This window comes from Carcharhinus amblyrhynchos, chromosome 2 (assembly GCF_965287045.1).
Source record: "Carcharhinus amblyrhynchos chromosome 2, sCarAmb.v2.hapA, whole genome shotgun sequence".
Taxonomy (NCBI): domain Eukaryota; kingdom Metazoa; phylum Chordata; class Chondrichthyes; order Carcharhiniformes; family Carcharhinidae; genus Carcharhinus; species Carcharhinus amblyrhynchos.
Window position 1 is genome coordinate 33,136,330 of NC_137325.1, and position 72,089 is coordinate 33,208,418.

Sequence of the window (72,089 nt, forward strand, 5' to 3'; positions counted from 1 at the left end):
TCATAATTCTGCCATTCACACCCACTCTTGATAAATATTTTGGTTCTTTACTACAACTATGCTTTTTGTAACATCAAACATTTTGTCAGTTAATCCCTCCCACCCTATCACAAGCCTTGTATTCTTCCAAATCTTTAAGGAGACAACACAAATTACAGATAAAAACAAAACCAGGAGAAAGCCAAGTAGAGGGGAATGAAATCGGGAAGTTAATGGGCCAAGCAACTAAGAAAAAAAACAGCAGAGAGTGATACCAAACACTTATCAGTATATCAAAAATAGCAACAAACTGAGGCAAGCACTCATGATAAAGAATTAGAATGCTGGAGATGGTTTAAACATTTAGGCTCTATACCTATAAACATTGTGATAAACAGTAGAATATATAAGAGGAGACAGAAGACCAACTGGTAATTGCAGAATGTATCCATATCTGCTCAGATATCTTTTAATACAGATAAATATAGTATTCCACACTTGGTGAGAAACAAATACATATCCTTCAAGATTGAGTACTCAAAACTGGAAAGAGAAGGACTTGCATGTTATAATGCATGAGTCATTAACGTTCTGACCAGTGGTGTAAGGCGTTTACAAAAATTAAGGCTAGTGCATAAGTCTGCTTGAACATCGCCGGTGCAGATTCTTGGAACCTGGGTATAAAGAGTGGAGGATATTATTTGTTCTCATGAAAAGGCTGCCTCAAAGCTACTGAAAATATAATTGGAAATTATTTCTATTTGGTAATAACAGACACAGACTAATGTATTATTGTAAATTCAATCTTTTGGTACAGAATGTAATGGTACTTTACCAAACCATTCGTCACAAACATTGCAAGTTTTCACCCTTGCTGATAGGCCAACTGACCCATAATAAAGGGACAGGTCCTGCAAGCTCATTCTATTGGCATAAAGAAACTGAAAATAGAGTTAAATGTGAATAAAGTATCAATGCAAAATTTATAATATAATTTTTTTCCAGTATAGGACAAAACATATTGGTTTCCACATTGTATTTTAAACAGGTGCACAGACAGCAATTGCAGATACAAAACAGATCAGAGTACATCCTACATACAAAATTGGTAATGTACACACTATAAATAGCACATCTCAAAGTACCATCCAGCCTAAAGGCTCAGATGCCAAATACAAATTGCTCAAGCTTTGCTTTTGTTACTTACAATATTACCATGAGATTTTGATTTAATGACTTCCCAACCAAGGAAGGAGCTGATTGGCATGTAGCTGGTGAACAACTGATAAATCTTTGTAGATGATCGTCTAGAAAGTAAAGGCATGGCAGGAAACCATAGACTTGTAGAATGCACATCTTGTTCTGCTGACTTCTCATGGCCCACATGACCACATGCAGTAAGTGTTGCCAGTTACAGCACCTCGAATTTCACATTTCAGAGCTGGAGTCACTATGAGGACCCATGTGCAGAGCTACTTGGATAGTACATTTTGGGAAGTGGTTACTCTGCAGCTTAAGTATGTGTAGGCACAGCGGCATCAGAAAGACAAGGAGGACTGGGTGATTTCATGAGAGCATCTCTCTCCAACCAGCTTTGAATACTGGTGAGAATGATGGTTCCCTGGGGAGTGCAAACAGAGTCAAGGGCATGACATGACAGGTGGTTCAGCTGCACTGAGGGAAGAAGACTGTAAGAATAATAGTGATAGGAGATTTGATAGTGAGGGGAATAAACATTTTTGCAGCTGCAGATGTGACTCCAGGATGGTTTGTAGTATTCCTGGTATCAGGGTCAAGGCTGTTGATCCGCAGCTGTAGGACATTGAGTAAGAGTGAACAGCCATAGGTAATGGTCCATATTAGCACAAAGAACATATGCAGAAAGACGACAGAGGTCTTGAAGGAGGAATTTAGGGTATTCAAAACAAATTGAAAAACAGGGTCTCAAAAAGGTAGTACTCTCCAAATTATTGGGCCACGTGCTATTGAGTACAGAAATAGGCAGATAGAGCATAATGATTAATTAACTGGAAAGATCACAGGAGTCTTTAGATTTCTGCAGCATTGTTTCTGGGAAACAAGCCAGAAGATGTAGATCTGAACAATGTTGAACCAATATCCTAGTGCTGGTGGTGTTGGGAAGGGTTTAAATCAGCTTGGAAGGGGGATGGGAACCTGACAGCCTGTTCAGAACGTGGAGATGCGAGTATTGGACTGGGGTGGGCACAGTAAGAAGTCTCACGACACCAGGTTAAAGTCCAACAGGTTTATTTGGAATCATGAGTTTTCGGAGCGCTGCTCCTTCATCAGGTGAGTTTCCTGCTGAAGGAGTGGGGCCAAGGACCTGGATGACTGTGTGGAGTTTGCACGTTTTCCGTATCTGTGTGGGTTTCCTCCAGGTGCTCCAGTTTCCTCCCACAGGCCAAAGATGTACAGGTTAGATTGACTGGCCTTGCTAAATTGCCCCTTAGTGTCTCAGGATGTGTACATTAGGAGGGTTAGTGGGGTAAATATGGGGGTTACAGGGGTAGGGTCTGGGTGAGAAGCTCTACCAGAGAGTCCGTGCAGACATGTTGGGCCAAATGGTCGCCTTGTGTACTGTAGGGATTCTTCAGATTAATGGGAGGCCTTCAAACAGGAGATAGTGCTGGTTCAGCTTAAAAAGGAGAATAAAGGAAAAAAAAGGAAAGCTTATAATTGGATGACAAGATTCCATTATTGAAGAAAACCTAGAGGGGTATTAAGAGGCAAAATTAGAAAGGAAATTAGAAAAGCGAAGAGAGAACATGAAAAAATGTTCACAAATAAAGGAAAAATCCAAGTTTTTAATAAGAACAAGAGGACAACAGAAGATAGAGCAGGGCCCATTAAGTGTCCCTATCTTTAGTGGCATAGGGTCTTGGTATAGTTCTCAACGAATAATTGGTACTTGTTTTCACAAAAGAAAGGAATGATATAAACATCACAATCATGGATAAAGATGTGAAATAATAGATAAAATTTTAATTAGAGGAACAGAGGGTTTGGAGTGCACATCCACAGATCCCTAAAAGTGGCTAGACAGATATATGATATGGTCAAGACGACCAGTGGAATGGTTGCCTTTATTAGCCAAGTCATAGAATACAAGAGTTGGAAGGTTATGCTGGAACTCTATAAAACACTAGCTCGGTCACAGCTGGAATACTGCAAGCAGTTCTTGTCTTCACACCACAGGAAAGGTAAGATTGTGCTAGAGGAGATTTATGGAAGATGTTACTTGGACTGGAGTTTTAGTTATGAGGAAAAAACGGACAGGCTTTGGAACAGAGGAGGCTGAAGGAAAATTTATTTATTTTTAATTAAAATTATTAGGGGCCTAGGTAAAGGCCCTATCCCCCTGGTTGAGGGGGCTCATATCTAGGAGGCATAGATTTATGGTCAGCAGGAGGTTTAGAGGGAATTCGAAGGGAAATATTTTCACCAAGTGATGGGAATTTCAAATTCACTGCTTTGGTGGGGTGGGAGTAGAGACAGAAGCCCTCAGCATTTAACAAATACTTGGATATGCATCTGAATTGCCAAAACCATAAGGCGATGATGGATCAAGAGTTGGACAGTGGGATTAGGTTGGATGCTACTAGCAGCCAGCATGACTTTGATTGTATTATCATGTATATCTTAGGCAACCATTAATCTTTACTAACTACCAAATTTGCTAAAAAGACAATATTATTTTCAGTTCCAAAACAGACATGTACATAGTAGAAAATTCCAAACGTATTCAACATTAAAACATACAAACATAAAACACTAGTGGTGTATATTGGATTGGGCATTGCTATGCTGGAAAATTCTAAACTACAGCAACTAATTCCAACCCTTAGTCTTCAGCATTACATTATCTAAATAAAAATAATTTTAAACATAATCTAGAATTCATTGGTTAAACACAGGATAAACAGCTGCAATGCCCAGGACCAGGTTTATGCTTGAAGAGTCTGAAATAATTAAACTGGTCATCCATAATTATTGCAACACATACATCCAGCAAGTGATGCTGTACAACACAATCATTTTTGCCCACAGGATATCGCCATGATTTTGTTCAAAAATAATTTGGTTTTGCGCTTTTTGACATAGATTTAAAACTTTACCATCATTTAAAATAGTTTCACGAGTTTAATATCCACGTCCATTTACTAACTATATTTCAATAATAGTATTAGCCTTAACATTAAAGGCAATTGAAAGAACATCCTGTATGATACTGAATTCCAGTAAACAAGGGAAATGTTCCCAAAAATGTCTTGAAAATAAAAAAGAATGAACGTATCTAATTTAATTGTTCTCCATTGGCACCTTACATCAATCCAAACCAAACATTTCAAAGTGTTATCACTGTTCCATCTTCTTCAATGCCTCCTCTGCTGAGAGCTAGGCTATGCCTTGCCTCAGCTTTGATGGCGCTCAGTGTTTTAAGTATATTTCCATTATTTTTTTTAATGGAGCCATTGAGTGTCAGCTCCCTTTGCAATCTCTGACTCAGATTACCAGTGTTCATTCGTGAACTGATGAAGGATGAAGTTTGCAGTTTAACTGGAATGCTCTGTAATTCACCACAACCCTCAATAATAATGTCAGCTTCTTCATCACTTTCCTCTTCAGGGTTATAGTTCTGCACCACATGGGAAGAGGGTAGACTATGATGACTGGTTGTACTGTCATTGGAATTGCCAGAGCTACCAGACATACGACTGCTGCGGTTGACATTGTTCCTCTGATTCACTGGCTTTACCGTAATGATAAGGTTGTGACTGTTGGCAATCATCATGTCTGTAACTTGATCAAGTGTCTTACCCATCACTTCAATCCCATTCACCTCTAGGACTTCATCATTAACAGCAAGGAGGCCTGTACTTTCAGCTAAGCCTCCAGGCACGAGCCGTGAGATGAAGATACCTGGAACTTTTTCTAGTCCATGAGCAGTCACCCTCACACTCGTGCCATCTCGAATGTAAAATCCCAAGGGTTTTTCACATCCATGCTTGTATAATCGGACTCTCCGGTGTGTTTCAGGCAGAATATCTACATCAATGATGGAAGAGACCGGTCTGAAGTCTTGAGGAATACTGATGCTGAGGTGAACTCGTTTTCGGAGGGTATCATTACGAAGACCAGCCAAAGGTTTTTTCTTTCGTGTCAGCGAATCTGTGCCAAAGAGATTGTAGTCTACCTCTTCTGTAAAAAAGTTGGAAGAAAGATTTTAAAATAATGTTTAGAAATTTAACACAATATACAGAAATATGACTGAAACATGTGCTTAACATTTAATTAGATAAGAATGGATTTTCACATTGTGAAACAAGATAACTAAGACAGTCTTGAAATAAGTACTGGGACAACTACACAGGATCATAAACAAGTTGGCATCTGTTATTTTCAAGGAACACTCATTTATGGAGGTTTTAATTATTATAACATTGGATACATCCTAATGATTCATCAAGGGCTGTGCACATAACTGGAGGCTTGTAAAGATCTTAGACTTTCCTTCATGACAAAGGATTGCTAAAGATTTCATTTTTACCCAGAAGCAAAACAGGATAACTGTGTTTATTTCCACATACATGAAAAGATAAATAATCACACAAGTTTAAAAATCACAAAAGCTGCTATGAGAAAAACCACAGGTCTTGATCAAAGTAGACTTAGGTAAGCATCAAGGCCTATTTACAAGGGAGGCTTGAGTCACAGTATGCACACAAGAATGGAACTGAATGATGTGCAGCTGCAACTCATGTGTATCCATTAGAACATGGAATAATGGAAATTGGAGGAAATACTAATGGTGAGACATATAGCTATCACTGCTTGATGATATAATTAAGTAGACATGTAACTGTTGTAATTGGTTAATAACACCCATATCCTATGTATGATATAACCCTAAACAATAGTTGAGTGTACAAAGATAACTTCTATATAAATGTATAACTCTGATTTGTATATATGCTAATTACCTGTAATCAAATCTGAAATTATATCTGTTTGTATAACTCTGTATTCAAAGCTCTGGCTTGCCAAGGACCCTTGTTACAGCTAAGTAAATAAAACAACTGATTTAAAATTCCAAAATAGTCTGCAACAAGCTAAAAGGCTGAACATTAACAGTCACACAACAGAACTCTTACTGCTAAAACACTATTGAAAACAATGAATTGATTATGTCGCAATCATAATTTGTCAGACTCAAATATCCTTACACATTTTAATTCGTAATTGGTTGGAAGACTACCTAAAATTACCAAATAAGATCAAAATATTGTGGGTGCTGGAAGTCTGAAATAAAAACAGAAAATATTAAGTAAATTTAGCAGGTCTGGCAGCATTTGTGGAGAGAAACAGTTAAATAATTTAAATTTAAATCTTCTTTCTACAGATTGAGTTTCTCCATCATTTTCAATTGCTGTACCTAAAATGACCAATTTGGTTGAGCAGCAAAAGTTTAACATACATGTTCTTGAAAACAAATAATCCTTCAAATAGCTATTTTCCCAGGCAGTGGGTGTGGTTGGAAAAATCAAAAACTTTTTAGTTATTAACCTCCATTTATAGTACACAATTGTTCAATATAGAACTGTTAAGCAAAAAATAAAATTATTTGGATTTTAACAAACTAAATTCCACAGCGGAAGCCACTTGCAAGCATTCACTTTGCCATGCACAGTTCTACTTGTGTATTCTATCCTGTAGGAATTGTAGTCAGTTGACAACCTTGACAGTTCAACAGCACAACTGCTGCCACTCATCGGTGAAAGAAAATGAAAAAACTAGAAGAGTAAAGTAAAACTTACATTAACACTGCAATGAAGTTACTGTGAAACTCTTAGTCGTCACACTCCAATATCTGTTGCACCAACCAGCACATCTTTCAGAATATGGGAGGAAACCCATGCAGACACAGGGAGAATGTGCAAACTCCACACAGACAGTGACCCAAGCTGGGAATTGAACCCGAGTCCCTGACGCTGTTAAACAGCAGTGTGAACCTCTGTGCTACCGTGCCACCCTGACTGCCACCCTTAGAGGCAGGAGAAAATATCATGGGGAAGGAGGAAAAAGCAGAGAAAAATAGCAAATAAATACTTTTAGATCTATCTTCACAGTAAAATTTGTATACTGAAAATAGATGGTAATCCAAAAGCTGATATGAGTGATAATTATCGGATAAGGTAATATCAATAGAGAAGCAGTATCAGAGAAACTTAAGGGACTAAAATCTCTTCATTCTAGGGTTCTAAAAGAGATAGCTGCAGGACAGTGGCTGCATTGGGTCAGATTTTGCTAAGTTTCCTAGACTTGAAAATAGCTCCAGCAAATTGGAAGTTAGCAAACATCGCTATTCAAAAAAAAAGAGAGAAAACAGGGAACTGTAGGCTAATTAGCTTGACATCAGTTAAAGTAGTCTTAACAATACACTTAGAAAAATCATTTATGATCAGACAAGCCACTCAACTATAAAGTCAGATAAAAATAAAACACTGCCATTTACCTAGACACAAAACCACTGACCATGCAAAATCCTCCTCAATAACATCTGGAGGCTTGTGCCAAAATTGGGATTGTTAGCCCTTCAGGCTAGTCAAACAGCAACATCATACTGCACTGAACAGCATGGAAGAAACACAGGGTAGCCAGGCCACAGAATATACTTTGGGCAAGGGTCTTCAGCGTCTGTTACCAAGAGTGGCTCCTACTGATTAAGCGAGCCAAGTCCTGAAGGACACATCAGGCTGACTGGGCATGCAGCAGATGGTGAGAACACCAACACAATGTTGGCCTTTTTTTCCACCAATCTGTCAGAGATGCATCTGTCCATGACAATATTGGTAGGAGTGATCAAAACACAGTCCTTGGGGGTGGGGGAGAACAGTCCCATTTTCAACTGGAGTTGTGTGGTTTGACCACCATGCTAAATGGGATAGACCGAGAATAGATTTAACAGCTCGAAACTGGGCAACCTTGTGCTGCTGCAGGCCATTAAGAAAGCAGAATTGAATTCAATTACAATTGATGTCATCATGACTTTACACTTCCCTCACTCCATTATAATCAATGGAAAGGACTAACCCTGGTTCAGTGACAAGTGTAGGAGAACATGCCTAAAGTAACACCAGGCGTACCTAAGAAATGGGATGCCAATCTGATGAAGATGCAACACAGGACTACATGAATGCTGAAGAGGATGCAGTGTGCAGAACACAAGCTAAATAATCCAGCAACCAATGGATTAAAGCAGGATTGTCCTGATTCCAGTTGTGCATTGTAGTGGACACAAACAGATAATCAGAGGTGGTGGTGACATAAATGCCCCCATTCTCAATGCTGGCTGAGACCAGATCAGTACAAAAGTCTGAAATAATTACAATCTTCAGAAGTATTGAGTGATTGATCCACCTTGGCCTTTTCCTGCAGCCCCCTGTATCACATATGGCAGTCTTCAGCCAATTGTATGATATCACAAGACAACTGAAGACATTGGGACAGCAAGGATGTGTCCTGACAAAGCCCTGGATGTAGAACTGAATACTTGGTCCTGATTTAGCCGTTCCCCTATTAAGTGATTGTCCTTGGCATCAAGACAGTATGTGACAACGTGGCAAGACTCAGTAGCAAAACTGAAGTCAATTGAAATCAGGAGGAAAACACTCTATTGGTTGGAATTATACCTTGCACAAAGGAAGATGGTTATGGTTGTTGGAAGCAAATCATCTCAGCTCCAGAAAGTCACTGCATGAGTTCTGAGGGCCAACTATTTTCAGCTACTTCAATGACTTTCCTTCCATCATAAGATCAGGTGGGGATTTTTGGTAACAACTGCACAATGTTCAATACCATTCGCAACTCCTCACTGGTCAATGAATTAGTCATTGGAGTGGTGGTACAATAGGAATATAATTACATTGGAATACACTGCCCCAAGCTAATGCTCTGGGGACATGGGTTCAAATCCCACCATGGCTGAGAGGTCAAATGCTGGCCTTGCCAGTGACACCCACATCCCATGAAAATTTATTTTTTTTTTTTAAATGCCTCTCTGCAGCCAGGCCTGGACAACATTTGTACTTGGAATGACATGTGACAAGTAATACTCAAATGCCAGTAGTAAATGTGTCCAACATGAAGGGGAAAAAATAGAAGTTTAACTAAGTAACTGTGATAGGCCAAAAGCAGAAAATTTGGGGCTACGATTTTCCTTAGGTAAACTGAGCAGCACTTCTGTAAATTAATGGCCATTATCATCTATCCTTATTTGCCCTGCATAGACAGAAATAAATATATTCAAGACAGTGTTAACCGCTGCATCAAAAGTTTTGTCACTGTAGCAACAGATTAGTTTGCCTGTAAAACAAGCAACTGAATTTTTTTGACAAAAGGTCATTGACCTGAAACAATGGGCAAAATGATGGTGGCCCATCATTGGCCAACAGTGGGATCTTCTGATCCCATTGTTGTCAATGGGGCTTCCCATTGAATACATCCCTTGCCACTGTGAAACCCACTGTGGGGGTGTGCCGTCAGCAGGACCAGAAATCCTTCTGACAAGAATAGCTGGAAAGTTCTGGCCATTAATTGTTTCCCTTCCCGCAGATGCTGCCATACCTTCTGAGTATCCAGCGTTTCCTGTTTTTATTTTTTTTCCTACACGTCTTGAATGGCAAATAACATCAAAGTGTAGTTTGATCCTGTTCAAAGGCACTGCAGATCTGAAAATACCTATTGTGGTGGGAAGATTACTCATGATGTGAAGCTTAAACAAACCACTGCCTTCACTCTAACTTCTGTGCAATTGGGGATGCACAGATTTGAAAATAGAATGGCGAGCAATTATAGTTTTGCAGCTACACTACAGCCAAGTTATACATTTTCAAAAATCACATGCTTAATTCTATATTTCCAATGTACCTGAAGTAGCAAATTTAAAAATAAAGTAGTTTTGATCAACTACAAAACAAAACCTACCTTGAAGCTCTTCCTGTAATGTAATGGCCATTGTCTACAAAATCTCACAGATTAAATTTTTCCACAGTTCTTCAAATTAATGCCAGATATAAGCAAAAGTATAACTTTCAATAAACATTCAACAAAAATCTAAAATTGTGACAAAATTAGAAAACTGATGTTGCCTGTTAAAGAACATTATACAAAAACATATTAGATTACAGGGATATAATTTTGATTGAAGGCAGCAGATCCAAACACCAACTGCCTCAGAGCACAAAGATATGCTGATTGATAGACAACCCCATGTGCAAAAAATATTAAGTGATACGAACATAAGAAACAGGCCATGTGGCAGTGCTCGATAAACGATTTTCTGTTGTGATCCCCTTCATGAAGATGTGCTCTATGTCAAATAATGATTTTTTAAAAATCTACCAGCTTCCATTTTCCTGATGACTGATGTCAGGCCAACTGATTTTTTACTTCCATGTTTTCTCTTGCTCTCCTTTTTCAAGGAGTGGAGTTACTTTTACTAGCTTCTAATTTGCTCAGTCCCCATTCTAGAATCCAGGGAATTTTGGAAAATCAACTAGTCCATCACTATCTTGGCAGCTACTTCTTTTGGAATCCAAGAATGGAGGCCAGAGTCCTGGAAATTGGTCAGCATTTAGTCACTAAGCTCCTATGCTTAGGAGCCCTTCGACTACCTTCTTTTTGCGAAGACAGACAGAAAATATTTGTTCATTATCTCTGCTATTTCCCCATGATAATCATATCTGCCTCTAAAGGGATCAGTATTTATTTTAGCGACTCTTACGTTTGCAAATTCTGTCTTTACACAGTTTATTAATTTTTCTTCCCCCCCGCCATCAGCTTTTTGGTTGCCTTCTAAAACTCTCGCAGTTCACAGAACCACTACTATTCCTCATAAACAGGCATATTATATTCTTTGCAATATTGTCAGCCTTTTCTTTCAATCTAATACTATTCATATCTTACCTTGGATGGATCTTTTCCTGTTAGTTTTTTTTAAATGGATCACATTTTGGTTGCAAATTTGAATAATTAAAAGCTCCCCATATTAATTTACCATGTGGTTTAGTCTACTTATCCAATCAATCTTAGCCACCTTTCCCCTCATAGCTCTATAATTGGTTTTAAATTTAAGATTCTTGCTTTTGAGTGATACGAGTATAAAACTCAAACCTAATTTAGGTTGGGGGGTGGGGGTGGAAAGCAGTGGTAGGTGATGGTTTGCAGTTGGATAGTGAGAGATATTTTATGGAACCCTCAAGACCGGGAAACATCATATGTGGGGTGACTTAATCTGATAGGATGTAAAAATTCAATTTCCCAACAGCAGTTTGAGATAGAGGTAAGTCAGCAATATTTATGGTTTGTCCAATATTACACAGATCTTTGGTGGATTATAATATGTAATACATGTGCACTGATTGTATTACATCCAGCAGTTTTCAATAAATTCATACACTCAGTTTGAAGTCAGCGGCACAGACGAACCTAGTGGCACCTGGTTCATGATTGTTTAAAGTGGCATGCATCAGTCTGCTCTGTACAGTTGTGGTTTTCCTTATTTACTTCCACAGCACAGAGGCCCAGGAGTAGCAAAAGGGTCAGAGCTATGGAGAAATGTAAAATGGATTCAAAGGAGGTCAGAAAGTGAGATCAGGGGAGTAAAGTGGGAAGGACCTCATATCCTGGATGAGAGGCAGGGAGGGATGGCGGAGACAATCAAGCAAGGTAAGGAAGAGAGACACCTAAAGGGCAGTGTCCTTACCGTGCAAACTTATACCCATTTCAGAATGTTGACTGGCAGACAGGGCTTTTTGTTCACTTGTAAAATTTCAACTATCCTTCCCCAGAGTGATCTCAGACAATGTACAGAAGGGAAGGCCAGCTAAGCCTGCAAATTCAAATATAACATCGGACGCGATCATGAACATTAAAGATGGGAAAAAATCTGTTTCTTCTACAATAAAGGGAATGTCTTCAGCCCTCATTCAAGCATCAATGTACACTAACCATGTGGTGCGCCAAGTTTGAGGTGCATCAGTACATTTAGCTACCTGACTAAGCTATTCTTGGTAAAAAGTATGACAACACCAGGTTTAAGTCCAACCGATTTATTTGATATTAAACTCTCAAGCTTTCGGGGTTTGTCCCTTCGTCAGGTGACTGGAGAGTTCTGGCTGTGCTTATACTGTCTGTGCTTTATATGCTCTGTCTGAGGCCAGAACTCTCCATTCACCTGACGAAGGGACAAACCCCGAAAGCGTGTGAGTTTACTAACAAATAAATCGGTTGGACTTAAACCCGGTGTTGTCAGACTTTTTATTGTGCTTACCCCAGTCCAACGCCAGCATATCCACACCATAAGCTAGTCTCTACAAATAATGATGCACACATGAATAAAGTGAAACCACTATATATTTTCAAATGGAATTTAAATTTGAAAAACATCCATGCCACCTTTGTACTCTCAAGTCAAAGTTTAAAAATGAAAGTTTATTTGTTAGTGTCACAAGTCAGTTTACATTAATACTCTAATGAAGTTGCTGTGAAAATCCCCAAGTTGCCACACTCCAGCACCTGCTTAGGTACACCGAGGGAAAATTCAGTATGGCCAACGCACCTAAACAGCACATCCTTTGGCCTGTGGGAGGAAACCAGGACACATACGGGGGAGAACATATGGACTCCACATCGACAGTGACCCAAGCCAGGAATCAAATCTGGAACCCTGGTGATGTGAGACAGCAATGCTAACCACTGTGCCACATGTTAATGACAATGTAGTTGGGTAGGAAGTAATGGCCATGATGCATAGCATTCCTGTTTGAACAGGCAAGCAAGTGGCTCTTTTAAAGCCCACCACATATACCTGTGGTACTATCAGCTGCTGGCAGGTTTCACCAATGAAAACCTTCCCACTGCTGCTGAATTAATTGCATGTATTTTCCAGTGCCACCAGCACTAAGAATTTTAATTGCAACCGCATGGAAATGGAAAAATCTTTTTGAGAGATTAGCCCTGCTTCATTATACAGTACTGTACTTACTTACAGAGTGGAACACTGCCTTCCCAAAATTGTATCTTTACTTCACATGTCCCATAACTTTTCTTACTATTCAAGTAAGAAGTGGACACTGAAGTGGAGAAGTGACACAATAAATTCATAAACAAAACTCATTAAAAGCTAATGGAAATATGATGTGGTATAAAATCACTACAATGTTAAACATTTCTTTTGTAAAGGTCACATTTGGGGCAGGGGTGGCGATGGCAGAAAGAGTGGGATATTGTCAGCTGTTACCTTCAGAAAACAAAACTTGACCAAGGATTTAGTGGAAATGCTTGCTGAGTGAACGTGTATTCAAGATAGCATTTGCATTAAACTTCTGACCAAAGAGAGCAGCAGTGCAATTGAATCTTTATGTAGACAGAGAAAAAGACTTGCATTTATATATTAATTCTTGCAACCACTGGATGTCTTAAAGCAATTTATGTATAATGAAGCACATTTTTAAGTAGTGTACTCATTGCTGTAAAATAGAAAACACAGCAGCTAATATGACTCAGCAAAAACTCCGACAAATAACAATGTGATATGACAAGGTAATCTACTTTTTGTGATGTTGATGGAGGGTTAAATATTGGCCAGGACACCAGGGGTAACTCACCTACTGTTCTTCAAAGCAGTGCTTTGAGGTGATTTGTCACATGTATTAACATGAAAAGTATTGTTTCTTGCGTGCTATACAGCCAAAATATACCGTTCATAGAGAAGGAAATGAGAGAGTGCAGAATGTACTATTACATTCATAGCTAGGGTGTTGAGGAAGATCAACTTAACGCAAGGTAAGTCCATTCAAAAGTCTGACAGCAGCATGGGAAGCTGTTCTCAAGTCGGTTGGTGTGTGACTTCAGACTTCTGTATCTTTTTCCTGATGGAAGAGAGAATATCTGGAGTGCATGGGGTCCTTAATTATACTGGCCACTTTGCCAAGGCAGCAGGAAGTGTAAACAGAGTCAATGGATGGGACGCTGGTTTGTGTGATGGATTGGACTACATTCATGACCATTTGTACTTCTTTGTGGTCTTGGGCAGAGCAGGAGCCCTACCAAGCTGTAATACAATCAGAAAGAATACTTCCTTTGGTGCATCTTTAAAAGTTAGTGAGAGTTGTAGCTGACATGCCCAATATCCTTAGTCTTCTGAGAAAATAGAGGCATCGGTGGGCTTTTTTAACTATAGTGTTGGGGGGGGGGGGCCCCCAGGACAGGTTGTTGGTGACCTGGAACCTAAAAACTTGAAGCTCTTGACCCTTTCTACTTTGTCCCTGTAAAGGGGCGAATTCTCTAATATGCTTCCTGAATCTCCTTCATTTTGTTGACATTGAGGGAGAGATTATTGTTGCCGCACCAGTTCACCAGATTCTCTATCTCATTCCTGTACCCTGTCTCTGCCTGAACAGTCAGATGAGTCCTTGGTATAATGCCTCATCCAACTGTTAAATTTATTTACTAGTGTTACAAGTAAGCTTACATTAACATTGCAATGAAGTTATTGTGACAATCCCTCAGTTGCCACACTCCAGCACCAGTTTGGGTACAATGAGGTAGAATTTAGCGTTGTCAGTGCAGAATTCAGCACGTCTTTTGGACTGTGGAAAGAAGCTGGAGAACCTGGGAGGAAGCCCATGCAGACATAGGAAGAGCATGCCAACTCCACACAGACATGGACCCAAGCGGGGAATTGAATCCAGGCCCCTGGCACTGAGAGGCAGCAGTGCTAACCCTTAGACAGCACCTCCCAATAACGCAATTCTTCCACTGTGCCACACTGAGTGTCAACTGTGATTTTTGTGCTCTAGTCATGGATACCAACTAAGATAACTGATCATGTGATACCAACTGAGTCACAGAGGCAAAGTATTTATGAAAGGAGGGAGGGAGAAATAAAGCATCACAAACTTATTTTGTCAAGGCTATTTGGAGATGCTTAGACAATGGTTAAAGCAAAAATGAAGTAGCTGGTTTGTAACCAAACTTTCAGAAGTGTTAAAATAGATATTGTAAGACATGGTCACCAGCTGAATGTATTCTTCTACACACAGTTACTGGCATCATCTGAAGCTCAAGTAAACAAACAGGTTTTGCAAAGCAAGGGGATCTCTTTCTTGTTATATAAATAGCTTTAACGCATATACATTAGAAAGAAGTAGATCAGAAGATCAATGGAAACAAAAATTTCACCACAAAAGATGCTCAACATCTGCATGACAAAGCCAGCGTTGAAATGTTTTGTCGTTCTTGCACCATTCTGGCACATTTCATCTTCTACAACAACTTGCATTAAAATAAAACAATACACATACTTCCCCTGCTCAAAGATTTATGCACCAGCATGGCTGTGGCTCCAGCAGGGAAAGGTTTCTTTTTATAATATCACATTTGGAGCAAGGGTGGTGGTGATGGAAAGAGTGGGATATTGACAGCTGCTACCTTCAGAGAACAAAACTTGACCAAGGATTTTGTGGAAATGCTTGCTGTGTGTTTTGCAGGATTAACAATCAAACAAAATCATTTTTAAAAAATTCAACAATGACGTATTGTCTCTCCTTTCAAACTTATCCAGACATGTACCTGAAGTGAAAAATTAAACTGAATCTCACGGGATATTTTCAACCAAAGGAAATCACCTAAAAAAAACACGTGCTAACAAAAACAAAACAATGCATGAGCTATTGACCATGACAGAAATTCTCTCATCACAACCTCTTTTTTTCTGCCGAATGGGGGTTGCAGGTGCAGGGGAGTGCGTGTGCCCCCATGCAACAGGGGGTGGGGTGAGAAAAACAACGAGTGAATGTGAGACTGAGAGCAAGTTAAAATGAGTGAGCAGGAAGGACAGAGCAAGAGAGCAGTGTGCGAGAGTGAAAATGATGTGGAGATGCTGCATTGGCCTGGGGTAAGCACAGTAAGAAGTCTCACAACACCAGGTTAAAATCCAACAAATTTATTTGACAGCATAAGCTTTCAAAGTCTTAGGCTCCTTCTTCAGGCAAGTGAATATGTCATACGTATTGCTTCACTCACCTGAAAAAGGAGCCCGAAACTCCGAAAGCTTGTGCTGCCAAATAAATCTGTTGGACTTTAACCTAATGTTGTGAGACTTCTTACTATGAGTGAGAGAGCACGCATTTACTCACCATCACCCCACCACTTCTCATGTGGTGCGTGAAGGTGCATGAGTGAGCACCCTGAGATGGTGAGTGAGCCAAATACACTAATGGTCATCTTTATTAATTACTCACTTTTAAAACTCAGCAATTTATTGCTTTGACAATTTTTTGGCTAAGTTTTCTTTCTTCATATCCCAACCTCCCTTTTCAAAGTTGTGTTTAATGTCAAATCAAACCTCTTTCTGAAATTTGCTCATCAGCTCCTTGATGAGCAAGGAATTGAAATGTCGCCCTTCATTCAAAAAGGTTGGAGAAGCCCGAATTAAAACCTGTTAGCAGAAGTAGAAAGCAGCTCATTGACAGACTAACATACTCACCTAACCAGCATGCTGCCTAAGAGTAAATCAACAGCCCAAAGATGTGTGGGTTAGGTCGATTGGCCACACTAAGAAATTGCCCCTTAGTGTCCAGGGTAGTGGAGGTTAGAGGGATTAGTGGGTATAATATGGAGGGATATGGGGCTAGGGCCTGAGTGGGATTGTGTTTAGTGCAGACTTGATGGGCTGAAGGGCCTCTTTCTGCACTGTAGGGTTCTATGTTTTTTATGTTTCTAACGTGAATGGACACACCCTTAAAATAACACTGCCGAAGGTTCCCTGTCGTCTGATATCACAAGTTGTTACTTGATGAACTGACATAGCAAGTGCTGGGGCAGACAAATTTTACAAGAACAGATCTCTTGTTTAAATATAACCTGAGGCATTCAGATGTCAATCAGCTTAAAATGATGCAATCCACTTCTGGCACAGTATCTTTGTGTCACTCTTTCTCTAAAAGATGTGCGCTGTAATCAAATATCTGGAGCCAGACCATGGTCAATGACTGCATTTGAAGCAATTACATATGACAAACATTCTTCTTTTCCCATTTTCTTAGCTTCAGAAGCATGTGTAGTGTTGTTGCCAACACCTTGTACATAGCCAGGGAACTGTTCAGTGGTATGAAATGCTCAAAATTGTTCTATATTTGTTATTATATAGTCTTTGTTTACTAATTAACACCTCAAATAACTACGGCAAGCAGTCAGAATAATATGTGCTAGCCAAATTATTGACTCAAAATGTTAAATTTAACATTACAAAATCATAAATATTCAGTTCCGGAAATGCAGGTTTAATAAGTGCTGGGGGGGGTGTGTGGTGATGGTGGTGGTGGTGACGACCAAATTAAGAATACTATTGGAAAGTGGAATTATTTGAGTTGGAATGCAGTACCGGGGTGTTCTGGCCTAGCTTTATCACTAAGCTTAAGAGGAGTGGATCACACATCAGCTACCAAAACATTTTCAAGTTGTCTCAATTTCTGTGCACCTTCATGAACAATAAACGGAAACCAGTATGTATTAAGAGCTTTTTATTTAGAGGGCTGATGGGTCCTGATCGCAAAAAAAAAGTATTGAGAAATGAAATAGGCAAGGCTTAAAGCTTGGGCATAAGGTTCGCATGTTGAATAATGTAAAAAAAAAGCCACGTGGATGCTGTATTAGTATCAATTAAGAACATAAGGTCTTTGGGGATAATTTTAACCATGATGTGGAGATGCTGGCGTTGGACTGGGGTAAACGCACTAAGAAGTCTGACAACACCATCAAATAAATCAGTTGGACTTAAACCTGGTGTTGTCAGATTTCTTACGATAATTTTAGCCACATAAAAGGGTGGGTTGGGATGTTAAAACTTCAGAATTCTCAAACCTGACCTTAGCCTTAATTTCTGAAGTGGGCAAACTTTGAGGACCTATTTCGAGGAAGCAGGGTGGATATTTAAATAAAGCTGCATGTGTCATATTTAACCTGTCTTTCAGGTTCAACTCTGGTTGGATTTTCCAGACCTTAAGGAAACACAGAAACTGGAGAGGCGAGAATACTGCTTCATGGAAAGTTACGTACCTTCACAGAGACTAGAAATGCTTCCTTCCAACCCCCTCCAAATCTTATTTTACTTCTTTTAACCTTCAACCAAACACAGAAGTTAGCTGGATGTTTAGTTGCCTAACTCTCTGAAAAGAAACCCAACTGTCCCTTGCCCTAGTTTCTTGCTGTATTCTTATCTTAGGGTAGTAGAATGATCAGATCTAAGCAGAGCACGAACAATCATCTCCACCTGCACTTTCTGTTACACAAGAATAGGTACTCTTTTTGCAGTCTTTAATCTACAAGTGCAATCCTGAGTTCTATTCCAAAGTTCTTGTACTGGAGAAATTTGGAATGTTGGTGGTGCTCGAAATGAGACACTGCCAAAAGCAGGTCAGGAGATCTGCATGCAGCTTATGCCATTTCAATTGGTGAGATAAGTAGGTTCACAATGGTCGATAGGATAGTGGAAACAGATTCAATAGTAGCTTTCTAAAGGTATTGGACAAATTAGGCATGGTTATATGTCATTTTTGTCAATATTGAAGTATGGTCTTATTACAATAGTAGATGCTCAACAGTGGGGTAAACAAAACACTGGTTATATTGTGTGGCTCAGTGATTTGTTTAAATACATAGTTGAGATTTGCTTTATATAACAGCTTTTACAAAATGCCCCACTTATTGTGTCTGCATTAGCCCATCTGCTGCTGAAATCCTAATCCATGCCCTGTTCACCTTTAGACTCCTGTTTATCTTGGCTGGTATTCAGTCGTGCGCCCTTCACAAACTTGACCTTATATTCACTGGTCCTATTGTAATGATACCTTTGGAGCTCAACAAATCAAAATAACCAAATTTAATGAACTATAGGCAAGATTGCACTTTGTATAATGTTTACTTTAACAACTAAATCAAAATTATTCAATATGAATTAGAAAAATCATGGTCAATAAAAACTGTAAATTACGTGTTAATTAGTAGATTCAACAAAGATAGACCTTATGGATTAACTGGGCAGTTCACTCAGCATATATGGTATTAAATTCAGCCACAAAGGCCTTCAAAGATCTGATCATGAGGGAATAAGGTTCCAGGTCCTTTTCTTCAAGGATTTACCCATTAATTCTCATCTGACAACCAGAGTCTGATAGGAAAGGTCTTTGCCAAAATGGCACAAACCTCCTTTGTTCATAATAGGATGGTGTGCACCTTTACCCATGCCTCTAGTGGAAACCTTGTGTACTATTTGGCCAATTCCGGTCAGTCAATTACTTACAGTAACAGCAGCTGCAGCAACTTATTTGCCTTTTGCCAGCTCCTGGAATCCAGTTTTCCTTCATTTTCTTCAACCTGTCTATACTGCAACACTGGGTGACCTAAGCTTGGATGGTTCTGTGCTGATAAGATTCAAACTGATTGGTAAACCAAGACACAAAATTGTTCTTTACAAGTTTTTTTCACTTGTTCAGTCTTGCAGCTCTCCTCCCACTATCCAATGCCCGAGTTATTTCCTAAAATAGGTGCTCAAAGACAACCAATATCCAAAACCTGGTTCACTTAACCATAACAATGTTATGACATGATATTAACAAATCCATAACAATGTAACCTGACTAAACATTAACGCTGCCTTTTAACTTCCAGAAATCAGAAGTTTTAATCTCTCTTTCAATGTTGGGGAAAAAATACAAACTGGGAACCAGGATCAGTGCACCCAACAAAACATTCGACAGGTCATCTGTTCAGACAGCACCCCATGCAGATTCCCCCACAAACCAGAGTCCATCGCATTATATCCCAATTCCCCCTAGTCCTATTTGCATACTACACATGCCGAAAAACCCACAACGGTTCCTGAGTCAGCAACACCTCGATTTTAAAATGCTCACATTTCTGGTGAATTTCCCACTCGCCATCTGCATGACCCCACCACCTCCCCAAATCCTCAACCCTTCCCTTTCTGTGCAACTCCCTCCAACCCTACAACTAACCAAGATCTGCATTCATCAAACTCTGGCCTCTTGCACATCCCTGATTTTCACTGTTCTGTCACTTTATATCATTTGGTGGGTAGGCCTTCAGCTGCTCGGGCTCAAAACTCAAATTCATCCCCTACATATCTCCGTTCCTCCATTTACAATATTGACATGTTTTGGTCACTTCTCCAAAAATGTTGTTTGGTGTCAGATTTTCCTGACTGTGAAGCGCTTTGGAATATGGTACTATGCTAAAGTGTATATATAGCACTTACAACATTTTTAAAAATACTATGCCATATAAAATAACTCAAACTGTGGAGCATCTAACATCATTATAGGACCACAAATTAATGTATGTGGATGACATAGCCATGCCTTTGGTTCTGATGGCATACATTTCAAACATACCCATCAACCAAAGACAAAACCAGAAAATAGCCAGCAGGTAACTCAATGGAACAATAGAAATCAGTTGGCATTCAGGTTTTGAGAACATCACCCTTCCCTGGCATTGGAAGGGAATGAGGCTTTCTTGCCCTTTTTGTTTCTAAGGTCCCTTCCCATGTTATAAATATTCCACATACCCTTACAAGCTTTTTTTTCTGTATAAAAAAAGTTATTCAATTAAGTCAAGTCTTATTCCTCTGCCATTGAAGGCCAGTAGAGGTAATAATTTCACCTGCTTCTTGCCTGTAAATAATATATTTCAAAAACTAATGGACAGATATTAATTAAACTCAGTACATAGATAAGGTATGGCTCAAAGAACTAGTTAGTTTTTGGCAAAGATCCAGTAATTTTTTTAAAGGACCAGTTAACAACGAGAGATAGGGCAAATTGACTTTTTAATGAATGTTGCGGGTTGTTTTATTTGGAACATTTGTTGATTGTCTCAGCTATTATGGTGAAATTTGTCATAGTTGGCAGAGTGTTTTCAGAGCATGTTGGCGTATGAATTGATTGGAAGCCTCCTCAGTGAATTAAATCTCTGAACAGAAAGAGAATTTTGCAGGCTCCTGAGGTAGTGGGGGATTACTTTGCCCATGGGGGTGAGACAGAAGTGGAAGCTGAGTGACAGGTCAGTCTGCTCTCAGAGCAGAGGGACTTGTGCATTCACAATGGTGTCCTCTGCTGCTCTCAGCTGGCATTCAGGCCATTTAAGTCCTGGCTCTCCCCTACAGACGAAAATCAGTTTTTTTCATTTTCTCATGTACTAAATGCATAAGATTTCTCAGGGGTTCCTTCAATTCTCTTTGGAGGTGAAAAGGTCCCATAGCTGGAAGAATTTGGGAAACCCCGGCTTTAGATACGAAAGAATGTTCAAATGGCTTAGATGAGGTCGTAAGTTCAAATGCTAGTTTCATGTAGGACACCATTCTTGATAAAGAAATTCTACAGCCCCTCCCTTTTATTAAATTTAATATCTTCTGTGGCAGAAGGTGTGCGCTTTTACAGCAAATTTGCGCATGGGGTACAGGCGCTCTTTCCTTTGGTGTTTCTTGGACTTCAAACTTTGTTTGTTTAGTCGATGACGCAAAACATAGGTCTTCTTTGGTCACAAATTCAAAGATTTGTACTTCTTGCCCTTGTGAGTTTTCTCAAGTTCTCCTTTTGCATCTGATTGATGACAGTCAAGCCACTTGCAACGAACTTGCATATGATGTGGATTTTGGAAAGCTTGAATGCAGCTCCTCCAGTTACTTTAGCAACACTGAGCTGGAAGAGTTCAATCTTGAGGTCATCCAGCTGTTTCAGTAGCTCCTCCTTTTTCTTGCCACATATCACATTTTTTTTTTAACCATTTTCTTGGCAGCTTCCAACTTGTAGGAAAGGCCACTCAGAGAATTAAGGTGATTGCCACTTAATTGGTGGCTAGCATTTGATCTAATGCTGTTTAATAGAAGTCAGGTGAATCAGTGTAAACAAGTTGTCACAGAGGATTGTGAGCACTACTTAAATAGTACATCACCTTTTACTGTTCACTCGTTGCTTGAGGTTTGAAGAGAACCTTCAAAACATTAGGAGAGTTTCAAGGATATTTTGTCTAGATCATTAACATTTATTGCAGAAATCTTCAGAGTAACAGTCCTAAAAAGGAATGGGTGCTGTGCTACAGTATCTAATTCAACTCATTATCGGAGTCACCAGGAGAAAGGGAATGCATGATTTTGATAGAGTGTCCTTGGGCTGCTGGAGAAATGGGATGACAATGACTTCAAGACCAGACAGAATAGCATCAGCCACTTGCATGGAAGGGGCAGGGACCTCCTTTCCTCTGTTGGTACAGGACAGTCCTGTTCGCAATACTTTCTTAACCAGGATCTCCAGTACTACGTTCAAGAACTTTGAACCCTCTTAGTCCATGACCAAATGTTGAAATATGCTGCTGTTTCCGCCTACACACTGCGCACCTTTAGAATTAGTGAGCATATGGAATCCAAATACTATATACGGATACATGAAAATACCACCTGGTCAGTGCTTGGAGCGCTAAATCTGGAGGTGCTTGCTTTAGCACAAGGCAAGTACAAATTATGGTCATAATTGCTGATGTGGACCACGATAAAAACGGACTTTCAAACAGTCAAATCTTATGAGGAAAGCACCCATTTAACGTCCCTTCACCAAAATGACCCCCTCAATCTTTTCTGCTGCAGTACGTGCTCCTTGATGCTTTGAACAACTACTTGCTGTCTGGACTTCAGCTGACCTATAGTAGTTTACAGATGCAATATCTTTCACTTTTCAGATAACATTTTGCATCTTCCTGTACATCTGACCCAGTTGGGCTAGTAGTCCGGGTTCTACAATTGGATAACCCAGTAAATTTTACGTCGTGTAAATATGTGAAACATAGAAGATAGGAGTCAGTCGCTCAACTGATGTTGAGCTTGCTCTGTCATTCATTTTGATCATGGTTGATCATCAAATTCAATATCCTGATCCTGCCTTTCCCCCAAATCCTTTGATCCCCTGGAACTGAAATACACAAAAAATAAAGTTTTCACAGCACGACTGTCAAGCACTGTGCCACAGACTCAACAAAATGATTGACTGATCTATTCTGCTGAAATTTTCCAGGTAAAGTAACTGGTTTTTCTAACTCATCATTATGGTCAATTTTGGTTCTCCAAGAATAGGCTAGAGGATAGGTTTGTGAGACCATTGATGGTTACTAAAATTATTATGGCTTTGTGTAACCTTTCGCAATAAACTAGGAATCTTGCAACTGAAACAAGAGAGCTCATAACTGTCCAGTGATATGAATATGATCATATGGTAAACTCAGCTCCTAGAGTCTTTTATATCACTCCTGTTACTAACAGTGGGCAACTTTTGCAGTCTTAAGCCCCTTTTCCTGCATTCTCTAATAACAACTGAAAAGAGCTCATCGACTATATTGCCAAAATGGAAACCATCCATTCAGCAGCTTCCATTGCTTTCTTCCCATCACTCACCCAAGTGAAACTTTTCTCAAAGCTTCAGCTTGCCTAAGCCTTTTACTCTTGTCTCTACTGTATGTCTGGCCCTGGAGGGAGTGCAGAGGAGGTTTACTAGGCTGATACTGGAGTTGAGGGGATTGAGCTATGAGGAGAGGCTGAATAAACTAGGCTTGTACTCGTTAGAGTTTAGAAGAATGAGGGGAGATCTCATTGAGACGTATAAGATGATGAATGGGATGGATAGGATAGAGGTGGAGAGACTCTTCCCGCTCAAAAAAGACAGTAGGACTAGGGGGCACAGCCTCAAGATAAAGGGGAGGCGGTTTAGAACGGAGTTGAGGAGGAACTTCTTCACTCAAAGGGTGGTGAATCTCTGGAATTCTCTGCCCGTTGAAGTGGTGGAGGCTGCCTCGCTAAATATTTTTAAGAAGCGGGTTGATGGGTTCTTGATAAGAGAGGGGATTAAGGGTTATGGGGAGAGGGCGGGAAAGTGGAACTGAGCCACAACAGATCAGCCATGATCTTATTGAATGGCGGGGCAGGCTCGAAGGGCTAGATGGCCTACTCCTGCTCCTATTTCTTATGTAGAAGGCAGAGAGTGGGGATAAAGGGATGTTTCAGGATGGCAGCTGTGATGTGCCTCAGGGATCAGTGCTGGGATCACAACTTTTCACAATATACATTAACAATTTGGAAGGAGGAACTGAAGGCACTGTTGTTAAGTTTGCAGATGATACAAAGATATGTAGAGGGACAGTTAGTATTAAGGAAGCAGGGGGGCTGCAGAAGGACCTGGACAGACAAGAAGAGTGGGCAAAGAAATAGCAGATGGATTACAATGTGGGAAAAGTGTGAGGTCATGCACTTTGGAAGGAGGGATGGAGGCATAGGCCATTTTCTAATTGCGGAAACGCTTAGGAAATCAGAAGCACAAAGGGACTTGGGAGTCCTTGTTCAAGACTCCCTTAAGGTTAATGTGAAGGTTCAGTTGGCAGTTATGAAGGCATATACAATGTTAGCATTCATGCCGAGAGGACTAGAATACAAGGGCAGGGATGTCCTTCTGAACCTGTAAAAAGCTCTGGTCAGACCCCATTTGGAGTACCGTGTGCAGTTTTGGGTCCCATATCTAAGGAAGGATGTGCTGACCTTGAAAAGGTCCAGAGGAGGTTCACAAGAATGATCCCTGGAATGAAGAACTTCCTATGAGGAACAGTTGAGGACTCTAGGTTTGTACTCGGAGTTTAGAAGGATGAGGGGGGACCTTATTGAAACTTACAGGATACTGCAAGGCCTGGACAGGGTAGACGTGGAAAGGATGCTTCCACTATTAGGAAAAACTAGAACTGGAGGGCACAATCTCAGACTAAAGAGACAGTCCTTAAAAACAGATGTGTGGAGAATTTTTTTCAGCCAGAGTGGTCAATCTGTGGAAACTCTTTGCCGCAGAAGGCTGTGGAAGCCAGGTCACTGAGTGCCCTTAAGACAGAGATAGAACTATAGAACATTACAGCACAGAAACAGGCCTTTTGGCCCTTCTTGGCTGTGCTGAACTATTTTTTTCCCTAGTCCCACTGACCTGCACCTGGACTATATCCCTCACACCCCTCTCATCCATGTACCTGTCCAAGTTTTTCTTAAATGTTAAAAGTGAGGCCGCATTTACCACTTCACCTAGCATCTCATTCCACCTCTGTGTGAAGAAGCCCCCTAATGTTCCCTTTAACTTTTCTGCCTTCACCCTTAACCCATGTCCTTTTAGTTTTCTTCTCCCCTAGCCTCAATGGAAAAAGCCTGCTTGCATTCACTGTGTCCATACCCATCATAATTTTATACACCTCTATCAAATCTCTCCTCATTCTTCTACGCTCCAGGGAATAAAGTCCTAACCTATTCAATCTTTCTCTATAACTTAGTTTCTCAAGTCCTGGCAACACCTTTGTAAACCTTCTCTGCATTCTTTCAACCTTATTAATATCCTTCCTGTAATTAGGTGACCAAAACTGCACACAATATTCTAAATTCAGCTCACCAATGACTTATACAACCTCACCATAACATTCCAACTCTTATACTCAATACTTTGATTTATAAAGGCCAATGTACCAAAAGCACTCTACAATCCTAATCTACCTGTGAAGCCACTGTTAGGGAATTATGTATGTGTATTCCCAGATCCCTCCGTTCTACTGTACTCTTCAGTGTCCTGCCATTTACCTTGTATGTTCTATCTTGGTTTGTCCTTCCAAAGTGCAATACCTTACATTCGTCTGCGTTAAACTCCATCTGCCATTTTTCTAGCTGGTCCAAATCCCTCTGCAAGTTTTGAAAACCTTCCTCATTGTCCACTACACCTCCAATCTTTGTATCATCAGCAAATTTGCTGATCCAGTTTACCACATTATCATCCAGATCATTGATATAGATGACAAACAACAATGGACTCAGCACTGATCCCTGTGGCACACCACTAGTCAAGGCCTCCACTCAGAGAAGCAATCCTCCACCACCACTCTGGTTTCTTCCACTGAGCCATAGTCTAGTCCAATTTACTACCTCCCCATGTACACCTAGCGACTGAACGTTCCTAACTAACCTCCCATGCGGGACCTTGTCAAAGACCTCACTGAAGTCTATGTAAACAACATCCACTGCCCTGGTAATCTCCTCAAAAAACTCTAATAGATTCTAATAGAATCTCTACTAGAACTCTAATAGAAGAAAGAAGTAAATGAATAATAAAGGCCCAATAGTGTCATACGAAAGGTTGGTCGGCAATCAATGTTAATTGGGCTGAGTGGGTAAGGAAACTGCAGAGCGTGAAAATAAAATGTTGGGTATGCGGCATGTGTCCTTGTTGTTGGAGGACTATGGCACAATATAACAACAGATTCTTCATCTCAACCAAACTGTGGCGTGTCCGAAGATGATGACACAATATAACATGGGCAGATAAAAAACCCTTTTCAATTGGGTGATGCGTGGAGTGGATGGATAAAGCTATTTACAATCTGGACTCTGATGTCCTGATTCTCTTAGTGGAGGGAACCTGTATGGGCAGGCTTTGGCTGCCAGATACCCACTGCATTACCACCTCTGGTAGTGAGCGCCAGGTCAAATGGTTCTGGGAGTCCTGGTACCCGGGATGCTATAGGACGCAAGGTTTGCAGGGTGCCCATCCTTTTGGTTGCGGTCCCCTGGGTTAGGGTTTTATTCCTGAAACCCTGTAAATTGGGGCAGGAACTGCAGATTTGTGTGCTGGTCCTGGGAGTAGTGGGTGGGCCTGGTCCCTCGAGGGTGTGGGTCAGGGTCCATTGTTGGGGAACCACTGAAATGGCCGTGTGGGATAGTTGGATGCTGCCCTAGTCTCGGGCAAAATGGTTGGGTTGCCTGCAGATATGACATGTGCTTGTGGGCATAGGCCTCTGGGCTCAGCTCTGTATCGTTCTTGGTGTCAGGGGTTGGGCCTATGTCCTTGTGATTCCGTGTCAGCGATCAGCACAGGTGTATGAGTGTGCGGAGTTTGCTGGTCCCCTGAAATTTGGTGGTGCCCTACACTCCCAGGCAAAATGGTTTGGTTGCCTGCGGCTATGAAACCGTGCTTGTTGGGGTGCATATCTGGGATTGGTTTTATCTTGTTCCCTGGGGTTGGGAATATATCAGGGTTCTGCGCAGGGCTGCGGTCTTCTGTATCGATGATTGGCATTGGAAATGGGGCTGAGTTCCCCGGTACCCTGTTTCCACCTCCCCCTTTGTTGATTGGTTCTTGATTAATAAGGGTATTGGGGATATGGGGAAAAGGCAGGAGAATGGGAATGAGAAAAATATCAGCCATGATTGAATGGCAGAGCAGACTCAAATGTGCCGAGTGGCCTAATTCTGTTCCTATGTCTTATGATCTCCAGACTTCACTTAAATCATTTTATCCATAGCCCCATTTCCCCCCTCAATATTTCTACAGAACTGCTGACCACTTAGCTTTCCTTCCTGGCTTTAGTGGATAAAGCAGTCTCTCCTTAGATACTATACCCCTCCCCTTCCAAATAGCCACTACCACATCACAGTTACATTTATGAAACTTTTATACATCTTTTTCAATGTCTCTATACCCTTTCCACTATATGGTAGATGTATTTCATATCTATATGCTGCCTCTTGGCAAGTTCATGTGAAAATTTCACCCAGCTTTATCTCACTACATCCCTCAACACCTCCAATATCACACAGCTCATTAGTCATCTAGTATTGGATGAGCAGGAATTTCCCCAGTGATCAAATGGATGATCAAACCTACTTGACCAGTATATGCCACCAACACTGTTGCCTAGCCACAATCCTCTCTCTCATTCTGGCCACTGTCTGAGGCTGAATTATGCCATTCATGACTGCTGTATCCTATTTAACAGATGAGCAATAAACCCCATACCTCTCTCCATCATCAAGAATGCCAATGTCCATGCCCACAACATTGCCATTTACTGCCACAGCCCTCAGCTTATCTGCTGCTGTAGGCTGCATCTATGCCTTTACCTACAAGCTTCATGAAGCTGTCCTGGTCAGCATCCACATGGATGAGCTACTCACCCTCATTACCTTGTGCTTGCTGATCTCACTCAGATTTGTAAATTAAATTGTTAATTAAATCCTCTTCCACAGCTTTGCCTTTCACAATTCTTATACAAGTCATATGTGTAGAGCATCTTCAACATAGTAAAGCATTCCAAGGCAATTTACAAGAGCAATATCAAAAACAAAAATCGATATTATGAACCCCATAAACAAATTAAAGTAGATGACCAATAGCTTGAATAAAGAGGTAGATATTAAGAAAGTGTTTTCAAAAAAGAACACGAGGTAAAGGTGCACAGAGGTTGAGGAAGGGAGTTCCAGAGCTCAAGGCCTAGACAGCTGAAGCTATGGGCACAAATAATGGATTAAATATCGAGGGTACTTGTGGTCAGATTTGTAGGGCCATAGGTATCCAAGAGAGGCTGAAGATGATTTTGAAGATAGGCAGGGGAAAAATCGTGGAGGGATTGAAAATAAGGATGAGAACTTTAAGCACTGCATTTCTAGTGGTCAATGTAGGTCAAAGAACACAGAAGTGTGTGGTGAACTAGACTTGGTGTCCAGTTAGGATGAAAGCGTTTTGGATGACGTCAGATTAAAGGGCAAATATGACAAGCCAGTGAACGCTGGTTAAAAAAAGGCAATATTAAGGAACTGAAAATAGTCTTGATGATGGTACAGATATGAGGATAACAGCTCATCTCAGGCTCACTAAAAGGCAGCACGGTGCCACAGTGGTTAGCATTGCTGCCTCAGTGTCAGGATTCCAGGTTTGATTCTGGCCTTGGGTGACTCTGGAGTTTGCACATTCTCCAAATTTGTGTGGATTTCTTCTGGGGGCTCTGGTTTCCTCTACAGTTCAAAAATGTGCAGGTTAGTGGACTGACCGTATTAAATGCCTGAGCATCCAAGGAAATGTAGGTTATATGGACTAGCCATGTTAAATGTGCAGACTTACAAGGATAGGGATGGTGGGCCTAGTAAAATGCTCTTTCGGAGAGTCAGTGCAGACTTGATAGGCCAAATGGCCTCCTTCTGCAATGTACAGATTCTATGGAAAAATAAAACTGCAACAATCATGTTTGACCTCAAACAGTAGCAATGCAGTGAGGTGAGAGTCAGTGGTTAGGGAATAGAGCTTGTGGCAGGAAAAATGGCTCCAATCTTCCCATATTTAATTGATGGGAATTTCCACTCATCCAGTGTTAGGTGTCAGACAAGCAGTCTGACAAGTTAGAGACAATGTAGCAGTCGAAAGAGGTGGAGATGAGGCCGTCCTGGGGGTCGTCGGCATACACGTGGATACTGACAGTTTTCAGATGTCGTCGCCATGCATCTGGATTAGAAATAGGTGGTGGTCAAGGATAAGTGCTTGGAAGACACCAGAGCCAAGGGCGCCACAGCAGAAAGAGAAGCCATTAGAGGTGATTTCCTGGTTGTGATGAGATAGGTAATGGAACCAGGCATGTTGCTTCCATCAAGCTGGATTACTGTAGAGTTCTTGGAAGAGGAAGGTGCGATCAACCATGTCAAAGATTGCAGACAGGTTGAGAATATAGAGGAAGGATATTTTACCTTTCTCAAAGAGTACTCTGATAAAAACTGTTTTGGTACTATGGCTGAGTAGAAATATGATTGGAGGGGGTTCAAACATGGAATTTCAGGAAAGATCACCAGAGATTTGGAAGGTAGCAATACATTCAAAGACTTTGGCTGGGGGGGGGGGGGGGGGGGGGGGGCAGAAATCAAAGATGGCCTTTTCCATGATCAAAACAATAGTAGTAGTGAGGATGGCTACATCAAAAGGCTGGTTACAGATATGGGTGAGTTCATATGGACACATGAAGGAAGTGAATTCAGAGTAGAGAGAGTGTATGATGAATTTAGATGCAGGTTCAAATCATTAAAAGACAATAAGCTGCTCACTGGAGAGACTAAGGGAGGAAATAAGTGCAAGCTTTCTTAGTAAGAAAGTTTTACATGATATATTGGTGGGGTTAGAGAAATGAAACATGGGGAAAATGCTCAAAAGAGAAATTAGAAGTCAGAAAATTGGGGGCAGATTAGAATCTGATTTAGTGATGGAAAGCCAAGCCACCAATATGATGGGCTGGTTGTGAAAGTAGTGAAAGCTATGGGAAGCAGGGAAGCTTCCTCCATCCCTCAACCAGATTTCCATTAACGTTATAGTAGTGATGCAACCATCCACAGTAAGCTCATGGATGGCAAGACTTTGTTCACAGTGAATGGATATTCTGTAGAGTGGTGATAGTTGATCCACCAGCCATGGCCACAACGTCAGAACAGAGAAAGGTGTGTTAGGAAGAAATTGATAACATATTAGCCCCTAGGGGGTGCACTGGACAAGGAAGTTGGTGAGAGCACAAGATGATTGTGGGAGGTCAAGCATCTGTTCTGAAATCTGAATTACGAGTCACTTGAAGCAATTACAGATTTCCCCAAAAGGAATATCGAAGAATACAAACATAGAAATAAGGCAGTTGCTCAACATGAGTGACATCAGTGACCAATCATCTGGTCATAATGGCATAGGTCTGCTGCACTGAACATGCTACTACTATCTCAGGTTAAGAGTATCACAAAGCTGTATTCCATAGCTAGCTGTAAAGAAATAAGATAGAAGGGATAACTAAAAGATAATATCAGTGAAGATGTAAATAATGCAACTTACATTTAGAAATCTGGGATAAATGTAGCAAAATCCAACAAGGTGCTCACAGAAAAAATTGTTAGAGAAGTCAGCCATCAAGAACCTGCATCATGAACTAGTTACTCCTACAATAAATTTAATTTCATGTACTGGCTTTTCTGCTCACTGAAATCGCAAATGTTGACATTTTTTTAAAAAATGGTACTCATCTTAAAAGTGCAATGACGGAAAACAATATCAAAACACATTGACCTCTTAAACAGAGATTAGCAACCCTTAGTTGATTTCATAAGTTTCCAAATTCCTTTCTGGAAGAAACCCTTTTGAAAACATTTGCAGGTCTGCTGTCCTTTGAAGGATTTAATATTGTAAACATTACTCCACCCCGAGTAGCTTTCCCATGTGGGCAAAACTATTTATATTTCAGCTAAACGAAATGATACCAAAACCAACCATTATGGAGCATTTATACACAAGCTTCATAAATGCAGGAACTGTTTAGCTAACATTCAAAAGAAGAGCATTTTTTAAATTCAGTGCTCTTAAGCAACTCCATAATTAAAGTGTGCGCTATGGGGAAGCATCCAGAATGTTAACCTACTGGCTCATTAACTAGGATTACTGAAGCAAATCTACTCCAGAGCAGTGACAAATTACATCGCTGAGTGCAATTATACTGCTGAGAATTGGACAATTAAAAGCAGTGGTAGCAGAAAAGTTGACTTTCCATTCCCTATTATCCAAAGCTCAATAAAACAAAAAAGTTTTGACTTTTAAAAAAGTATACAAAATATAAGGGCTGTTAGTTAGAAAAACAAGTTAAAAAAAAGGATTGCAGGACACCAAAGTGAAGCATTTAATAAAATATTTTCAAATGACTAATTGCAACAAGTTGAACTTAAAGAAGGTATTCTTGTCATGCATGTACTTTTATTCCTGAAATATCACAGTTTAGATCATGGTATACAATATGAATTCCTTTTGTAAATAAAATGTCCAGCCAAGGTGGTGTCAATATTCTGTGAAGTTTCCATTGGCTAAGGATTAAGCTTCTCCCAAAAAAAGTTATTTTCAACTGTGCAAATCTTTTTCCATTAAAATTCAGTGGTTTACTAGGACAACTCAAACATTCAAATAAGAAGCACATTTGGTGGAATGCAACCATTTACAGTTCAGTACATGCAAGCTGCTTCATAATGGGGCTGGAAAGATTATATAATGCAACCTAATTAAGCAATCTTAAAAAATTCATCTCAATACTATGGCTGACCAAATGAAAGAGAAGATGAATATTCTTCATGATAAAAAAGGGAAGAATTGGATTATGATACAATATTTCTTTACTCCCCCCAACACCCCCCCCCCAAAATCTTAACAAATGTACGCAGATTCTAAGATCAACACGGATTACAAGGTAATCTTAAAATGCAATAATCTCATTAACGCAAAGTTCCTTTAGGCAAAGTGATTCTGTGGTCAACTGCCGACACTCTGAACCCAAGTTACTGTCTCTGGATTTTCTTCAGAATCCCCACGCAAATGATTGTCATGAGAATTTCCAAACACCACTCCAAAAACACCCTTTAAAATCTTCTTTCACAATAATGCTTTTCATTAGTGGCTTACATTACAAAATCCAGTCCAAATTTTCCAAATGACTCTTTTAAACAAAGCTTCTGCTCCAATTTTAACAGCAATCCAGTATCCAGGTTTTACACCATCCTATGAACCCTACATCCTGTTCACAATAGCTTTAACTCTCAATTCACAGACTCTATTAAAATTTCATTGAACTTTTGATTTATCTTTGAAGTCTGCATTCCTACTTTAAATCTGGGTACTGGAATTGTCTCCAATTCAAGACACTTTACTCTTTGAATTCTTCTAAAGAAATATTGGTCTCAGTTCTCTGAAATTCAGTCATCTTAAGACATTCTTTTTGTCCCAACTCCTGGTTATCTGGACTATACATGATTCTTTGATAAGACTGCCTTTTTGCAGCTTCTGTCCTGTTCATCTTCTTGTGAGTTGAGAAATAGTGACTCCTCAGTATCCTGTCTCCAAATCCAGCTAAACGAAGAACAAAGGAAATCTCTCTCTTCTGGAAAATGGCCTCCTGTTACTAAGCAATGACTTATCCTTCTCTACGCTTTTATTTATTCTTAATGCTGTAACCTTCTCTAAACACAATAGAATCACTGATGGAACTTAGCCAACCCCACATATACACACATCCTTGTCTAGTATGAACCTAACTAAGTTTTACTCTTCCTTCCAAATAAGCATCAAATTGAACACAAAAATCTATCTATACTTATTTCTAATGTTTACCAATACAAATATAAATCCCTTAAAACTACCTGTTTTCCTACCGTTTCTGAACGCTTCCAGTTAATTGGTTTAAATGCCACTCACTGGACACCATAATATCAGGCTTGTTCAATGTACTGCCCAGAAGAAACAGTCCTCCTCCACAGGCCATTCATCTCCCGTGTTTGCTGATGGGGCCCCTGCATTGGGCAACAGAGAAAATGATATTGAGAGTGTGTCTGGCTCACTCTCAGTCTCTGGAATCGTTGTCACAATCACACCTTGATTGTGTGAGTAGAAGAGAGTTGTATGAGTAGGAGAGAGTTGAGAGTGCAAGCATCAAGAGATTTGGGGTGAACCAGAAAGACGCTGTCCCTCACATTTTAATGTTGATCTTAATTAATCTTTTTTTACTTATCAATGTATTGCTTCAACATTGCTCATGTTGCTTTTCTTCATATTTCAACGTATTTTAAAATTGTATCAAACTTTCTGAAATCTATGAAAACTATTTTAATAACCTCGGTACTAACAGCCCATAAAATGAACAACATTCTAATTACAACTGGGCTAATTAGCCTATAATTTTCAGGACCGCATCACCATTTTTGAACATCAGAATCACGTCTGATCTTCTCTGAGCAGGTATAGTTCTTGCATTCTAAGTTCTAACCAAGTAGAAACGATGTTACTGCATAAATCCTTAAAACATACATATCCAACTGTTGTATTATTTAGTAACAGTGCTAACAAATTTCAACATTCATACAACAATATTTAACAGCAATTTCCAAGTTACAGTTCAAGAAAGATTAGGATAGCAAGGAGATGAAGAGTACTTCATTATGTTGGAATAAGAACAAATGTTCAAGTTTACCAGGTGCTGTTTCATAACCCACCTTCTCAAAGGCAATTAGGGATGGTCAACAAATGCTGGTCTTGCCAATGACATCACATATCACGAAAGAATTAAATAAAAGTTGAATATAGAGATAAAAAAGTTTATTTTTTGAACAATTGGAAACAAGCACATTAAAACACTTAATCAAGTGATTCTGCTACAAGTCAGAATCAGTTTTGATGGGAAAGGCAACTAGCATATCGGAAAGCATTTAAAACAGTTTGACGCAATTACATCAGGTGATCATACAACAATGCTTCTATGCTGTATATAATAGAGCTCTGCACACCAGTTATCAGTTTGCTTCAAACTATTTCCAAATAAAGGTAATATATCATCTGCACTCTTTAGACACCCATATCACTGAGTGGGAAGAGATATCAGAATTTCTTCTGCAGATCGCACATGTGGTGAAGGGGGAGGATCCTTGTAACAGCTGAAATTCCAGGCACTAGGACAGCACTGCTGCAACTAAGTGTGCATTTCTTTATGCGATACTTTATTTGCCCAGATTGATGAACAGCACTTGTTGTTCACATCACTGACATTTTTCCCAAAGTTTTCATGAATTTCTTCCAACAGATTTTCTCCAATTGGGCATTTTTTCCACTGTAACACCCTCAGAGTGCCTCTGGTGCCAGGAAATAGAGCAAGAAAGACTCTTTAACCAGTCAGAATGGAGAATCTTCACAGACAGGCAGAATACAAATCAGCAAGAAACTATAAATTAGAGATTTAAGTGATGTACAGAGAGCAAAACGAATACAGGTAACTATAGATGGGATTGAAGGGGAAATGTAAGAATTGTAGACTGAAGGATCTTTAGTAAATGATGCTTTTTTAAAATTTCCAACACCAATTTTCTTCCAAGGGGATGAATGACAATACTTGTAAAATTATATTACTGGATCAAGGTGATGGTTCAGCAATAATTACCACTATCCATATTTGCTCCCAAATACGCCAGCCCTAATTTATTTTTACTAACTTTTGTGCAGACATGTTGTCCAAGCAAAGCAAGTTTGTCCTTTTGCAGTCATTTCACTGGATTTTTTTTGCCAAGAACTACAATGGCATACCCTATGGGTTAATGAAATATCTGGCAGCAACTTGTGAACTTCTGCCTGAAATTGCTGTCTGATTTACTCCTGGAATAAAGATAATTATTAATGCTATTACTGCAAAGTTCAGGTATCTATGGACAGCTGTTCAAGGAATTATCAGATAATAACTATGGAATGAGGGAGTGAGCTGTCACCAACATTGTTGATTTCCTACAACTGGACTGCAGTAACATAAATACAATTAGCAACAGATCAAGCAAGCCATAATATTTTGATTGTTTACCTTAAGAGCTAAATAGAACAAATAACTGTTGACGGCATTGAAAGAACTTAATAGGGTCTATAACATTTGTATAATAGGACACAATACTTTAAAAATGTACAGAATTAAGTAATTTGTTCAACTCTGAATGATAAGGAGCAGGCTATGAACTGTTCTGGGAATTTCACATATATCCAAGAGGCAATTATTTTGATCTAATAATCAATGTTTTCTGTAAATCGTTCAACCACATGGAACCTGAAAATCCCCAAGTAGACTGTGTAAAACTCAGCTCCATAAGTTAACATGCAGCCATGCAAAAAAAGTTAAGGGGCTGTGCTCTTCAATAAATTACCCATGTGCTCCTTTATAAAAGGAGAGGAAACACTGGTATCAAGCATCTTTGCATGAACTCAGGCTATTTGTTTGAAGTTGCTGGATCTTGATGCAAGATTGGCCTGACAATTGAGTATTTCCTATGGACAATTAAGACCAGGCAGGCCAAATCACATTTCTTCCTTAAGCTCACATTACCTGCGTTAATAGGTATTAGTGGAAATCAGAAAAATGTACAGAAGTTTTTCTTTCCAAGAAACAAGTCTCAAACCTATCCTTAATCATGAAACAGTAAGTTAGAATTTGCAGATTGTTTTGCCAACATACATTATCGATGGACAAACTAGAGTCTGGAAAATGCTTTGGATTACCTGAGTATGGATCTTCCACTTCTGAGTTTTGTCAGACATGCAGCTTAAATTATTTGCTATTGTATTCATTGTCTTTTCTGTTTAGATGATAAAACTTACGATAAATTGTGGCATATTAGTCGACCCTTTTTTTGGCCCCGAAATTCATACATTCAACATGCAAGTTGACCCCTCCTCCTTTTTTAACCACCCACTATAGATATGCTATACTTGTGTTCGGCGTTAGCTCCAAATTTCACCACAACAGCACGTTTTACTTACTGGCACCTTATAACTGGGCGCAGGGTGGACTGACAGAGGAAACTAGGAGATTAAGACACACCCATTTTTTGTGCAGACATTAACGATATTTCAAAATGGTGACTACTCATATCCATACCAGTGGTTCACTTTTATACTGATAACATATAATCGGCCCGTTTTCGGGAGTGAGTTTAAAGCTTCTAAGGTTGACTAACATGCGGCCATCTTCAGGTATCTTAAAGATTATAGGAGCAGGCAGAGTCCAAAGATGTGAACTTTGCAAGGTACGTTGTGAAACTGAAAACCAAACGGGAGATAATTATTATGACAAGATTGAACGAATGGCAATGTCAAAGCTGATAAAATCCATATCCATTACAACAAGTACCTCCTGGATACAGCCTGAATAATCTGAGACAGTCATTAACTCAAAATTAAAGAAGAAATTATTACAAATATTTAGAGATAGAAAATGTGCAGCAGCCACAATCCGTTTAGTGAAGCATAAAAATTCCCTTTCCTGATTTAGATGTGTCTGTAGAGCTGGAATTGACTCCATGAAATGTCTGTGACAGAAACTACATGATCCAAGCTCTGGTCTAGGACAACAGATCCTCCAGTGTTTCATGCTTTAGCAGAAGATCGAAAACCTCAAGATTGGAAAAGGACTTTAGGTCTATCTACCTTCTATGAAAAGGTCTCAGAACCATCAAGTTTACTTTCCAACTGTAAGATGATATGCTTATTTTCAAGACGTTTGCACAATCTGACAGTGAGCAGATCTAATCCATGCATAATCTCTCATTTGTAATTTGGACCTCTTTTGTGGACAGACCTAAAGATTTACAGTAGCTCATTTTTTCAGTCATACATGTCACAACTCAGGCCTAACAGAAATGACAGGCAGATTAAAATAATAATTCTCAAGACTTTTCACATGGTTATATCTACATAGTGGCATCTCAAGACCAAAAAAGCTGTCAATTTTCCATGACTGTAGTCCCCATTAAAATTTTAAGTAACAACTTACACTTGCAATATGTAGCAAAAATAAGCACACAACGCTAGAATTACTCAGTCTTCCTCACATGATGGAAACTGAAATTCTACAGTGCAGTCTCCAATTACTAGCTGATCAACGATATGGATTTTTACATGTACTTTGAATAATTGCATAAACACACCAAACAAGTTTTAGTTATTAAAAAGTGGGCGAGATATAGGAGGCAGGAACAATAGGCAGGAGAAACTGACAAGCATAAATACTGGGAACTAAAAAGAATGTAAATAAGTTTAGTCAAATCTTAGCATTCAACAATTTATTTTCAGATGATATTCTTCCAATATCCTACCTTTCCGTTGTACAAAAACCCTTAGCAATGGATTTGCCATGGAAATGGCTCTGCAGAAGTTGTCATCATTGTTGATTGGCAGCAGGTCACCATGAACATCAGCGTATCCAATTAATATATCCATGTTTGAAATGTTATGCATATGAAGAATTAGACTGTAAAATTCATCAAACTTCCCAGGTTTATGCCGGCTTAAAGAAAATCTTCGGAATTCTGCCCCAAACTGGTTAAAAACAAAAATTAAGTTAGTACTACGCTGGGCAAAAGTTAGCTTTACACACAAACAATACAATATTATTCTATTTCTTAAAACATAGAATACAAGCCAGTTACATGAAATTAATATTAGCCCTCTCTTCCATATTGGAAAAATATCTACACTATTCTCAAACTCCAATAGGCTACTGCTTCAAAAATAATCTAGAGTCAAGTTTCCTCCTTTTCTTCCTCCACTCAACAAAAATCTGGAAGCACATCTTTTTGGATTGCCTGGGAATGGAGGGCATGAACCAACTTAAGAAAGGTTGGAGAAGAAAAAAGAAATTAAAAAAGCATGTGTGACAGGTATCACAAGTGTATTTTAAACATTTTGCAACAATACATCTTTGCGATAATAGAAACATGCAAAATGAGTGTTGCAAATCAATAATTCTAACAAATAAGCCAAAAGCTCAATTGTTTTATATTTATCATCTGAACACAAATTAGATAACTGCTCTGGTTCACTGGTGTTACTTACCCACTAATTTGTTTTTAATTAAGATGCTTTGAAACTTTCTATGTCCTACACTACACTAGCCAACTTTAAGGGCATTCAAATGGTCAGTGGATAGGCATATGGATAATATTGGAATAGTTTAGGTTACAGGGTCAATAGATTGGTTCCACTGGTCGGCGCAACATCGAGGGCTGAAGGGCCTGTACAGCACTGTAATGTTTTATGTACACCGGGAGCTATCATGTTACAAAAACTGTAAATTAGTTTAGCTGAACAATCTGATTTTAAAAAGAGTTTTAACAAGGTGATTTGGTGATATATAGGGTGAGGTTTTCATCAATCTATTTGTTATAAAATACTTGGAGATACACTCACTGTTATTTCAGAAAAAAATAAAACTGAACAAAAACATTCAAAATGGCTTAATTTATGTTGGTTATTACCCCTCCAAAAAAATTCTGGGCTCTATAAACCAAGTGAACATCATTTTTTTCTTCATTGTCCCCACACTGTAAATCTGTCTTTTCTCTATCTCCCTCTTTAGTGCCTGATCATAGATGCAATGTTGTGACTCTCCTTTCATATTGAGTTCATGCAAATAAACTAACCCCTTGAGTTCATCCTATATCGAATTTGTTATGGGGGATAGAAAATTAAATCACCAAAACTGAGGGGTTGGCGAATACGCCACCACTAAGAGGAAAGCAAATCAAAACAATTTTGTTATGGATGGATGGCTGAGGAACAAATTAGTGATGTTTAAATTAACCTCACCCACCTCCGTCTATAACAGTTACTTTGTATCATCAGGATTGATAGGAGACAGAAGACATCATCTTACATATTCTTCATTAAACTGCTGTTTTTGGGGTTACTGTCTTAATTAAATCATTCAGATTCAAACACAGCAAAGAATAAAGATTTTGTTTGGATGGTGGGATCTTTTACATCCACCTGAACTGGCTGTTATCTGATCTGAAAGATAAACTGAGTTCAGTGCTATGCTTAAGTTCCAATATTCTAGTTTCCTACAGTACAAGAGGCCACCATTTGGCTCGAGTCTGTACCAACTACAATCCCACTCAGCCCCTATTCCCATAACCTGACACATTTACCCTGCTAATCCCCCTGACACCAAGGTCAATTTTAGCATAGCCAATCAATCTAACCCACACATCTTTGGACTGTAGGAGGAAACCCATGTAGACATGGGGAGAAAGTACAAACGCCATACAGACAGCGAGCCAAGGCCAGAATCAAATCTGGGTCCTTGACACTGAGGCAGCAGTGCTAACCACTATACTGCCCATGAGGTAGAACATAAAACAAAAAAAAGTTGATGTTAGTTTCATAAAGTCGTTAGTAAAACATTTAATTGTAGATACACTACATTGGAATTAAAATGCTTTATTTCAAGCATCTGTATTATCAAAAATTAGCCAACTTTGCAATCAATTAAAATTGTATAATCTTCATTCAATCAATTTTGAACAACTCCTTCCAACTTGTCACATAATTAAGTCTGAAACGTTTATTGTCAGTAGAGAACTGCAACAATTGAAAAAAATACATCCATGAAAAGATGACTAGAGACATTTTCTGCTTGCGATTAGCAGAAACAGGACCTTTAACTGCAGATATTGGCCCAGATTTTGTGGTAGAAATAATGTCTAACTGTGCTCACCATCATTACAGAGTGAATCAGGTAGCAACTCCCAAAGCCTGCACAAGTGCAGTTTCAACATTGGAAGGGATCTCTGGTAAACACAAATTGCTGCTCAAAAGTCCACAAGTGTTTGTGCAGCTGTAAGTATAGTGGGAAATAGGTGGCACAGTGGTTAGCACTGCTGCTTCACAGCACCAGGGACCTGGGTTCAATTCCAGCCTTGGGTGACTGTAGGGAGTTTCTCCCAACGTTTGTGTGGATTTCCTCCCACAGTCCAAAAACGTGCAGGTGAGGCGGATTGGCCATAGTAAAATTGCCTCCTAGTGTCCCACGACGTGTAGCTTAGATGGCTGAGCCATGGTAAATGTGTAGGGTTATGGGGATAGGGTGGGGGAGACGGCCTGAGAAAGGTATTCTGTCAGAGAGCTGGTGTAGACTCAATGGGCCAAATAGCCTTCTTCCGCACTGTAGGGATTCTATAATTGCTGTTTGGATATCATGGGCCACAAATGCTAAACCATCAAATCTTTGCTGGGATGCAACTGTAGAATGGAGTTTTCTGCTCAATGTACATAGCCATTCTTAATCTGGGAAGCTTATTGTGCGAGGAAGTCAGCTGAAATAAACCTTAAATTTGCCTTCCAAGAAACTAGAAACTATAGTTTGGGACAAAATCAATAGTTACTCAGACAAATGCAGAATAATTAAAGAAAATCAGCATTGATTAGTAAAGGAAAATTATGTTTAACTAACTTGGAGTTTTTGAGCAAGTAGATAAAGTCGATTTGAGCAATGCTGCAGATGTGGCGTATATAGATTTTCAACAGGCATTTAACACAGTGCCACACAACAGACGTGAGTAGAATCCTAGCAAATGAAATAAAAAAGGACAAGTAGACAGTTGAATAAGTAATTGGATGAATGACAGGAAACAGTAGTGGTAGTGTAAATGGTTGTTTTTCAGATCAGAGAAGGTTTGTAGTGGAGTTTCCTAGAGGAATCCTGCCACAGCAGATGGTGGAATTTGAATTCAATAAAAAATCTGCAATTAAGAATCTACCGATGACCATGAAACCACTGTCAGAAAAACCAACTAGTTCACTAACGTCCTTAAGTAAAGGAAATCTGCCATCCTTAACTGGTCTAGCCTGCACGTAACAGCAATTTGATTGACTCTCAACTGCCCTCTGAAATGGCCCAGCAAGCCACTCAGTTCAAGGCAAATTAGAGATGGGCAATAAAGGCTGGCCAGCCAGTGACATACTGGGGAACACAGTGGACCAGCACTAGGGACCCAGGTTCGATTCCCGGCTTGGGTCACTGTCTGTGTGGAGTTTGCACCTTCTCCCTACGTCAACGTAGGTTTCCTCCTCTAGTCCAAAGATGTGCTGGTTAAGTGGATTGGCCATGCTAAATTGCCCCTTAATGTGAGGGGGACTATCTAGGGTAAATGCATTGGGTTATAGGGATAGGGCCTGGGTGGGATTGTGGTTAGTGCAGACTCAATGGGCTGAATGGCCTACTTCTGCAGTGTATGGATTCTATGATATTCATGTCCCATGAATAAAAACTCATGCTAGTATCACCGAACTCATAACAAGACTCAAGCTGCAACCTACTTGGTTTGTAGGCCTTAAACATACTACGTCATCAAGAACTCACAAAGTTTATTCAAGTCTATATGCTTCTTTACTGCGCCAACAGTTTACATAGGCTAATTACAAGTCCGAGAATGACAGACTCCCTGTTGTTCCGAATACATTCATGCTGTCATTGTTGGTGTTTGGTGGAATCTCTGCAGCTGCAACACCTTTGGCCTTCTTCTGGGCATGATGGATATTGCAAATTTGGAGTAGATGTCCTGCAAAGCATGCCAGAACAAACTGCAGTGCTTGCATGTGGGCCAGTCGGCTAGTGTTTCCCGAGACTTGATTTGCAATGCAGAAGTTTTTACGGTGCATTTTTAGGATCCATTCCATTGTTCTCTGTACTGACTACCTTGATGCTATTTGTCCTGAGTCAGTTTCCCATAGATTTGCTTGGGGATTCAGTAGTCATCCATACAGCCAACATGGCCTGCCCATTTAAGTTGAATTTTCTGTAGTTTTGCAAACTGCTTTCATTCCTTCCAACTACTTGCATCCCAAAAATTCTTTCAATTTTCAGCAACTCAACTGCTATTGATATCCTTGTTATCAATGAAAAATCCACAAGTTTACGAAAATGAGTTTCCTTCTTTTGAAAAGGAAACTAGCAAATTGAAAGCTTCAGACTGTCCCATGGTTGACAAATTATCCTGATTCACCCAGATAGGAGTATGGTTTCGGATTTCAAAATGCACATATTACACCTAAAATTATTTCTCAAAAATATGATTAAAATAACTTTATTGGCACCACTTAAAGATATTCACTTCTAAAGTAAATTAAGTAGTTTCTCCCAAACGATACCTTCAAGTACTGTTGCAAACATTATAGCAAAGAAAGTCCTCCAAGAGGAAAACAGCATCACTCAATGCATAATCACACTGACTTAGTCACTCAGCATTAATAAGCAAACTCAGCAGGGTACCTTTATCAGACCTTTCATTTTATCCTGATGTGCATGACAATTCAGAATCTAGCAAAAAAAAGTGGAAGTATAGAAAAAATTACTTCAGACTAATCAATCATTTATGATCGAAGTGGTTCAGGACTTAAAATCATTACCCGAACTCAAACTAATAGAAATTTTGAAGAGTATTCATAAAGTCGTGTATAATTTAAAACAATTTCAGGAAGGTTCATAAATTGAATCTAAGCCTAACTGGAGTTGGTTTCATTCATATAAAACTGAGTTTCTATCCACGATTTATATCTTGCAACATAACGTTGATGTATCATTCTGGAACTGAGTTCCATTCCAATTCTAGAAAGCAGGATAATGGAATTCCTTGGAAGCAGTGTCACAGCACTTTGGTTTGATACAAAACTGAAGTTACATTCCATGAAATATCAAACCAAATCCACAAAGTATTCAGGGACTTCCTGGATCTTAAATATAAACTTAACGAAAGTTAGGTTAAGGTACTGAGAATGAGGATACTTTCATGTACGCATACAAAATCAGTCTACATAAATCTACAAAGAAGCAATCTTCAGGCTGCCATTAACTGTTCTCTAAATGGCTCTCCCATATTATTTGAAACAAACTATCAAACTTTTGTTTAGCAGCAAAGCACCAGGAACTGATGCTATCCCAGCTGAGGCCTAGCAGAGGAGATCAATGCCTGGTCAAGAAGCTCACTGAACTTATGTGGGAGAAAGAAACCAGCCTGCAAGAATACAAAGATTTCTCCTTTGTCCTACTGTACAAGTGGAAAGCAACTTGCCAATCAGAGGAATTTCGCTCCTCTCCATCACCAACAAAATATTCACCAGAATGGGATGCAGTTTCATGATGGTCAATGGGAATGCTATAAAGGACACTCCAAAGGCTTGCTTAGGAATTTTGATATCGACCCCAGGTCCTAGGAGAGGCTTGCCCACGATTGCGACATCTGTCACAACCAACTGAACAAGTGCAGTCTCCTTCAAGAGAAAGTGCATTATCAGAATTCGGGAGGAAATCCTGAGTCAGAAGCTTGCAAGAAACTCACTCTGCTGCAGCATGTCCTGCAGCAGAACTTTATAGGCACAGATTAGTCTCAATCACTTGTGTCCAGCAGAACCCTACCAAAAACCCCTGGAAGGACAAGCAACCACCACTAATAAAGTAACAAACAAGAACTCAGGGTATAGACAATTGCATTAATTTTCTACAGAATGTGACAATCATAATTGTAGCAAGAGAGTAACAGAGTGTACTTTCAGCTGCAAAATGGGTACAAAACTGACAATTTGTAATAAGTACTTACAGCATTACCCTCAGCCATAATTATAGTCACAGCTTTTCTTTCCTCAATGGTTTTTGATCTCATGTTAAGAGGTTGAATCTGCTTCACAACCCGAGATTAATTCAAAGCTTAAAACATATCACTTACACAATGATGAACGCACTAACACAAAGTCACCAATATGCAACCTGAAGACACTGGGAGAACAGTTCATTATTAAAATAAAAATATTGTTAAATCACTGGGGAGAAATATGAACGAACAATTAACTGTTTAAAAAAGGCATTGATTTATTTATCAATTATTTATAGCCACAGTAAAATCTGAAATCTGAGTGACAAAACATGCTCAAGGGGCTGAAAGACCTACTCTACTATTTTGAGTTATGAACTACCTGACAACATGGAGACAGTCAGATCAGGCTACATGTCTTGTCAAGAAATGCAGTTTCCTAAAAATGAATGCCATCACTTGAGACTAGACTGAGAACCAACCTGGAGCCAAACTCCCCTGGAATCCTGACTGGTTCTAACATGTGGCCCTCACTGTTTCAACAAAGCCATTCCAAGACTCAAAAATGACATTGTGGTGATGTCATAAAGCAGACTAGCAGGAAACAAGACAACAAAAAGGAATTTTTGAAACATACTTATATCTTTATTATTTTAAAATCAGTCAACCTTTCAGAACTGAAACCAATATTCAACCTCAAGCAACAAGTTCCAAATATTGCATCACAGTTCTATATATTCCATGAAGGCAAAAGTGGATCTTAAGGTAAAGAATATGAAGAATACAGAAAATAGAAAGTTTACAGCATCCAAGACCATTTAACAATTAATGATAATCATACATGAAATGAGCTCCCTCCCATACCACCCCACCAAAATACGGAGAGCAGGTGGCATTCTTTTTCTTGCACCACCAGAATGGGCCAGCCACTCCTTTGAGCATGGGCTGAACACATTTTTGGTGATGGTAGCCTTCTGTTTTGTGAAATGATGGTTTGTGACAAGTCACCCTCAACTGTGTTAAGCATTACTTGATGTGGATCAAGAGCTTCACTCTGGCATGGTAGTCTCAGCCACATTTTCTGCAGAGGAAGAGAGTGGGCTGAGGATGTGCATGTTTTCACTGAGTCCTCTTCTTGGCCAGGTGAGCTTTTCTTTTTTGCTCACCGCTGCTGATGCCCTTCTAAAGAGTAAGCCTCCAGAGGTCATGACCATCAGCAGCTGCCTCCCAGATACTAGCGTTAACGTCTACCATTTTCATATCTCGCTTGCATATATATTTGTAGTGGAGGTATGAGGTCCAGGAGGTCATAGCTGTGGTCACCTCACCATATAGGAAGATCACCATATAGGCTGAATACACATGTAAGCAATAATGTTTGTATCTACCTGATCTGTACAGAAACAGTACAACAGAGGTTGTTTTGAGGAATCACTGGCAATGTGGGGAATCCACCCTGTAGATTCCACAGTACCACAACTCAATTTAGTCCTTAGGCCGATTGCTAAAATTTATTTGAACATTTATGTAACTCAGAATCCTGAACCAACTTGCCCTTTCCACCTATGGGATCTGCAGATTGCAGCAAAGTAGTGAAATGCAAAACACAATGCATAAAAGTAGTTTGCCATTTTAGTATTTGTTGCTATTTTCTTTCCAATCACTAATTTTAATAGGAAAGGCACGGTAGCACAGTGTTTAGCACTGCTGTTTCACAGCTCCAGGGAGCTGGGTTCGATTCCTGGCTTGGGTCACTGTCTGTGTGAAGTTTGCGCATTCTCCTTATATCTGCGTGGGTTTCCTCTGGGCGCTCCAATTGCCTCCCACAGTCCAAAGATGTGTGGATTAGGTTGATTGGCCATGCTAAAAATTGCCCCTTAGTGTCCTGAGCTGTGTAGGTTAGAGGGATTAGTGGGTAAAACATGTAGGGATTTTGGGGGGGGGGGGCCTGGGTGGGATTGTAGTCAGTGCAGACTCGATGGGCCGAATGGCCTCTTTCTGTACTGTGAGGTTTCTATGATTTTATGAAAGCAATTTAACACATCTACAATATCTTGCAGCAATACTGAACTTTTCATGTAGTAAAACATCTAAGACACTTTGCAGAAGCGTCAAACAAAATTTGACATGAAGTCTTCTAATGAAACGTTAGGATAGCTAAAGAGCCATAGAACTACTGAAAAATTACAGCACAGAAAAGAGGCCATTCAGCCCTGTGTCTGCACTGGCTGAAAATAGCTGCCAATTCTAATCCCACCTTGCAGTATTCAGTCCATAAACTCACAGGTTACAGCATTTCAGGTGCAGATCCAGTTATCCTTTAAGTGACTTGAAGTAGACAAACAGCTAGGTTTGAAGTAATACATTAAAGGAGGGATTGAGGGGAAGAGCAGTTTAAAGGCGGAATTCCAGAAATTAGAGTCCAAAGATATGGCTGCCACTTGGGACACACAGAAAAACAGAATCAAAGAAGCATGAAGATCCAAAGGCTGATGGGCTGGAGGAGGTTTATAGGGAGTGTAGACATGGAAGGACTTGAAAATAAAGTTGACAATATTAAAATTGAGGCATTACCAGGCTGGGAGCCAATGCAAGCAAGGTGATGGACGAACAGGGCTTCATATGAATTAGGGTAGACGTAGAAAATCTTTGGATCAATTCAGAAGTTGAGAGAGTACAGGTTTAAGACAAGCCAAGACAGCATTACAAGCATAGAATTAAGAGTAGAGCACTGGGCTCCTTAAGCCTGCTCTGCTATTCAATAAAAGCATGGCTGATCCAATTGTGGCCTTAACTCCACATTCTGCCTCCTCCAATAACCTTCGATTTCCTTGTTAATCAAGAATCTATCTGCCTCTGCTTTAAAACTTCTCACCTCCATCTTAAAAGGGAGACTCTTTTTTAAACTGTGTCCCCTAGTTCTAGTCTCTCCCACATGTGGAAACATCCTTTCAAAATCCACCCTGTCAAATCTCCTCAGGATCTTGTACGCTGCAATAACAGCACCTCGCAATCTTCTGAACTCAAATGGATACAGGCCATACATATACAAATACCTGAAAAACATGTCCTCATAAACTAACCCGTTAATCCCCGGTATCAGTTGACTGAACCTCCTCTCAACTGCTAAGGCATTTATCTCTTTCTTAAACATGGAAGATTTGAAATTCAAAAACTATACATAGTTTCGCCAACTATAGCATAACATCCCTACTCGATATTTCCACCTGCAGTGAATAACATCCCATTTGTCTTATGAATCACTTGCTGTACCTTCATGCTAACTTTTCCTGAGTCACATACCAGGATGCCCAGATCCCTCTGCACCAAGTTCTGCACTATCCCTTTAAATCAGATGCCACATTTTTAATTCTCCCTACCAAAGTGGGTGAGTTCACATTTTCCCACATTATATGCCATCTGCAAAATTTTTGCCACTCAATTGCCCAATGTTCCTTTGCTGTCTCCTGATGTCCTCGTCACAACTGACTTTCTTACCCATCTTTGTCATCAGCAAATTTAGCAACCCACGTCATTGACATAACTTGTAAAAATAGTTGAGGCCCCAGAACTAATTTGGTCATCACATCTTGCCAATCCAAATAACACCCATTTATCCCTATTCTCTGCTTTCTGTTAGCTAACCAATTCTCTATCATGAATTCTTATTTCGCACAATAGCCTTTTGTTGTACCTGTCAAATGCCTTCTGGAAACACAGAGCACATTCACAGGTTCCCCTTTTCTGTGCTTCTGGTTACTTCCACAAACACGATTTACCTTTCACAAAACCATGGTAACTCTGCTCAATTGTAATGAGATTTTCAAGGTGCCTTGCTATAGCTCCTCAGCAACAAATTCCAGCAATTTTCCTAATGTTAAGCTAACTGGCCTGTAGATTCCTACTTTCTATCTCCTTATTTCTTGAACAGAGGATTCACATTCTCTATTTTCCAATCTGATGGGACCTTTCCAGAATCTAGGAAATTTTGGAAAAAGAAACCATGCATCTCTTATCAAAGCAGCTATTGCTTTAAAGATCTAGAATGAAGGAAGACCTTTAGGACCCACAGACTTGTCAGCTTTTGGTTCCAATAATTTTCACACTGCCCTTCCGCCGGTAATGGTCTTTTCCCACTCCCTTTGATATTTAATTTCTGAAATGTTATTTGTATCCACACAGTGAAGGTAGACAAAAAAATCTGCTCAATTCATCCGGTATTTCTTTATTTTCCATTATTAATTCCCTATTCTCACTCTATAGACGACTTTTACTATCTGATTTTTATATCTCCAGCCAGCTCTCTCTCAGGCACTAATTTCTCTCTCCTTATTCATCTTTTAGTCATATGCTGTTCTTTATATTCTGTTTAATCTGACTTGCCACTTTTCAGAATTATATGTTTTTTTCTATCAATTTGATACAAGCTTTAGTTTCTCCTGATAGGCACAGATACTTCTCACTGGAATGTACTTTTTCAGAGTATTCTGAAATATCTCCTAAATATATGCCACTGCATCTCTACTGACTTATGACGCAATCTAGTTTCCTAATTTACTTTGGGCAGCTCTGCCTTTATGTCCTCAGACTAGCATTATTTAAGTTTAAAACAAAAGTCTTAGGTTCACCTCCTCTCTTCCTAAAACTGAAATTCAATCATATTTTGATCACTGCATCCTTGGGATGGATGCCTTCATGATGGGGTCACTAATTGATCCTGTCGCATTGCCCAACGCCAGATCTATTCTCTGGTTGGTGCTAAAACATCACCAACCTACTTTTGCCAATCTGATTAGTTCAATCTGGATGTAGATTAAAGTCATCCATTATTGTCACTGTACCTTTTTCACAAACCTCCAATGTTTCTTCCTGTATACCCTACCCTACTGCATTAGATAAGTAATAGGCCAAAGGCAATTAAACTGTTTTTTCAAATACTTAACTCCAGGAAATTTCTGGATGTCAGACAAGCAGCATATGGTAGTGAAAAAGTTGATGGTAGCAAGGAAGAGGTTTGTGTCATTAGCGCACATTTAAAATCTGAAGTTGTGTTTCTGAGTCAGCATATAGATGGGAAATAGGAAGCGGCCATCTCACAGCGCCAGGGACTCAGGTTTGATTCCCAGCTTGGGTCACTGTGTGGAGTTTGCACATTCTCTCCACGTCTACGTGGGTTTCCTCCCCACAGTCCAAAGATGTGCTGATTAGGTGAATTGGTGATGATAAATTCTCCCTCAGTTTACCCAGACACCAGAGTGTGGTGACTAAGGGACTTTTACAGTAACTTTTTTAGATCCTCAGAGGTTCCAGAGCCAACAGCCTGAAAGCAAAGGGAGAAGCCACTTCAAAGCCTTATGTGGCTAAATGGATGGATAGGAATGGAATCCAGCCAGAGCAGTCCCACCCAGCTGGATGACAGTTGAGGCATTGAAGAGTAATGTCAATGACATCAAGACTGCAAGCAGGCTAAGAAGAGCAAGAGCTCTGATGAAGAGTCATCTAGACTCAAAACTTTGGCTCTATTCTCTCCCCACAGATGCTGTCAGATCTGCTGAGACTTTCCAGCATCTTCTGTTTTTGTTTCAGATTCAAGCATCTGCAGTATTTTGCTTTTATCAAAAAGAGTGAGGGATAGTTTTCTATGGTCATAGTTATGTCATCTGTAACTTTGATATGGGCCATTTTGTGCTGTGGCCAGGTGGAAACCTGATTGGGTGGATTCAAACACAAGAGTTAAGGTGGGAGATAACAACATTATGAAGCACTCGAGAGGAAAGATCAGAGATGGAGCAGTAGTATGCAAGGAGTTATGATATTTAGAAGCCTCTGACAGCAAAGCAGTAACCATTCTAATAGACTGCTTAATTGCATGACTTTCTGGTACTAATATTAAGTCAACTACTCAAATGAAAAATGAAGCACACCCATTCTAACAAGGTGGAAGTCCATGCACAAGGCAGGTTGAACTGTTGAGACGAATTCTTGGCAGTACTTTAGCTCTGATTTGCAAAGCAACTACTAAAGAAGATAGCCAAGAAAACTTCAGCTGTGGAAACTAGGCACAGTATTACAAGAAGGATGTGGAGGCTTTGGAGAGGGTGCAGAGGAGGTTTACTAGGATGTTGCCTGGTACGGTGGGGAGGTCCTATGAGGAGAGACTGAGGGATTTAGGGTTGTTTTCGTTGGAAAGAAGGCGGCTAAGAGGGGATCTTATTGAAACATATAAGATGATTAGAGGTTTAGATAGGGTGGATAGTGATAGCCTTTTTCCTCGGATGGAGAAAGCTAGCACGAGGGGGCATGGCTTTAAATTAAGGGGGGGTAGCTACAGGACGGATGTCAGGGGTAGGTTCTTTACCCAGCGGGTGGTGAGGGATTGGAATGCCCTGCCTGCTGCAGTTGTAAATGCGCCTAGTTTGGGGGCGTTTAAGAGATCTGTGGATAGGTTTATGGACGAAAAGGGATTGGTATAGGCTAGTGGGTCATTGTTTTTGTAACTGGTCGGCGCAACATCGTGGGCCGAAGGGCCTGTTCTGTGCTGTAATGTTCTATGTTCTATGTATGAGAAGTTGAATAATTCCATAGAGATATGAAGATCATGCAAAAAGAAATACCTAGGACCAAATTATATTGTTATAAATTAATACAGGAGTAGAGGTAGCATTATTACTTTAGACTTAATTCGAAATCCAAGTGGGTAACATTAGATCAAGATTGAATTGCCCAAAAACTCATTTACTCCTTAAATAACAGCAATGGTCTGAATTGGAAAACACGTACTAAAGACCTGAAATGGTTAGAAAGAGTAGTTTCACAGCAAACAACCTGCAACATACAGTAACATCTGTTTTTTTTGTTTGAAAAAAGTACTACTGTAGAAATGCTGCACAAGAGGAACATCGATTAAGAAAAAGTGACCTGGGAGTTGTAGTTACAGTTGTAGTACAAGCTGGAACTATCCTGACATTGAATGAACACCGATACGTAACAAAAAAACTCTTGCACATAATTCCTCTCTCCCTGGGCAAAGAGATTCCCTCACAACCACCATTCCTCCCCAAAAAAAATTAGATTACGACCAGCTTCCTCATGCTCAGGACAGAGAAAGGCGACAACTCCACAACATCTTGGCTTAAGCAATTTACCTCAGGAGGTTCATCTCGCCGGCTCTACCGACCTTCCCCCCAGCCCCGGGGTGCACGGCCGATTCTCGTTCCAGCGGGGAGGGGAAAGAAGAGCATTGAGCGAGTGAGGCACACATCAGGAGGAGACATAATTATGTCCCAGATGTTGGCCTTGAACTTTCTTTTACGGAAGAAAAACACCGATTCGAATCAAAATTTGCTAGAAGATGTAACTTCGTCGATAAAGAAAACAAACCAAAGGAAAAGATAGGGGAATGAGGTTTTCGAAATACTATTGTTGGAACACCCCCCCCTCCCAGTGTACTATGTTAAAAACTCCACCAAATGTAGTTTACACCTACATTTTGCGCTTTGTGTTTAAATAAGGGTTGGCGGGTCAGGCAGCAACAGAGCGCGGTCGGGCGATAAAGCTGAAAGAAGCAGCACCCATTTAAAGCCCAGAGCCCCTCCGGCCGCCTCGTTCTATGAAGTTTTTTTCCCCCCCCCAACTGGCTCACCTTACTCTTCACTTCCACGGCCACCTTGTCCCAACACCTCAGCGTGCTGGACTTGCTGTAACTTCTGTTCATTTTCTCCGCTTGCCTTTTTTTTGATCCCTCTCCCCAAACAATAAGGTGCCCGCTGCAGCGGGAGGGAGTGTGGGAGTGTTGGAGTGGGGATTGTAGCCGCCCGATCCCGGCACGGGGTCTCCCCTCCTGGGGATTTGAACGCGTTCTCAGAACCTCCGACCGTTAACAGTAGCTTCCTCCGATTGTTGTCCAACGAACTCAGCCCCCTCCAGCCTGGACCTTCCTGCACACGCATGCGCCCTGCCTGGCTCCAATGGGCACGTATTACGTCAAGCACTCAGCTCCTTTCTCCGCCGAGACTGCAGGTGGCGCTAAACACGGAGGACCGCTGTCAGCCTCGGGGCTTTTTTTCTTTTGTTATATCATCTCGTGGTTAGGGCACCAGTTGTCGTGGGCGTGAGTGTGGGCAGGTCATGTTTTTCCACAGGATCAGTGATTCGGATCTGAGGAATGCGTTGGAAGGAGGTGTGGTGGCCTCTTCTAGGTCAAACCAAATAAACTCAAATTAACTCAAGTCAAGTTAAAGTGGGCAGCTCCCCAAAAGGAGGGGGAACAGCCCGAACCAAATCAAGGTACAAAGGAAAAACTTGAAAACATCAAATTATAACGTGATTATTAGGGTAGATAATGCACCCCAATCCCAACGGGCGCAGAAGGCGTCAACTGCGCCCAAGGACACCGCATGCTCCCTCTCCAGGGACACGTGGCAGCGAATGTAGCTGCGATAGAGGGGCAGGTAGTCAGGATGGACGGCCTCCTCGATCGTCCGCTGCCTGGACCTGTAAATGGCACATTTCACCAGGAGCAGGTTCACGAAGAAGTGACCATCCTGACCCGTCCCTCTGTACCAGGTGTCGGTAGATCAGGAGCATGGAACTGAAGTGCGAACAAAACATTAATAGAACGTTCTTCAGGAAAACAAAAAGGGAGTGCAACCTAAGACACAAAACATTGACATGGTCCACCGTCTCCACAAAGCCACAGAAAGGGCAAGATTGGGAGCCTGTGAACCAGTGACTCCTACGGTTGTGTGGAACTGCTGCATGCGTCACCCTCCACCCCAGGTCCCCGATGTAATTGGGGGAGGTCTCTCCATAGAGGGACCTCCATTGGGGACCTCTGCCACCCGATGGCAATAGAGCCCACTGAGGTGCATCTGGGCAACAGGCAAGGATGGAAGTGTGATGGAGGCAGGTTCAATTGAGGCATTAGATAATTACTTGAATAGAAATAAGGCGGGGTATAGGGACTTGAGACTAGCTTCTTCCCTGCTACCATCAGATTTTTAAATGGACCTTCCTTATGTTAAGTTGATAAAAGCAAAATAATGTGGATGCTGGAATCTGAATCAAAAGCAAAATGCTGGAAAATTTCAGTAGTTCTGACAACATCTGTGGAGAGAGAAGCAATATTTCAAGTCTGGCTGACCCTTCCTCAGAGTCCATTAAGATGATCTTTCTCTACACTCTAGCTATGACTGTAACACTACATTCTGCACCCTTTCCTTCTCCCCTATGTACTCTATTAATGGAATGCTTTGTCTTTATAGCACAGGATTGGTCAAATCAGGTCGGTGAAGGCAGCCTTGAGGAGGAGTTCATGGAATGTATCCGCGACAGCTTCCTTGAACAGTATGTAAGGGAACCGACAAGAGATGAGTTGGGAATAATTAATGATCTTACAGTTAGGGATCCTCTTGGAAGAAGCGATCACAGTATGATTGAATTTAAAATACAGATGGAGCGTGAGAAGGTAAAATCCAATACGAGAGTGTCTTGTGCTTAAACAAAGGAGACTATAAAGGGATGAGGGAGGAGTTGGCTAAGGTAGACTGGGAGCAAAAACTTTATGGTGGGACAATTGGGGAATAGTGGAGGACCTTCAAAGCAATGTTTCACAGTGCTCAGCAAAAGTATATACCAGTGATAAGGAAGGACTGTAGAAAAAGTGATAATCAGCCATGGATATCTAAGTAAAGGAGGGTATCAAATTGAAAGAAAATGCATACAAAGTGGCAAAGATTAATGGGAACCTAGAGGATTGGGAAATCTTTAAAGGGTCAGCAGAAAGCCACGAGAAAAGTATAAAGAAAGGTAAGATGGATATGAGAGTAAACTAGCTCAGAATATAAAAAGAGATAGCAAAAGTTTCTACAAATATATAAATTGAAAAAGAGTGGCAAAAGTAAATGTTGGTCCTTTAGAAGACAAGAAGGGGGATGTAATAGCTAGAAATGAGAAAATGGCTGAGGCATTGAACAGATTTTTTGCATCAGTCTTCACAATGGAAGACACAAATAACATGCCAAGAATTGATGACAGAAAGGCTATAGCAGGTGAGAACGTAGAAACTATCATCACAAAAGAGGTATTGTTGGCCAAGCTAATGGGGGCTAAAGATAGACAAGTCTCCTGATCCTGATGGAATGCATTCCCAGGGTACTAAAAAAAAGGCAGGAGAAATAGCAAATGCATTAGTGGTAATTTACCAAAATTTGCTGAACTCTGGAGTGTTTTTCGCAGATTGGAAAACAGCAAACGCGACACCATTGTTTAAAAAAGAAGGTGGACAAAAGGCAGGTAACTATAGGCCCATTAGCTTAACTTCTGGAGCAGGGAAAATGCTTGAATCTATCATCAAGGAAGAAGTAGTGAGACATCAGGTTATAAATTGTCCCGTTGGTAAGATGCAGCATGGCTCATGAAGGGCAGGTCATGTTTGACTAATTTGGTGGAATTCTTTGAGAACATCACATGAGCAGTGGACAATGGGGACCGTGTGGATGTGGTATATCTGGATTTCTGAAAGCATTTGACAATGTGCCGCACCAAAGACTGCTACATAAGATAAAGGCGCACAGTGCTATGGGTAATGTATTAGAACATAGAACATTACAGTGCAGTACAGACCCTTCGGCCCTCGATGTTGCGCCGACCTGTGAAACCAATCTAAACGCCATCTAACCTACACTATTCCAATGTCATCCATATGTTCATCCAATGACCACTAGTGCATTTGCCCTTAATTTTGGCGAATCCACTACTGTTGCAGGCAGGGCATGCCACGCTCTTACTACTCTCTGAGCAAAGAACCTATCTCTGATATCTGTTCTATATCTGTCACTGTTTTAGCATGGATAGATGATTGATTAACTAACAGAAAGCAAAGAGTGGGGGTAAATGGGTGTTTTTCTGGTTGGTGATCAGTGACTAGGGGTGTGCCTCAGATATCAGTGTTGGGACTGCAGTGGTTTACGATTTACATAGATGATTTTGAGTTGGCCGCAGCTGGAGTACTTCCTGCTCCTACTTCTTATGTTCTTATGTTCTTAAGTATAGTCTGTCAAAATTCACAGATGACACTAAGATGGGTGGAAGAGCAAAGTTTGCGGAGGACGCTGAAAGTCTGCAAAGGGATATAGATAATCTAAGTGAGGATCTAGCAGATGGAGTACAATGTTGGTAAATGTGAGGTCTTCCATTTTGGTAAGAATAACAGCAAAATGGACTGTTATTTAAATGGTAAAAAATTGCAGTATGCTGCTGTGCAGAGGGACCTGGGTGTCCTTGTGCAAGAATCTTAAGGAGTTGGTTTGCAGGTGCAGCAGGTAATTAAGAAGGCAAATGGAATTTTGTCCTTTATTGCTAGAGGGATGGATTTTAAAAACAGCGAGATTATGTTGCAGCTGTATAAGATACTAATGAGGCCACATCTGGAGTACTGAGTACAGTTTTGGTCTCCTTACTTGAGAAAGGATATACTGGCACTGGAGGGGATGCACAGGAGATTCACTCGGTTGATTTTGGAGTTGAGAGGGTTGGCATATGAGGAGAGACTGAGTAAACTGGGGTTATACTCATTGGAATTCAGAAGAATGAGGGGAGATCTGATAGAAACATATAAGATTATGAAGGGAATAGATAAGATAGAAGCAGGGAAGTTGTTTCCACTGGTGGGTGAAACTAGAACTACGGGGCATAGCCACAAAATAAGGGGGATCAGATTTAGGACTGAGCTGAGGAGGAACTTCTTCACACAAAGGGTTGTGAATCTGTGGAATTCCTTGCCCAGTGAAGCAGTTGAGGCTACCTCATTGAATGTTTTTAAGGCAAGGATAGATAAATTTTTGAACAGTAAAGGAATTAAGGGTTATGGTGAGTGGGCAGGTAAGTGGGGCTGAGTCCACAAAAAGATCAGCCATGATCTTATTAGTTGGCGGAGCAGGCTTGAGGGGCCAGATGGCCTACTCCTGCTCCTGGTTCTTATGTTCTAAGAAAAGATACTTTGCATTGTGTACCAATACATGTGACAACAAATCAGATCAAAAAGGTAGGAGAATGGCACTGTCACAATGCTGGTTTGGACAGCTGATGCAGACATGATGGGCCAGATGGTCTTCTGCTGTGCCGTAATGATTCTGTGATCTACTGCTGCACTGCAGCCAGCTTTGGAGCAATCGTGTATCAATCCACTGGAACTTTTTAAGAAACACACTAAATGAAGCTCCAGCATTTTGAGAATTGAAATGTGATTATTTCAAATTCTGAGAACTGGAAAACATAACAAGGTGGCAGCAAATACTTGCAGAGAACATCCCATATTTGAGATAGTTGTTCCAGGTTTTCTGCTGCAGAGACAGCATTCGTCCCATATTCTAGCTCTTCAAGTAACATAGAAATTAGAATATATATTTTTGCAGCACTGCTGCTCTTATAGTTTCCATACCAACGTGTACATTCCTTGTCAAGATTTGCCCACGCAGGGAAACTTTGAGTAAGATCCAAACATTTTAAACAGATTTAATTTTGAGTTAGGTTGAGAAAATTCAACCCAAATTAGTGCCAAAGAGGGAGAAAACCTAAATGAATCATGCAAAAACAAAATGGCCACTGCGGCAGCAATGAATGTAGAACTCCAGCCCATGATGATTTGGGAATCTGATGATGATGTAGAAGGTTTTGCAAAGTTTAAACAAAAGCGCAGACTTCAGCTTTCTGAAAGACATTGGTTGAAGAGAGGATCAGCTACATGCTTTTGTATGCAGGAGAGAAAGGATTGAATGGGTTTAATAGCTGGGAAATGAGAGAGGATGACAATAAAAACCCAGACAAAATTGCTGAAAATTTCAGCACACATCATGAGGCAAAGCATCGGATCTACCAATATCAATTTCAAATCCTGAGATAGGAATGAAATAAACCTGTTGACAATTTCTAAACAAGATTGAAAAATGCAACCAAAAAAACGTAAATTCAAGAAATGATGAAAGGCTAATAGCTCACTTGTGCTTGGCACACCCTAATGTAGAAAAAAAATTTGACTGAAAAGGATAAGCTCACAATATTGCAGGCTGTAGACATTGCCAGAGCCATGAGTAGACAGAGTCAAACAGCTCGCCTTCAGCTAAGAGAAAGACAGCATGATTGATGCAGTGAAACAGCAACAAAAGAATGCATACCAGATGGAGAGAAAGTTGCATAGGAGCTGTGGACAAGGAACAAAATGTTCCACGCATGGATCAAACAGCAGAGCTTGTGGAAAACCTAATCAGTGGGAAAAGTTGTGCAGAGCAAAGAATATGGTAAAGAAATCATCAGAAGCAGATCTACAGGGCAAATGAGAAGGGAAACAAACATACATACCCTGGAAAATGACAATAAGATTGAGAACGCAATAGACATGGGAACCATACAACACCAACAGTTCCCACAGAAAGGAAAGTGAGATAGCCATTTAGATCAGCAAGAAGGTGAGAAATAAGCCATAACATAAATCCGATTGATACCAGAACACAGAGTAACATTATTCTGCTCAGAAGATCTTCCCTGAAAGTTTGAAAGAAATGAGGTTGAAGTATTGGAGTAATTGAAAAGCACCCTCCAAGCAAAAACAAGGAAGATATGGCACATGTATCAAGTATTTTGATGAGTTAGTTGGATGTGTTGAATAGTTTGAGTATCACATCTCTACTGATCCAGCAAAGAAATCACGCAAAGGTCCAATAGAACTAAAATGGAAGCTTGACAGAGAGGTTTCAGGAGATGGAAGAAAATGATTGCCAGTGTTTACAGATTGGGTAAATACCATCATGGCGAGTGAGAAGCCAAATGGATGGTTAAAATCCCAAAGATCTTAATCAAGCAATAGAGAGGAATCATTCCCCAATTCCAACATTGGAAGGGATCACACCAGTACTGGCAGTGACAAAAGATTTCAGCAAACTTGATGTAGAAATGGTGACAGGAACATGAAACCTAACTAGAGATTTTCATGTTGACAATATTCAACATACCCTTTGTTCAGGATAATTCCTTCATCTTTGGCTTCAAAGTGAGCCAGGGTGTGTTCCAACAGAATATAGATGACACATTAAGAGGATGTAAAGGAACAGTTGGTATTGCTGATAACATCCAGATCTGTAGTGTAACTGGCAATACATCTGTGACTGTGCAGTTCTCATTAGGATACCCTCTCCTCACCCCATATGGGGGAGGGGGCATTAGAAGGCTATCCAAAAATAGGCTATCCTACGTTCTGATTTGGGATCATAGAAATCATAGAAACCCAAAGTGCAGAAAGAGGCCATCTGGCCCATTGAGTCTGCACAGGCCACAATCCCACCCAGGTCCTACCCCCATATCCCTACACATTTACCCGCTAATCCCTCTAACCTATGAATCTCAGGACACCAAGGGGCAATTTTTAGCATGGCCAATCAACCTAACCTGCACATCTTTCGACTGTGGGAGGAAACTGGAGCACCCGGAAGAAACCCATGCAGACACAAGTAGAATGTGCAAACTTCACACAGACAGTGACCCAAGCTGGAAGTCAAACCCAAGTCCTTGGAGCTGTGAAGCAGCAGTGCTAACCACTGTGCTACAGTTACCCTGAGGGATGACCTTCTTTGTCATCAAAGAAAGAAAACTTCAAATATTGTGACTTGAAATTTTAGAACATGTATGGATAACCTGCGAGTGAATGCCTGAAAAGAAGAACAGCAATTGTTTCACATGGTTATCAAGACTCCAAATTGACTCTTTAGTGAGACTGTCTCCCTGGGAGAGGTAGCTGAAGGAACAAGCAGTGGGTTTTCCTTCTATCGGAAAGGACTGACAAGAACTGTCATGTTCACATAATTGGAATTGGAGTAGGATTTTGGATGCACTGCCAGAACTCTCCAGTGGTATAAATGAAAGGCTCATGACACCACCTACAATATGCCACCATCATCAGCACTTGACTCCAGTAAAAATGTTGTAGAAAAGTTGTAATCTAAGCTTGATGAAGTCCTCACTACAATCCCAAAACAGGAAAAGATCTTCCATCCGAGGGACTTAAGTGCCAGGATTGGCCATGGCTCCGATGTCTGGAGAAGGCCCATTGGAAGAACAGGGTGGGAAAATCCAATGCAAAATGTGCCCTAGTGCAGACAAAGTTTACTTAGCTTTGCTATGACACAAGTACACATTGAGGCATCAAAGCACTGAAACTTCCTGGATAATATCATTGTGTTGAAGACCTAAATGATGTTGGTATCACTTGATCAATTCAGGACTGATCTCTGCTGGACAGATAGATAGATGATCGACTTGTTTGATTGATGATACAACTGACCTAACACTAAGGCATTGCAAGACCAAAGTCCAGGAGGAAGAAAATCAATGTCTTAGCTTTAAGGCAGTCAGACCAAAGAAAGGAATTCTGAATGCAGCTCACAAACAATTTTGGAAAATCTTCACACATCAAATTCAACCCAGAACATTTAGGATCAAATAACATTGTCCAGGCTAGTGTTTGAGCATCATCTTCACTGGTTCAATGAAAAGAAGGTTGAAACTATGACCTCCTGAAGAAATATGAGCAGTCTTCATTGTTATGCAGCATAACCCTGGTTGCAAATCAAGAAGGCAAAATTCCAACTGTTCAAGACTGATGCCCAAAGACAAATCCAGAAGATAAAGGACATGTGGTGAGAAGAAAAAACGTGAGAGATCTAACAACATGCTAACCGTCATGACATGAAAAGCCTTTTTGAAGCCACCTGGGCATCTATTGATGAAGGTCAAATGGACAAAATCCTCTTCACTGCAAGGACGGTGCTTTTCATTCTAATGATGATAATTTGTCCACCAAGGCTGGAAAGAACATTTTCAACAACTCTTCAACCATGAATCCACAGTGGCAGTTGATGCTCTCCAGGCTATCCCCACGTACTCTTGTAGAATTCATATGTGAACCACAATTGATGGAAGAGCTGCAACAAGCAATCAAATGGTGAAAAACAACAAAGCCTGTGACCCTCTTGTTATTCCAGTTGAGGTCTTCAAAGTTGTGGGCTTTTGCTCACATCAAGTCTCCATGCAGTCAACCAACAGATTCGAGAGCAAAAAGAACATCCCTAACCTCAGGAATGCAACAAATCTGACTATTGTCAATGTCATCATAACCATGTGGGATCATCAGTACACCTCCCTGTGGGCCCCATAGAACGGAAGCAGGGAAGCTGCAGTGTTGGGTTTAAAACCAACTTCATGCTTTCCAATGGAATCAATTACATTAGGACAGCACCCTATCACCCATCATCGAATGGGTTGGCTGAAAGGGCAGTGCAGACTTTTAAGCTCAGCATGAAGAAGCAACCGCAGCATCCATAGAGACCAAAGTGGCGTGATTTTTATTCAACTATCTCTCAGACAATGACAGGATCACCCCAACTGAATTTTTAAAGGATCAGAGGCTTCAGACAAAATTAAACCTACTGTACCCAAACCTGGCAGGGAGGGTGGAATCCCAACAAGAGAACCAGAAGATGAATTGTGATTCTACAAGGATGGAAAGAATGTTCAAAACTGGCAACCCAGTCCATGTGAGGAACTTCAGGGATGGCCTCAGTTGGCTCTCTAGGATCATAATAGAATAAATGGGGCCCATGTCTTTTAAGTCCAAGTACAAGGCAAAGTTGTCAGGAATCACTTGGACAATCTCAGAATAGGGAGCCCATGCAGTGCAGGCCTCATTAGAAACTATGGGGATGACCAGTGCCAATGTTGAGCCATGGTTAGATGTGAACCCTATGCCTGTCCTTCTGGATGATGACACGAATTTTGAGATGGAAACAAAGTGACGAGCGTCCCAACTGAAGCAAGACCTCAGGGAACTTACTGTGCTCCCTTTGGAAGCGAATCTCTCCAATCCATATCACAGCCCTGATCTCATCCGTCCTCCAATCGACGCCAGGCTGATTGCTAAGCAGTGGAGAAAGCCCTCCCATAGCAAGGGCATTGAGGAAGAAACAAACTTGAGGGAGGAGGGATGTTTTGATGGTCACAGGTTATCGTCAATGATTTATTTCCCTTCTTGACTGTAATGATCTTATAGAGGAGGCCAGTCTTCCATCACCTTCACCAATTGGAAAGGAGCAGCAGAGTGTATAAAACCAGCTAGCTCCACTGCACTTGAAAGATTTTGGGACTGTACACTATAGCCACTGAATGGCATTTCAAACACATAAATACAGGGTGATGGTGATGGAAGACTAGCCTCATCCATAATATTATTACGGTCAAAAAAGGAAATAAATCATTTTGGGAAACTATCAGAGAATTTCCTTGTTCATAGAGGAAAAGTCCTAACAAGTATTGTCTTGAATTGCCTTCTTCCTTTGCTTGAGGGAACCCTCCCAGAGACAAAGTATGGCTTTAGACTTTCCAGAGAAACCTCTTCCATAGTCTTTATTGATGTGAAGATGCCGGCGTTGGACTGGGGTTTGTCTTCGATGAAGACGAACATCTTGCCAAGGCCATTCCCACATCCCCACTTCTTGCCTTCAAACAACTGCACAACCTCAAACAGACCATTGTCCGCAGCAAACTACCCAGCCTTCAGGAGAACAGTAACCACGACACCACACAACCCTGCCACAGCAACCTCTGCAAGATGTGCCGGATCATCGACACGGATGCCATCATTTCATGTGAGAACATCATCCACCAGGTACACGGTACATACTCTTGCAACTCGACCAACATTGTCTACCTGATAGCTGCAGGAAAGGATGTCCTGAGGTATGGTACATTGGGGAGACCATGCAGACACTGCGACAACGGATGAATGAACACTGACAATCACCTGGCAGGAGTGTTCCCTTCCTGTTGGGGAACACTTCAGCAGTCACGGGCATTCAGCCTCTGGTCTTCGGGTAAGCATTCTTCAAGGCGGCCTTCACGACACACAACAATGCAGAGTTGCTGAGCAGAGACTGATAGCCAAGTTCCGCACACATGACGATGGCTTCAACCGGGATCTTGGGTTCATGTCACACTATCTGTAACCCCCATGACTTGCTAGGCTTGCAAAATCTTACTAACTGTCCTGTCTGGAGACAATACACATCTCTTTAACCTGTGCTAAATGCTCTCTCCACTCACATTGTCTGTATTTTTAAAACTTGATTACCTATAAAGACTTGCATTCTAACCATTATTTTGTAAATTGAGTTTGTGCCTTTATATGCCGTGTTTGTGAACAGAACTCCCACTCACCTGACAAAGGAGCAGCAAGCACTCTGAAAGCTAGTGGATTTTGCTACCAAATAAGCCTGTTGGACCTGGTGTTGTGAGACTCCTAACTGCGTTTATCCCAGTCCAACGCTGGAATCTCCACATCATGACTCCCTCAGGAGGATAGTCACTGTGGTGCTGACGCAGGTTGCTGCCAGACTAGTGAAAAATAAATATCCATGTTAAAACTATGTCATGAGTGCCTAGGCAGCACAATCATACACAGACCTCAATGCCCAATTTTATTTTGTTAATTTTATTTCAACCCTAACAATTCATTCCGACCTGGATCAAGGTTGCGGCTAAAACTTAAAGTTCACCTGGCCAATTTGCTCTGCTGCCAACTGTAAAAGCAGATGGGCTATGTAAAATTGTATTCCTTTGGCCCCTTACTGGGCTAAATTGCCTGTCTGATTGTTGGCTGGTGCATTGCTGACATTTGCACACATCTGCTGACTGAAACGTTGGCCGTGGTTCTCCCATCCGCACCCGCCACTTTTCTGGTGGGTCCGGCTGGAAGATGCATGTCTGTGACCTTGAATGGGGATTTGCGCATGTGCTGGGAAGGCATGTGCATCTGCCAGCCAGACCATGCTGGAAACCAGCGGGAAGGCAGGGAAGTAATTAAAATCCTTTTTTAATCTATTTTAAATATGTAGATTTGTTAATTATCGGAACTTTTCAGTCCCATTTGATCTCCCACCCGGCCAGAAATACTTCATTCTGGTGGGGTTCAGACCAGCTTCTCACGTTTGGGGAGCTAGCAGGAGATCCTGCTGGAATGAAGGGCGGCAATCAGGATCCCCTAAGGGTTGGGCAGTGGGGGTGATCCCCTGGGAATGGGTACTCTGGCAATGCCAGCCTGTGCCTGCTGGCATTGCCCAAGGGACAAAGTACCCATGCCCAGGAGAACCGTCTGCATGGGGATCAGTCTGGGATGGAGGGAGGGCAGCGATTGGGGTGTGCTGGGGGGTGGTGGTCTGTTGGGGAGGGTGGGCTGCTTCGGGGGGGCGGTCTGATCCTGGGGGAGGGCGGGTGGGTCTACTGGGTGAGGGGGGTGGGGTATCGCCAGTGCTGGGGGCTGGGGCCTGGCATTGGGGCACTCCGGGGCGGGGGTGTCAGGGCTAGCCTGGGAATTGTGGGGGGCCACAGTCAGACCATGGGGGTGCTGCCGGGACAGCACTGAGGTGGTCCTGGGCGGGCCAGTGATTGGGCTGGCCAGCAAGCGGGAGTTTGACTGTTTAGGGCCATTGCGCACGTGCAGAACTCCAGAACTGTCAAACTCTGGCATGAATAGGCCCCACCCCCCTGGGTTTTAATGAGATTCACAACTGGGACAACTTCAGTGCTCAGAGTGTGGAGATTCAGGTGAGAAGCTGAACTGTCAGAACTGTCATGATCAAGAACAGTTTTCTTGCCAATTCAGCACTTTTGGGAGAATTGCCCCCATTGTGTGTGTGATGACGTGAGGTCGCATGCCTGATATATTTTCCTACAATTTCATTTGCTTCGGGGTGGCCCAAAGCAGCATAATATTCTGGCCCAATATCTTAATTCTTGGAACTCAACTTAAAAAGTTGTTTGCTTAATGAAGAAATATTGCCTTTCTTTGTTTCAGGCTGAAACATATCGTTCATACTTCAGAGGAAATGATTCATAGTCACTGGAGACCTGAAATGGGAAGAATTCCAACCCTCTGTCCTAAATTTTTTTTCATCTTGATGAGCACAATAAACCTATACTTAGATTCTTGCAACAGATAAAATACTGTGATTCTATCAGCCACTCTGTTGAATGTCTGGGATTCATAATTTCACTTCAAAATAAATGTCAGAAGTTCTGAGTCTGGATTGGTTTTTAAGCACATCACTGCCAGAATATCAGAAGAGCTTCTTGATCTTTTTGACATTTTGTTATGGAAACTTTAATATCCATCCACATCAGAAGAACAGACAGGCAGTGCCTCAGTTTAATGTCTCATCTGATAAACAGTGCTTCCAGCAATGCAGCACTTGAGCAGTATTGTAGTAAAGTGTCAATCTAAATCATTGCTCAAATACTGGTTGCTTCACAGTTTTAGTAAGAAGTCTCACAACACCAGGTTAAAGTCTAACAGGTTTATTTGGTAGGTAGCAAACGCCACTAGCTTTCGGAGCGCTTGCTGCCCCTTCATCAGGTAAGTGGGAGTTCTGTTCACAAACAGGGCATATAAAGCCACAAACTCAATTTATAAAATAATGGTTGGAATGCGAGTCTTTACAGGTAATCAAGTCTTAAAGGTACAGACAATGTGAGTGGAGAGAGCATTAAGCACAGGTTAAAGAGATGTGTATTGTCTCCAGACAGGACAGTTAGTCATTGTTAGGCATTGCAAGCCCAGGCAAGTAATGGGGGTTACAGATAGTGTGACATGAACCCAAGATCCCGGTTGAGGCTGTCCTCATATGTGTGGAACTTGGATATCAGTCTCTGCTCAACAAGTCTGTTGTCGTGCGTCATGAAGGCCACCTTGAAGAACGCTTACCCGAAGATCAGAGGCTGAATGCCCATGACCACTGAAGTGTTCCCCAACAGGAAGGGAACACTCCAGCGTGGTGATTGTTGAGCAGTGTTCATGGCCAAGGCCATCCCCACACCCCCACATCTTGCCTTCAAACAACCGCACAACCTCAAACAGACCATTGTTTGCAGACTACCCAGCCCTCAGGAGAACAGTGACCACGACACCACACAATCTTGCCACAGCAACCTTTGCAAGACATGCCGGATCATTGACATGGATGCCAGCATTTCACGTGTGAACACCATCCACCAGGTACATCATACATACTCTTGCAACTTGGCCAATGTTGTCTACCTGATACGCTGCAAGAAAGGATGTCCCGAGGCATGGTACATTGGGGAGACCATGCAGATGCTGCAACAACGGATGAATGAACACCATTCGACAATCACCAGGCAAGAGTGTTCTTGTTGGGGAATACTTCAGCGGTCACGGGCATTTGGCCTCTGATCTTCAGGTAAGCATTCTCGAAGGTGGCCTTCACGACACACAACAATGCAGAGTTGCTGAGCAGAGACTGATAGCGAAGTTCTGCACTCATGAGGACAGCCTCAACCAGGATCTTGGGTTCATGTCACACTATCTGTAACCCCCACGACTTGCCTGGGCTTGCAAAATCTCACTAACTGTCCTGTCTGGAGACAATACACATCCCTTTAACCTGTGCTTAACGCTCTCTCCACTCACATTGTCTGTACCTTTAAGACTTGATTACCTGTAAAGACTCGCATTCCAACCATTATTTTGTAAATTGAGTTTGTGTCTTTATATGCCCTGTTTGTGATCAGAACTCCCATTTACCTGATGAAGGAGCAGCGCTCCAAAAGCTTGTGGCTGTTACTACCAAATAAACCTGTTGGACTTGAACCTGGTGTTGTGAGATTTCTTACTGTGTTTACCCCAATCCAACGCTGGCATCTCCACATCTTCACAATTTTAGTACAGGGTGGTATACAAGGCTCCCTGTAACTCCCCTTTAAGATTGTTGCACAGTCACACAGTGACATACTTAAAGGGACACCTTCCCGTGCTCAGACTGTTTGTCCCCTGCACAGCTTAGAGAGAACATTAATTTGTCTTTTATACCACTAATTTAAACATTTTAAAAATAATTAAATAAATGTTTAAACTTTCACTTTGGTTAAAAGTTATAAAAAAGTTTTAGAAGTTTATTTATTAGTCATAAGTAGGCTTACATTCACACTGCAATGAAGTTACTGTGAAAATCCCCTACTCGCCACACTCTGGTGCCTGTTCGAGTACACTGAGGGAGAATTTGACATGGTCAATTCACCTAACCTGTATATCTTTGGACTGTGGATGGAAACCCATGCAGACACAGAGAGAACGTGCAAACTCCATACGGTGGCCCAAGCTGGGAATCAAACCCAGGCCCCTGGCGCTGAGAGGCAGCAGTGCTAACCACTGTGCCATCCTAGAAGAACCACAGAGAGTTCTATGTGCCTTCAGTCCTACATTTTTCTCCCTCTCCATGGTTTTGAATATAGTGTTCCTAATCTAAATTTAGATTTACATTAAAAATGAATATTCTTTATCTTGACCTTTTTATTGCTTATTGTCTTACTATTGAAATTGATATTGAAATATCAAATCAGTTTTCCTTTTTTAATATGATTCTCACCATCAGTTCTATAAGTGGGTTATGTCTTTCTTCAAGTACTGGCCATAAACAATTCTTGAGCTAATTTAGGATATTTCAGATAAATCTAGTCATACCATTGAAGTCAATCTGGTGACACTTATTATGGAGTGACATCAGGTGTTCCAGCCACTCTACAGAAAATATAGGGAGAGAAAAACTTACAGAGTTGGTGCAGAGTTGATGGGCTGAATGGCCTCCTTCTGCACTATAGGGATTCTATGATTCCAGCATGAGCCATTATGTGCATGACCTCTGCAACATTCTCTACTGATATTTAGCATTGCTATGCAAATTAATTTTTCCCCCTCACTGATGCAGATAACATAATAGTAATGTCGCTGCACTGGAGATGTGAGTTCAAATACCACCATGACAGTTGGTGGAATTTAAATTCAGTTAATAAATCTGGAATACAAAACTAGATTTGGTAATGGTGACCATGAAACTATCATTCATAAAAACCCATCGGGTTCGCTAATAAGCTTCAAGAAAGGAAACCTGGCATCCTTACCTGGTCTGGCCTATATGTGACTCCAGACCTACAGCAATGTGGTTGATCTTAACTGCCCTATGGAATAGTACAGCAAGCCATTCATTTCAAGGAAAATTAGGGATGAGCAATAAACACTAGCCTTTGTCAGTGATGTCCACATCCTGTGAAGGAATGAAGAAAAATAAAATTAAAATGACCTTATCCGTTGGCACAGGCAGTGTGGTGATAAGACTGGTTTTGGGCATTTGCACAATATGTGATGGTGAATGAATAGCCCTGCTTTATAATGACTTTCCACTGAACTCCTAAAGCCAAGTTCAGTTTTACATACAGGAGAGGATTAAGTTAAACAGCCCTCATTTCTCCTCTCACTACCCATTCCTATATAGAAATGTGTTTTTGATTTCCTCTTTTGTAAGTAGTGGCGTATTTTTCCCCAAACCTTCAATTTGGTGTGTATCAATCACCTATTAATAATCCCACCGCAAACTCAAAGCAAGGTGAAATAAGAGAATGGGTTTTATCTTACACACACTCAAAATATGGAAAAGGTGTTTTGCAATATCTGCCCTTTTTGCATTCATACAATTAAAGAATGATAAGGGAAAGACAGGGTTACAGGCAAGACCATGATAAAGATAAGAGTTATAGTTTCGCATGAATCCAGAGTCCAGAATTAAAAGTTCAATGGCGTGATCCTTATGAGGGTAGCAGGCTGACTTTTGCAGGGTTATTGATTTGTGAGGACTTCCTCACAAGGGAAAAGGCAGGGAGAGATGAATTAGTCTTGAAGTCACAGATGCAGAAGTTCCAATGTCCCAGTAGTACACAGTGTAGATGAGGGCCAGGCAATTTTAAACCAGGATAGTGTTCTTTCTGCTGCTATCTGCTAGATGGTAAATGGTAGTCAATGATAGGCTGCTTGCTTGGAGTCCTGCTTCTCTTTTGAGGTCAAACTGAAGATAAAATCCCAAACAAATGAATGTATAATTAAAGGAGTTCAGACAGCTGAAGTCTTGGTTATGTGATAGGGTGCTTTCAGGTTGAGTTATTCAGCAAAAGAGGCCATTATGTTTGGAACAGGTAATGATGAGGACATTAACACCACATTCGAGATTAGGAAACACAAACAGCTGCCTTTGTCCAAGATGGGACAGGTATCTAGTCTGCTAATCCATTGTGTTGGTTTGACTGGAATGTATATATGATGCTTTGCATTCCAGGAGGCATTCACTTTCAAACTGCTCAGAAACTTCCAGAAGCCAATATATAATCAGCTGAAATCATTTTATCAGCCCAACAATGATACATTTTGAAAAACAAAAAAAGAAATCAAGCAGACAGGCTGACGGAGATTTAGTTTTCTTCGTCCTCTGGTCGGGGAGCAGCGTTTATATTAAACACAACCCACAACAATTCCCAAGCCAGTCCTGACCACACTCGCCCCCCCCAGCCCCGGAACACCCCGATGCCCAGGTCTCACCCATCCCCCCGGCATGGCAATCCCCCCACCCCCCTCACCCCAGCAGACCCTCCCACCCCCCACAAGAACAATATTTCTCCTTTGGTCTCCTGAACTATGGAAGGATATGGGATGAGAGGGTTGTCTAATGAAGAGAGATTGAGTAGAAACTGTTTGCATTTTCTACTCCAAAGGGCTATGGATGCTCAGTATAACGGTTGAGTATAATAGATGGAGATGGACAGATCTTTGATAGTATAGAAATTGAGGGAATTAATTAATTAAGGATACGGCAGGATAGTTGAGGTCGAAGAGCACCACAGGATCTTTTTGAATAGTGGAGCAGGTCTAGCAGGTATGGGTAACCTGTGCTCCCATGTTCTTATGTTAATAGCACTTACTATCCAGTATGACATCTTAACTAATTCCAGTCATTTTCTGGCCCCTGTGAGGCCAATTAATGTGAAATTAAGGTCAGTTCTGCAATGTGTGGTTGCCAGCATAAATTTAATATTAATGTGTCAGGCATTAGAATCTAAAAAAAAATTTACTTGCAAGAGTAAATAAAATTAGAGGGCAATTTCCAGTGAATAGAAAAGAAAGCGAATTTTTGGAAGAGATATTCAATCTCTCATCTCTTAAGGCTCCTACTATTTACTATCTGTAAGGCTTGTTTTTTACACCTTTCCCTCATTCATTGGGATTTTCCAATTTGCAGCTGCAGTTAGTAATATAGCAGCAGATGGGGACACAGAAAATCCATCACTGTCATGAACTTTAATTGTGTGTAGTTGATAAGGCTTATTTGTATGCTTTGGTGCAAGTAGAAATGTTATAGTGCAAGTAGAATCACTTAAGTAAGTTCAGTCTTAAAAGTGGAGGCACTTCAGTCTCAAACTTGGATAGGATAAAAGAAAAAGTTAATTGTCTAATAGGTGGATCACATCTCACTTTTGCCCTCTAATCTATTTCTATAACAACATCTCTTTTTTTCTCTCTTTCTATCTTATTATTACAAATATGTTGCTTTCAAGATTTCTGTCTTGTCTGTCCAAATGTCCACATAAGCACTAGGCTTATTATTCTGTGCCCTAATTTAAAGTCCCTATATTAAACACATAATGAGAATAGTGAATTTAGGAGGTTAAACAAGACAAAGAGTATTTAATCTCCCATTTGCGTTGCAGCTTGCCAGTTACTGTTTTAATTTCCTGTTTTGTTAGGTGTGTCAGCTGCTCACCTCAGCCAGGTAAGGATCTTCCTAAATACTCAAATGTCACAATCCACTGAGATAATTCAAACTGCAACATGGTTTTATCCTATGCCACACAAATTACTCACCATGTCAACTGCACGCTATGCAAACTGACATGGAAAACTACCAATAGATCTAGGGCGTGCTTTAGACCATAAGATCATAAGACGTAGGAGCAGAATTAGGCCAGTCGGCCCATTGAGTCTGCTCTGCCATTCAATCATGATTGTTTTTTTTCTCATCCCCATTCTCCTGCCTTTTCTCCATAATTCTTCATCCCTTATTAATCAAGAACCTATCTGTGTCTTAAAGACACTCAATGATCTGACCTCCATAGCCTTCTGTGGCAAAGAATTCCACAGATTCATCACTCTCTGGCTGAAGAAATTCCTCCTCATCTCCGTTTTAATGGATTGTCCCTTTAGCCTGAGGTTGTGCCCTCTGGTTCTAGTTTTTCCTATTAGTGGAAACATCCTCTCCACATCCACTCTATCCAGGCTTCGCAGTATCCTGTAAGTTTCAACAAGATCCCCCTCTCATCCTTCTAAATTCCCAATGTGTACAAACCCAGAGGTCTCAATTGTTCCTCATACGACAAGCTCCGCATTCCAAGGATCATTCTTGTGAACCTCCTCTGGACCCTTTCCAAGGCCAGCACATTCTTCCTTAGATATGGGGCCCAAAACTGCTCACAATACTCCAAATGGGGTCTGACCAGAGCCTTATACAGCCTCAGAAGTACATTTTTGCTCTTGTATTCTAGCCCTCTTGACATGAATGCTAACATTGCATTTGCCTTCCTAACTGCTGATGAACCTGCACATTAACCTTAAGACAATCTTGAACAATGATTCCCAAATCCCTTTGTTTTTCTGATTTCCTAAGCGTTTCCCCATTTAGAAAATAGTCAATCCCTCCATTCCTCCTAAATTGCATAAGCTCTCACTTTTCCACATTGTATTCCATCTGCCACTTCTTTGCCCACTCTCCTAACCTGGCCAAGTCTTTCTGCAGCCCCCTGCTTCCTCAGTATTACTTGTCTCTCTACATATCTTTGTATCATCTGCAAATTTAGCAACAGTGTCTTCAGTTCCTTCCTCCAAATCGTCAATATATATTGTGGTCCCAGCATTGACCTTGAGGCACACCACTAGTCACTGGCTGCCATCCTGAAAAAGACCCCTTTATCCCCACTCTCTGCCTTTTGCCAGTCAACCAATCCTTTATCCAATACCAGGATTTTACCATTAACCCCATGGACACTTATTTAACAGTCACCTATGTAGCACCTTGTCAAAGGCCTTCTAGAAATGTAAATAAATCACATTCACTATTTCTCCTTTATATAACTTCTTTGTTACCTCCTCAAAAAACTCTAACAGATTTCTCAGACATGACCTCCGCTTGACAAAGCTGTGCTGACTCAATCCTACTTTATCATGCACTTCCAAGTACTCTGCAATCTCATCTTTAATGATGGACTCTAAAATCTTGCCAATGACTGAAGTCAGGCTAACAGACCTATAACTTCCCATTTGCTGCCTCCCTTCCTTCTTAAACAGCAGTGTTACACTCACTACTTTCCAGTCCTCTGGTACCCTTCCTGCCTCCAGCGATTCCTGAAAGATCACCACCAATGCTTCCACAATTTCCTCAGCTATCTCTTTTAGAACCCTGGGGTGTAGTCCATCCGGTCCAGGTGACTTATCCACCTTCAAACCCTTCAGTTTCCCCAGAACCTCCTACTTAGTGGTGGCCACTACACACACCTATGCCCCCTGAGTCTCCTGGAGCTCTGGCATCCCACTGGTGTCTTCCACCAGGAAGACTGATGCAAAGTAACTATTCAGTTCTTCTCCCATTGTTTTGTTTCCTATTATTTCTTCTTCAGCTTCATTTTCCAGTGGTCCAATGGCTATTTTCACCTTTCTCTTACCTTTTATATATTGAAAAATTCCCTTCCTATTTTCTTTTATATTACTAGCTAGCTCACATTCATATTTCATCCTCTCCCCCGTTATTGCTTTTTTTGTTGTCCTCTGCTCGCTTTTAAAGGCTTCCTAATCCTCTGGCTTCCAACTAATCCTGGACACTTTGTATACTTCTTTTGCTTTTATGCTGTCCTTGTGGACAGCATATGCTTGCCTTGTCAGCCACGGATGTCTCATCCTCCCTTTAGCATGTTTCCTCTTCCTTGGGATGAATTTCTGCTGTGCCTTCCGCATAACTCTCAAAAACTCCTGCCATTGCTATTCCACTGTCTTCCCTGCTAGGCTCCCTTTCCAATCAACTCTGGCCAGCTCCTTCCTCATGTCTTTGTAGTTGCCTTTATTTAATTGCAATACTGTTACATTGGACTCCAGCTTCTCCCTCTCAAACTGCAGGGTAAGTTCTATCATATTGTGGTCACTGCTCCCTAAGGGTTCCTTCACCTTAAGTTCCTTAATCAGGTCTGCCTCATTACACATTTCTAAATGCAGAATTGCCTGTTCCCCAGTAGGCTTTGTCACAAGCTGCTC

General features: G+C 40.8%; 1 protein-coding gene across 1 annotated transcript; it reads right to left on the bottom strand.

Annotated features, from left to right (window-relative positions):
- Positions 1 to 943: 943 nt before the first annotated feature.
- pard6ga (par-6 family cell polarity regulator gamma a) lies at positions 944 to 51,781 on the bottom strand. Its single transcript, XM_080204299.1, has 3 exons — positions 51,501 to 51,781; positions 37,589 to 37,811; positions 944 to 5,199 (listed from the first exon to the last, which is right to left on the bottom strand). Exons 1-3 carry the CDS (start codon positions 51,570 to 51,572, stop codon positions 4,346 to 4,348), a joined length of 1,149 nt encoding a protein of 382 aa, XP_080060425.1. The 5' UTR covers positions 51,573 to 51,781; the 3' UTR covers positions 944 to 4,345.
- Between the last annotated feature and the right edge of the window lie 20,308 nt (positions 51,782 to 72,089).

Coding starts and splice junctions, on each gene's coding strand:
- pard6ga (XM_080204299.1), bottom strand. CDS start 51,572: ATGAACAGAAGTTACAGCAAGTCCAGCACGCTGAGGTGTTGGGACAAG. Junction 37,812..51,500: donor CCGTGGAAGTGAAGAGTAAG/GTGAGCCAGTTG, acceptor GTTTTTAACCAG/TTTGGGGCAGAATTCCGAAG. Junction 5,200..37,588: donor GGTTTTTGTACAACGGAAAG/GTAGGATATTGG, acceptor ACTTTTTTACAG/AAGAGGTAGACTACAATCTC.